We start from the raw sequence: 72,089 nt of genomic DNA, 5'->3' as shown, positions 1-72,089 counted from the left end.
GCTTCCTGCGTAATTTCTTTTCCTTTTACGACTTTTTCTTCCTTCTCTCTCCTTCACACGTTTTTCACTCTTTCACTTCCTCTCCTCCCCTTTTTTCTTCTTCTTCCTGCGCCGCTTCTCCTTTGTCCTTGTAATTCCTTCCTTTCTGCGTTTCCTACTCCTTTCTCCTCCTCCTCCTCCTCCTCTTTCTTTTTACTCTTTCACTTCCTTTCTTCTACCCTTTCCTTATTCCTTCGCCACTTCTTTATTCTTGCATTTCACTCTTCTTCTATTTTCTTCTACCTGCGTCTCTTCCTCTTCTTCCCTTCCTTCCTTCCTTCCTCTTCTTTCTCCTCCTGTTCTTTCTTATTACTCTTTTACTTCCTTTCTCCCTCTCTTTCCTTATTCCTCCGCCACATTTTCATTCTTGCATTTCATTCCTCCTCCTTCTTCCTGCATCTCTTCCTTTTCTTTCCATCCTTCCTTCCTTCCTTCCTTCTTTCCTCCTCCTCCTCCTACCTGCGCGTGTGGTCACTAAGGAGCCTAACGATGGAGACCTGTATTCCTTAATTATGCTAATGAGTTACATGGTTAGCATCTAGTTAAACCGCGAGACCTGACCGAACCATCACCACCACCACCATCACTACCACCACCACCATCACTATCATTAACATCACCACTACTACTATTCCTATCACCATATACTACCATCGCTATCACTTTTATTCTTCATCATCATCATTATCATCATCATCATCGCCACAGGTACAGTTTCATTACTTACCTTCGTTATACACAGTCAGACACCACCATCACCACCACCATCACCACCACCATCACCACCACTATCACCATGACCTCAACTCCCCTACCACTATCATCACAATCACCACCACAACCATCACCCCCATCACCACCACCACCACTGTCATGATCATCACCTCCACTTCTTTCATCACCACTTTTACTGCAATTATTTTCACCACAATCATCACTGTCACCACTACCACCACTATCCACCACTATCACCATCCACCTCCACCACCACTTTCATCACCATCACCACCACCACCCAGGCCACAGACTTTGCAACGCGACTGGATTGAACAACGCAACTCATGCATAAAAACGCACACGCACACACACACACACACACACACACACACACACACACACACACACACACACTATGAAAAAAATTAAGGAATCTGCATCAAATTGACCACTTACAATTCATGAACTTTCTCCATTTTTCCTATTTTTTTCGACTTTGTACGGGCAGCTTAAAAAATGTGCCTATCTTTAGTTTTGTTTCGCCTTTATTTTTCATTTTCATTCGCCTTTCTTAAACTAAAAAGAACGATGTTGTTACCAAGAAAGTGCGATCAAGAAAGAAAGTACAAGCAAGAAACAAGAAAGTCACAAAAAAAGAAGAAAAAACAAGAAAGAAGTACAAGAAGGCAACAAAAAAAGTAATAAGAAAATACAGTAAAGAAAAAGTAAAAGAAATAAACAAGAAGGACGCAAGAAACAAGACACACGAAACAAGAAAGAAAAAAGAAACAAAGGACAAGAAAGTAAGAAAAAAACAATCATTCCATCGGTCCACAGCAAAATCTTGTGTTCCAAAAGTCGATTGCTGGAACCCTCACATACACAAAAAAACAAGCAAACAAGAAGAAAGAAACAAGAAACAACCGACAAGAAAGCACAAAATAAGTCCCACTATTCCTTCGGTTCCCTGCAAAATCCGGCGTTCCCAAAGTTGCTTGCTGGAACCCTCACACAAAAAAAAAAAAAAAAAAGAAAGAAAGAAACAAGAAACAAGGGACAAAAATGCGCAAAATAAGTCCCGCAATTCCCTCGGTTCCTGCAAAATACGGCGTTCCCAAAGTTGATTGCTGGAACCCTCACTGAAAAAAAACAAGCAACAAGAAAGAAACAAGAAACAACCGACAAAAAAGTCCCACAATTCCCTCGGTTCCCTGCAAAATACGGCGTTCCCAAAGTTGCTTGCTGGAACCCTCACACACAAAAAAAACAAGCAACAAGCAACAAGAAAGAAACAAGAAACAGCTGACAAAAAAAGCACAAAATAAGTCCCACAATTCCCTCGGTTCCATGCACAATCCGGCGCTCCCAAGTCGCTTCCTGGAACCCTCACACTTCGCCCCGGGGTCTCCAGGACGTGTTCGGGGATGATCTTAAGGAGGCGGGGCGAGGGAAAAAAATTGTACGTAGTGAAATATATTTTTTCTTATATTCGAGTTATTATCCCGTAACTTTCAGGCTTGATGGCCATATTTTTAGCGCTGGTTGTCCTTAAGTGAATATCTCCTTTTTTTTCCTCCTTTAAGTAAATTGTTTTAAGTGCGCCGCCGAATATTCTGTTCAGTGGAAACGGTGCCATAGGATAGAATGTTTATGGAAAGATTACTACATGAATGTCTTGCAGGAACATTGTATTAGTCCCATATATCTATTTTGAGGAGTCTAAAATCAATACATGTTTGAAGACCAGTAATCCCTTTATTAACTACTTAGAATACACATTATCGGGCATTAGCAAGACTTTCAATACCCTCAATTTCTTAACAATTTACAACTAACGAAAATGTAAAGAAAAAAGCAAACTAGATGAAGCAACAGATATTTACGTAAACACTTAAGGCAGCTCTTCGTGATGTTTAATTTAAAAGGATGCAGACTAACTTCACAAGGCATGGAGCAGAGTGAAAAAAAAAATATGAAGGTGCAGGATGGTGGCAGAAGTAGTAGTAGTAGTAGTAGTAGTAGTAGTAGGGGTCACACAACCAGAGGTGACAAATAGCATCTCAGACAGCAGATGCATAAATGAATAAATTGCATACAGATGTGAGACGGGGCGGGATTATACAGGTGAGCTCCTGCCCTCATTACCTGTGGCGGCGGCGGCGGAGGAGGAGGAGGAGGAGGAGGAGGAGGAGGAGGAGGAGGAGGGAGAGAGGGAGGGGGACACCTTACCCCCTCTCCCTCCCACTACACCTGCCCAACCTCACCTGGCAGAGACAAAAAAATTAAAGGAACAAGACATCATTTCGCGGACATGATCAATCGTAAACACACACACACACACACACACACACACACACACACACACACACCATCGTCTTTTTTTTACTTCTTTTTTTCCTGTTTTCGCTTCATTATACATTCTCATTCATTAAACGCTCTCATTTTTCTGTCTATTTTCCTTGCTTAATTTTCTTTTTGTGTAGGGTTTCCTTAATTACACAGCTTAATTTGCATGTGATTTCCTTCTTTTTTTCCTGTCTCATGTTTACTTATTCTGGCGTGATTACAATAAGTAGTTTGATGGTTATTGTACATGAAATTATGTGCGAGTAGCAAGTAACTGAATGAATTTCTTCTTCTTAAAGATTTACTCCCTCCTAACAGGAGGGAGTACGGGCCATTGCCATTGGCGGCCCGTAGCAGGGTGCCAACAGCCCAACTCTATCTGCTGGCGTCAGCCTAGCCGATCACGTCGGTAGGAGGACTGGCATGTCTCTGAAGAATGAACTAATTAGACAAAAAATAAGAATGAAGAACGTAAAGCAGCAATTAAAAAGAAAAAAAACAATAAATGAAAACAGAGCAAATTAGGTAGAAAAAATAGTAAAGCATCAATTAGGAAGAAAACTAAAAATCATGAGATAATAGAGAAAAGCAGTAAAACCACAGCTACAATTAACATACAAGTACTCCTAATTATCACATACTCCTAACTAACTAAAAAAAAAAAAAAAGCAGAAAACGGACAATTAAAGCAAGGTACACGTTGAGAAATGCTGGGCACACACATACACACAAACATACAAACAAGGTGAGATGGGCAGGTGGGCAAACAGGTAAGGTAAGGTAGAAAGGTAGGCAGGTAAGGTAGGTAAGGTAAGGGAAGGTGGATTCATGTAAGCTCAATTAACATATGTATCCACTTCTCTCTTTCTACTACTCCAACCCTTACCACCACCTCCACCACCACCACCTCCATTAGCATCTCCCCCGTTATTATTTCTCTTCAGGGTTTTCTACAACTAATGGATCCAATTACGGCTCATCCGACCTTAATTAATTCTTTGTTAGGGTAATTAGTTTTTTACCCCGTTCCCTAAACAGGACCTAATCGCGCCCTTCCTACGCTCAAGGGACTACTCATGGGCCTCATTTTTCTCTATCCCTGCGTGTAATTATTTATCCCTAGACGTCTTTGGCCTAGGGACTTTATTATTTTTTTAGTCCTGTTTTTTTGCCTTTTTTTCTTTAATTCTGATTTTTTTCTGGTTGAGGTGACTGAAAAACACAGACAAACAGAGACAGAGACAGAGACAGACACACAGACAGATAGACACATACACAGACAAAGAGACAGACAGAAAGACATGCATATTATACAGTCAGACACAGACAGACAGACAGGCACACAGACAGACACAGAGAGACCTTCACTTTTGGAGACGTGTTAGTAATAAAAGATAAATAAAACGCCCACACGTACACACACACACATACAAACACACACACACACACACACACACACACACACACACACACACACACACACACACACTTTCTATCTATCTATCTATCTTTACCTATCTATCTCATACCTCTTCCCTGTCTGTTTCAAAGTATAGAGAAAGTAACGAATGAGGAAGAAAAATGCATGAACGAAGGAGGGAATATTAAGGAGAGAAAAGAAACGAAGGAAGGAAAGGAAAGAGAATTATGAAAATTTCTCTACTGAGGTTAGAACGAGAGGTAAACACCAAAATTACAGGTTGCAAATAACGCCCCCCCCCCCCAAAAAAAAAAAATGTGTATAGCGTTAAAACAAGTGAAGGGAATATCTGGTTATGCATACTTTTTTAACGTAAAGAAAATGAATGGCAAATTGGATAACCTTGACGAAAAAGACGACAGATAATAAGAAGGAAAGAAGAAAGAGAACAGAAGGAAAACGCAAACTAACAGGTAAACATAAAAAAATAATAATACGTCGATGAAGATAAATATACGCTAAAAAAAATATATGTTAGATAGAAAAAGAAAGAAAGAAAAAAAAATAATGCCGAGAAATGCAGAGCGAGTGTTTAATTTGCTATGAGAGAGAGAGAGAGAGAGAGAGAGAGAGAGAGGGGCTGCTCTTTTCCATTCATAAACCTCCCAAGTCGAGGACACCACTTTTTTCTCTCTCTCTCTCTCTCTCTCTCTCTCCATCAAGTCAAGCAACATTACTTCTATAAACTTTTTTTCGGCACGCACGCAACATTAGAGAGAGAGAGAGAGAGAGAGAGAGAGAGAGAGAGAGAGAGAGAGAGAGAGAGAGAGAGAGAAATACAAACCTTACAGTCTTAGATCACATTATTTAACCCCTTCATTAATAACGTAACGAGGAAGAGGATGAAGAAACTAAAAACAAAACAAAACCGTCACTTACATAAACAGAGAACGGACACAACAAGGCTCAAACTGAAGGGGATTCGAACAAGGGGAGAAGGAAAAGCCAGACGATCAGCCAACCAGTCAGCCAGCCAAACAGTCAAACAGGGAGACAGTCAAACAAGGAAACAGTCAAACGAGCCAATCATACACCCAAACAGTCAGTCAGTCAGTCAACCAAACAGCTAACCAAGAACCCAGTCACCCAACCACATAAACACCATCCCCTCACCCTCAAAAATCCCTCGGTCACCCAACAAACCATCCCGCTAACAACCGGCCTAATCACCCACTCAAACAACCAAACAGTCAACCAAACAGCTAACCAACAACCCAGTCACCCAACCATATCAACATCATCTCCTCACCCTCAAAAATCCCTCGATCACCCAACAAACCATCCCGCTAACAACCGCCTAACCAACCAGTCAAACAACCAAACAGTCAACCAAAAAGCTAACCAACAACCCAGTCACCCAACCATACCAACACCATCCCCTCACCCACAAAATCCCTCGGTCACCCAACAAACTATCCCGCTAATAACCCGCCTAACCAGTCATTCAAACAACCAAACAGTCAACCAAAAAGCTAACCAACAACCCAGTCACCAATCCACATAAACAGCATCCCCTCACCCACAAAATCCCTCGGTCCCAGCAAACCATCCCGCTAACAACCCCCCTAACCAGCCAATCGAACTACCAAAACAGTCAACCAAACAGCTAACCAACAACCCAGTCACCCATCCACACAAACACTATCTCCCCCGCCAACAAAAATCCCTCAGTAACCCAACAAATCATCCCGCTAACAACCCGCCTAACGAACCAGTCAAACAACCAAACAGTCAACCAAAAACCTAGCCAAGAACCCAGTCACCCAACCATATCAACACCATCCCCTCACCCTCAATAATCCCTCGGTCACCCAACAAACCATCCCGCTAACAACCGCCTAACCAGCCCGCCGAACTCCCAGACAAACAGACGGACAGAGAGCAGCTTTAGATAACCCCTTGACGAAGTGAGGGAGAGCTTGGGTGCTTCATCTGGATTAGCTGCAAGATGAAGCAGATTCCCGTGGTAGTCTGAGCGAACGGGTCCCCTTACTTTGCGACCCTTTTTTTTCCTCCATCCCCGAACACCAAACCGGCCTAGGCAGGTTTGCGTTGCGCTCCTGCAGTGATGAATCGTGCTCGTTTCACACGCATTCACCCCATGGCCTGCTGATGATGATGGTGATGGCGATGGTGCTCTTGCCCAAGTATACCTTTTCTTATTCCTCCTCCTCGTCCTCGTCCTCCTTCTTCTCCTTCTTCTCGTCCTCCTCCTCCTTCTTCTCCTCCTTCTCGTTCTCCTCTTATTCCTCCTCCTCGTCCTCGTCCTACTTCTTCTCCTCCTTCTCGTTCTCCTCCTCCTTCTTCTCCTCCTTCTCGTCCTCCTCCTCCTTCTTCTCCTCCTTCTCGTTCTCCTCTTATTCCTCCTTCTCGTCCTCGTCCTACTTCTTCTCCTTCTTCTCGTTCTCCTCTTATTCCTCCTCCTCGTCCTCGTCCTCCTTCTTTTCCTCCTTCTTCTCCTTTTCGTCCTCCTTTTATTCCTCCTCCTCGTCCACGTCCTCCTACTTCTTCTCCTTCTTCTCCTCCTTCTCGTCCTCCTCGTCCTCGTCCTCCTCTTTGTCCTCGTCCTTCTCTTATTCGTCCGCTTCCTTTTCTTGTTCCTCCTCGTCATCCTCCTCCTTCTCCTCCTCCTACTTCTATTCATCCGTCTCTTATTCCTCCTCGTCCTCCCACTATTCCCCTTCGTCCTCCTCCTCCTTGTCCTTTTCCTCGTCCTCCTCATCGTCCTCCTGTTATTCTTCCTCCTCCTCGTCCTCTTCCACATTGTCCTCTTCCTCCTCCTCTTTCTCCTCCTCTTCCAATTACTACTACCACTCCTCCTTCCCTTTTCTTCTGTTCGCTTACGTATCTCATGTTTCTGAGAGATTTACGCGGAATTAAAGCATCTCAGTCTATTATTATTTGACTTCAGAGACAAAATAAGTGTAAGCAAATCATGTACTCAATATATGAAGTAGTATGGTGGTAGCTTCGTATACAGTGGCACGAATTTATGTTTAAACCACGAAATGAATGTTGTTGGCACGTGTCGCTATGCTAGAATTGTCTATTGTTATTTTCTTTCAAGGGACAAAAAGAGGAATAATGTAGTCAATATATATAGCAGTAAGGTGGTAGGTTTTGTATTGAGTGGCACGATCCTATGTCTGATTATATGTCTAAGCCGCGAGATGAATGTTGTTGGCACGTGTAGCCATGTTAAAAACCTCGATCATCAATATGGTAGTCGTGTGAGGCGGTGTTCAAACTCGTGTTCTTTTTGTTTTTTGCTTCATCAAACACGAGGGAATATGGTAGTCGTGTGAGGGAGTGTTCAAACTTATGTTCCTCCGTTTTTTTTGCTTCGTTAAACAATGGGGGAAATCTTGTACGTGGATGATATGTTGAACCTCTTCCCTCTTTTTTTATTCGAATATCAATCAACGAAGGGAATGTGTTGTCTCAGTCCAATGTTTATTTATTTATTTATTTTTTGCCTCGTGAAACAATGGGAAAAATGTTGCAGATGAAAAATTAATAGAAGAAAGGGAGGAGGAGGAAGTACTAACAGGTATAGGCAGAAGGGAAAGCAGAGAGACGAGAAGGAGGAGAAAGAAAGAACAATGAGGGTAGAGAGAGGAGGAGGAGGAGGAGAAGGAGTAAACGGAGTAGGAAGAGAAATATGTTGTAGCTTGATGCTGTGTTGAACCTCTTACTCTCTTTTTTTTATTACAATGTTGAGCAGCGCAGTGAATGTTGTCTGCGTGCCATGTTATGTTAATTGATGAGAGAAAAACGTGCGTCCACCTTAATGATGGTATGCTAAGCAGGTGAGGATTATGCAGCCACCAGGCGAGGCAAAAAAGAAAGAAGAAAAAGAAACGGGGATGTGATGGTATTTCAAGCCAGCGTGTTATATATATAGGTCTGCTAAGATGCTGAACCACACACGAAATATATAAATAACAAGCTGCTGTGTTATTTAAGGTGCTGTAAAACTATATCTGAAACCTTGAGAAAAAAAAGATAAAATAAAATAAAAAATAAACAAAACTAAAATAGCTGCATACGATTATGTAAACAGAAACTACCGACGAGTAATAAGATGTATCAGTGAGGCCAGCAGAGCAAAAACAAACAAAGAAAAGTATTACTGACTGAAGAAATACAGTACATAAAGGTAAAAAAGATTATAAACAAAACTACTAGATAAACACGATTATATAAACAGAAACTACCGACGAGTAATGAGATGTATCAGTGAAACCAACAGAGCAAAAAGAAACAATGAAAAGTATGATTGACTGAAGAAATGCAGCACATAGAGGTAAAAAAAGATTATAAACAAAACTACTAGATAAACACGATCATGTAAACAAAAAGTAACGACGATTAATAAAATGTATCAGTGAGACTTTATAGAGCAAAAAATGAAGAAAAAGAAAAAGATGATTAACTAAAGAAACTAAACACATGCTTCCTAACTAAAGCGAGCAAAAGGTAACAAAATAATCAGTAAAAAATAAGAAAGAAAGAAAATAAATGAAATCACAAAACGATAAACAAATCCAAAGTACACATATAAAAGTAATAATAAAAATAAGAGAAAACAAACAAAACAACAAATCAATAAAACCAAAACAAAACTAACACTAATAATAAATCCCACAATACAACAACAACAAGAGCAAATAAAATAAACGACAAAAACAAGATTAAAAACAAACTCAAATCGCATATATAAAAATTAATAACCATAAACACCAAAGACTAACAAAACAAGAAAACTATAAAATAAATTCGAAGCGCGTGAATAATATAAGAATTAATAATAGTAACCAATAAATATAACGACAAAACGATACAAAACAAATTCAAAGTCCATATATAAAAGCAATAATCATAAACACCTTATTATCGCCCCCAACCACCTGTGCTCCTCTTCGCCAGGTGACTCGCCGCTCGCCAATGAACCTTTGCACGCCAAATTATTTTATTCCGGCGACAAACTGCCTGCTAACGAGCCCTGTCATGCTTATCTCTCTCTCTCTCTCTCTCTCTCTCTCTCTCTCTCTCTCTCTCTCTCTCTCTCTCTCTCTCTCTCTCTCTCTCTATCCCGGAGAGAGAGAGAGAGAGAGAGAGAGAGAGAGAGAGAGAGAGAGAGAGACTGGTCAAAGAAAAAAAGAAAAAAACAACTTGCGTGTCAAACTCCCTTCAAGCAGGCGTGGGTACCCTGCCTGAGGTAACTACTGATGAGAGGTGAGAGAAGGCAGGTAAGGAGGTAAGGAGAGAAGGCAGGTAAGGAGGTAAGGAGAGATGGAGGGAGGAGGTAGGGTACGCGATGGACAAGAGGGAGGAATATGTAGATAAGAATAGGGAATAAGCAAGAATGGTCAGATGTCGTGATTGAAAGAAAGATGATGATACTAAAAGGAGGAAGAAGAAGAAGAACAAGAACAAGAAGAACAAGAACTAAAATAATAATAATAAGAAGAAGAAGAGTAGAAAAATATGTTTGTGAGAAGTATAGGAAGAAAAATCCATGGAGAACACACACACACACACAGACACACACACACCACATGCTATATATAAATGTGCGTGTGCGTGTGTGTGTGTGTGTGTGTGTGTGTGTGTATACCTAGCATCATTTTTCATCTCCTAACTATTAATTTTCTTTCCTACCCCCCTTACCCCCCTCCTCACGTTTTCTCTTTCTCTGGGCTAACTAATAGATTCCCTTTTTCTTTCTTTCCTATATTCTCTTTTACCTGTATATTTCCGTGATTACATTTACCTGCATATACATTCACTTTCAATATTTTTCCTTTATTCTATGTCCTATTTTCCTATATATATACAATTAACCTTCGCACATACCTCTATTCCATTCTTTATTCCTCCTTTTCTTCTTGCATTCATTCCTTCTTTCCTTTATTGATTTATTCATTCACTCAGTAGGTCTTTAACGACTTCTGTGTATATCTATTTATTCATTATTACTTATATTTACCTGTATATTCACTCTACATCATGACTCCTTCCAATGATCTCTCTCCTGCTCATTCTACACGACTTATTTTCGATTTACGTATACAATTTAACATCCACGATTATCTCTTTACGATGCAGACCTATCTATTTATTATTTCTTTAATATCACCTGCAATTACCTGTATTTTCACTCTATATCGCGACCCCTTCCAATGATCTCCCTCCTGCTCATTCCACACGATTTATCTTCTGCTTATGTGTGCTATTAATCTTCGTGCACACATTCCCCTGTCTCTGTATACCCTCGAGTACCGCGCACGTGTGGAATAATACCTGCTGAGTGGCCCTGGCTGGTGGTGGTGGCTCAAAGAACTCCCACATTCAAGGGCATCAGGTACCCTTCGCTGGCTAACCCCTTCCACGCCCTTCTCTCTCTCTCTCCCCAGCTTCTTAACCCCCTTCACTTCTTCTACGAGAGTTCTCCCTTCTATCTTTCTTCCATTCCTCTATCTTTTTCTTTCCTCTCCCATTCCATTTTGACTATTTTCTTCATATTTTCGTGATTCTCTGCCTCTTCTTCTCTGGTAATCTCTTTTTCATCTTCTTTTCTCTTCCATCTCGCTCCTCCTCTTCCCCCTCTTCATCTTATATTCAATCTCTCCTTCCATTTTCTCTTATTATGTTTAATATACACTCAATTTTTCCTTCCGAGACTTTAATTATTTTTTCCTTTCTCTCCTCCATTTCTCTTTCTTTTCGTTTCCCTCCTTTTTTGTATCCTACTTGCATTTCTTCCTTCCTTTGTTAATTTATTCCTTTTCTTTTTCTTTTTTCTCTGATTCTCTTTTGCTCCCTTCCTTTATTCCTTCATTCCTTAATTCATTCATTTGTCTAACTCCAATTATGTGTTTTCCTCTCTCTCTCTCTCTCTCTCTCTCTCTCTCTCTCTCTCTCTCTCTCTCTCTCTCTCTCTCTCTCTCTCTCTCTCTCTCTCTCTCTCTCTCTCTCTCTCTCTCTCTCAATGAACTGCCATTTCTCATTTATTGATAGTTTTCCTCTTCTCTCTCTCTCTCTCTCTCTCTCTCTCTCTCTCTCTCTCTCTCTCTCTCTCTCTCTCTCTCTCTCTTCACCTTGAGCAGCAAAATACCATCGTTTCTCATTGGTCAGTGTTAAGTCCTTCAAGTGGCCAATCACAGAACGCTATTTTCGTCTCTGTTCGCTGGTTGGTCGGTTCCTTTTACGTCTTGTTTGGGGTTGTGCTTCATTTGTTGTTTGTGTAGATGAATGAACTGCCATTTTCCTTCTCTCTCTCTCTCTCTCTCTCTCTCTCTCTCTCTCTCTCTCTCTCTCTCTCTCTCTCTCTCTCTCTCTCTCTCTCTCTCTCTCTCTCTCTCTCTCTCTCTCTCTCTCTCATTTATTTATAGTTTTCCTCTTTTTTTCTTTTCATTCTTCCTTTTTTTCTTTTTTTGTCTTCCTTATCTCTGTCTTTCGATCTTTCTTTCTTTATTCTGTCCTACAATTCCCCTCTTTATTTTTGTGCCTCATATTTCGTATCCCCTTCCATCTCTCTCTCCCTCTCTCTCTCTCTCTCTCTCTCTCTCTCTCTCTCTCTCTCTCTCTCTCTCTCTCTCATCTCCTTCCTCTATTTCTACTCATTCTCTTACTCTCCTTCTTCCTCCTTTTCTTTCTTTCTTTCTTTCTTTCTTTCCTTCGTTCTTTCACTCCTTTCGTCTGTCGTATCTTCGGGATTTTCTTTCTTGGTTTTTCTTATTATGGTCTAGTTCCCTCTTTCTTTTCTTTTTTCTTTCTTCTTCTCTTCTCCTTTTTTCTTCTTTCTTCTGCCTATCATCATCTCCTTTTCCTGTTATTTCTACTCATTTCTCTTACCCTCCTCCTTCTCCTCCTCATTTTTTTTTTCCTTATTCTTATCTCCTACATTTTTCTTTCTCTCTTTCCTCCTTCACTTTTTTTTCTTTCATTTCTCTCTCTTATTATCTTTTTTTTCTTTACATTCCTTCTGTCCCTCATCTCATTCCTCCTTTCCTTCTTTCATTAGCCTCCTTTTTCCTTCTTTCTCCCATCTCTTTGACCTCTCTTTCCTCCTTTTCTTTTCCTTCTTCCTCTTTTACCTCTTGCTTCCTACTCCTTTCTTCTTCCTTCTCCTCCTCTTCCTCCCCTTCTTAACTTCATCCTTATTTTCTTCTTTTTCCTATCTCTTTGACCTTTCTATCCTCCTTTTTCTTTTCCTTCTTTCTCCTTTACCTCTTCCTTAGTACTCCTTTCTTCTTCCTCTTCCTTCTCCTCCTCTTCCTCTTCCTCCTCTTTTTTTTCTATTATGCGTCTCAGGAACTTAAAGAGATGGAATGTTGCCAGTTTACTTCTTGCATTATATATACTTAAGTTTTTTTTCTTTGCTTCCTAATGCAGACGAGAGACGAGGTCGCCCCCCCCCCTCTCTCTCTCTCTCTCTCTCTCTCTCTCTCTCTCTCTCTCTCTCTCTCTCTCTCTCTCTCTCTCTCTCTCTCTCTGCCACACCCCTTTATGCCACGCCCTCCTCTTACCATTCATTCATCTTTTCTCTGATTCCCTTTCTCTTTTTCTCTGTTTTCTTTCTTTCCTCTACTTCCTCCTTGTCATCCTATCATATGGGTTTTTTTTCTCTTCGATGTATGTCGTTTTTTATTTATTTCTGGTGATTTTTCTTTTAGTTTCGCTATTTTTGTTTTATATGTTCTCAGCTTCATCTTGTACTTTCTTTCTCTCTTTCTTCTCCTCCTTCCCACTCTCTTCCTCTCTCTCTCTCCTTCCCTCTCACTACTCCAACCCCGTTTTCTTTCGTGTCTCTATTTCTCAATCTCCTCTTATTCTTCTCTTTTTCCTCAAACCTGCTTTTCTTCCTGCATCTTATTTCTATCATCGATATTAAACCTTCTTCTTCTTTCTTCATAAGTCTTCTCCTTACTGTAATCCTTCCAGCCTTTCTTCATTCATTCCTTACTTTTCTGATTCCTTCATTGCTTTCCTTCCTTTTTTTATTTTTTTTATTTGCATCCCTTTCTCCCAGTCTTTTTACTACCACCATCACCCCAACAACCTCTCCAACCCGTCCCCTTTCCTATCATCACCCCCACCACCTCTTACTGACCCTTCCTTAACATCACCCTCCCGTCCCTTACCACCATCACCCCAACAACCTCTCCAACCCGTCCCCTTCCCATCATCACCGCCACCACCTCTTCTACCTCCTCTCCCACCCCTCTCCTGTCACTTCGCCCCCTCCTGTCCGTCACCACGCCCGCCCACCTGGCCTACCGTCTATCATGTGGGGTTCAGAGTCCACCTAGTCCACAATCCAATTAGTTATATACGAATTTAATCCACTTCAGTCTAGGCAGCAAGGGACCCGCGAGCAAAAACTTGTCTTCCTCCTGTCTGATACTTGTTTTTTTTTTTGTCTTCAGTGTGATTAAAGTCAATACTGGGGGTGTGTTTAGCGGTAATAGTACTCGTTATTGGTGGTGTTATTATCTCTATTATCATTGTCTGTTGTGAAAGAATGCGTAATACAGATGTTTAAATACCAGAGAAAATGAGGACTTAAAGGTAAGATATTGGGCTGACTATTACAAAGTGTCTGCCATCCGCTGGAGAAGTAAACAAAGACAGACAGAAAAGTTTAAATGTGAGAAAGAAAAATCCCCATCTAGGCCTGACACCAGTCCACATACATCAAGGTTGACAACTGTATGAAACCTGTTTTCTGAAGGAAGTTGTCAGCCCCAAGTATTAAAAGTGTCAACAACCAATAAATACCACGGCTTCTTGTTGATGGAACCTTATCTTAATTAATGGTTCCTTAAATGATAAGCAATGTGTATCAAAATTAATTACAACCAGCCAAAGTAGACCATTCAGATAATGTGTAGAATAAAATATATATCTGGGTAACACCTTGCACATAAAGAATTAAACTAAACCAGACATTTCCAGCAAAGGGAAGGAGTTACTAAGATATACCCTTTTTTGAATACTCTCTTTAGGATATAGAAGAACACTACATGTCATTTCAAAGCACGAACCAGAAGAGACAGTGTAATAATAATGTGTGTCAATCAGAGCAAAAAAAAAAAACAAAAACACAGCTATACCACGATGGACGTCAAAGTACTTAGCATGTCATTCTACAGCACGAGCCAACAAAGACAACGTAGTAATAATAGTGTGTGTATATCAGTGTAAATAACAAAAAAACATCTCAATCCTTGTCTCTATATCCTCTAAACGTCAAAGTACAAAGCATGTCATTCTGCACCACGAGCCAACAAAGAGAGGATGCAATAATAATAATAAGCTTCGTGTACTAAAAGAAATTGATCCCTAAATAACTTTTTTGCCACGCTCTCTTATACTACACGTGCCCTGCCAATACACCTTTTTGCCTGGCACGAGGACGCAATACACCCGTCTGACTGGCCCAAGTTTTTACTAGTACTGCGTTATGTCGATCACCTCATGGCCTTACCTGCCCTACCCACCTGAGGCAATCAAAGGGCATCAAGAAACAGGAAAAAAAAGGAATAAAGGCAGACAAAGAAGAGAAGAATGGAAGGAAAAAGAGTTGAGGAAAAATTATGCCGATAACCAAATTGCAAAAGAAAGGAAAAATAGGAGGCAGTGATGGATAAACAAAGGATAATAAACTAAGGTGAAGATTATTGAGGAAAAGGAACGTCACTCACTCACCCACGCACACACAAAGAAACAAACAAAAAAACAAGCAAACAAATTCAACCACCTCAATCACTTTCAACTTTCCCTACTCTTTGTAATATGCTTAATCGTTTTAGTCACTATGAAATACACAAACAAACACAAAACAAACACATTCAACCACCTCAGTCACTTCAGCTCCCCCTTAAAATATCCTTAATCGTTTTCGTATCTATCAAACACACCAACGCACCCACACACACACACCTTCGTCTCTTCAAACTCCACCTCCCTTTAAAACATTCTCAATCGTTTCCGTATCTACCAAACACACAAACACACCCACATACACCTCAGTCCCTTCAAACTTCCCCCCATCCCCTTTCCCCCTCCCCTTCCCTCTCCCCTTACAATATCCTTGATCATTCTCGTCTTTATCAAAAAACAATTCTCGTAAAACTGCCACACCTTGCACCATCTCAATCAATAACAAAAAAACAACAAGAAAGAACGGGACCCAGACACTCCCCGCTAAACCAATCACTTCAAACATCATCTTCTTATCCACCATTTGACGACTCGCAATTATAAGTCGTGGGTAACTGTTGATAATATACGTAATAATGCTCACAAGATATGACTCCTACGTTAGTCTTTTTCTTAGCTTTTTCGTCGCCTGTTTTGAAGCTGATGCCATGTCTTGCAAACAACGATAGATACATTGCGTAACATTGCTCTGACGGTTCTTTTTTGTCCCTCTTTTTCTCCCTTCTGAGTTGGTTGGTGTTCGTCTTTCAAACTACGACGTACAAAGAAAACTAAGGCAGTGTCTAAGTAATGATGTTTCTGTAGAATGAGAAACTATGAAGACAGTATGAAAAGAGGTTGTGGCATCTTATTTAGAAAGGGATAAAAAGAGTCCAAAGAGAACCACAGTAGACAGTTGAAGTTGATGGGCAAAGAGAAGGTTGCATAGATTAAATAGTATAGTAGGAGATGACTAGATGATAAGAAGGGAAATGCAGATAACAGAATACCAGGAGACGGGCAGAGGCAAGATGTGTGTTGGAAAAAAAATAGCCGAGAAGAAAAAGAAAAGTTGAGAATATAGAAGTAAAAAAAAAAAAAATTAAAGGAGACAAAATTAAAAACTGAGACTGATAAGAAAGGTAAAGACATCAAACAAAATATAATAAACAGTGGAAATGAGGAGCAAATGAGGAGAGGAAGGGAGGGAGGAATGCAACGAAGAAAAGCAGGATGAAGGAAAAAAGGTTGAGTGAGAGAAGATACCGGTAACCGAACTACATAAAAAAAGGAAAAATAGGAGACGATGATGGATAAACTAAAAGAAAAATATGGTGAGAATCAAGGAGAATAGAGGGGCTACTGATGAGGCGAGAAGATGGTAGACATTAGGGCACAAAAAAAGAAAAATTGCAAGGGAGATGATCATAGAGGCAAGAGAAAACAGCAGGTTGAGGGACGGCTAGTATATCAAGGTAGACACACTCAGGTATACTTTGCATTATACACACTCCCTCCTCACCTGCCCGTCCGCCGCCCAGGTAAAGTTATCGAAGGTGGGGAAAAAAAATTATTTACACTACAAACCGCGCCATAAATTTCCCGGCGACTTAGTAATTACTTTAAGCAGACGGCAGGTGAAAAAAAATACTACCTGAAACTCGCTGGTCTTGAATCACAATGAGATGAGATGAGAGAGAGATAGGAGTGCATCTGAGAGAGAGAGAGAGAGAGAGAGAGAGAGAGAGAGAGAGAGAGAGAGAGAGAGAGAGTCACATATACAGACTGACATGCTCTAAAACCCCTCTTCCCATCAACCAATCCCTTCACCAGCCCTTAATTTATCCACCATCCCCTTCACCAATAACTTCTCAACCCACCAATCCTTCCCTTCTTCCTCTACCCTTTCTTCTACCCCTTTCTCCATCCACCACTAACTTGTTTTCTATCCAAATATATCTTCATTAAAGTAATATAAATAAATAGTAACAACATTCTCAATATCACTAAATACCAGCGAGGCGATATTCTAACAGTGTCATTATATTTCACAATGTCTTACTTAGCATCCCCGACTCCTATAATAGTCCCCCCAGCGACCTACAATGGCAGTAATAGTGTTGAGGTATGATAGTTTAATAGTATAATAGCAGTGGAGGGTCCTATGTCCTCTTTATACGCGGACGTTGATATATATAGACTTTTTCTATGGTCAATTCTTCTCCTTCTCCTCCTAATCTTTCTTCTCCTTCTTCTTCTCCTACTCCTCCTCTTAATCGCTCCTCCCGCCTTGAGGTGTCCATACAACCCGACGATTGGGATTTATGGTGATGGGAGGGGCGGGAGGGAAGAAAGGGGGAATGGAGAGAAGAGGAAGGGGAGAGGAGGGGAGAGGAGTAAGGGGGGAAGAGAGGAGTGGTGTGTGTGTGTGTGTGTGTGTGTGTGTGTGTGTGTGTGTGTGTGTGTGTTATCAAAATATACATACTTTGGAAATTTTGTTGTTATATTTATTTATGATAGTTTTAAAAGTTATCTGTGAGTGAGCCAAACTCACTGAAAAACATAAAAAAACATGTCCTCTGATAAAAATCTTTTCTCCAGGCACATGAAGGTGGATGTATCACAGTACAGGATCACTGATACAACAAGGCTCCACGGGGGTAAGGAAAACCGAAACTATGCCATAGACCCGAGACCACTCAGAGTGAGATTTGACTCAGCAGGAATGGTTGGCAAGGTTGCAAGGGAAGCAAGACATTTGGGTACATGTGATGACGAAAATGCCAAAAAAATCACTATCTTCAGAGACAGAAACAAGAAGGAGAGGGATGAGAGAAAGAATTTGACTGCAGAAGCAGCTGAAAAGAACAGGGACGAGAGAGATCAAGCATTCAAGTGGATAGTAGACTATAGAACAATGGAAGTGATACGAGTGGCAAAAGAATACCACGCCCAGCAGTCCTTTCGAAGGACCGCTGACAGGAAATACAGATAAACGCCCTGAAACCTCACACCAGACCTTGAAATGCATATACACCAACTTGGACGGCCTAACCAACAAGACTGGGGAATTACAAGTATTAATAGATTTAGAGGACCCAGATATTATTTTTCTAACTGAGACCAAGTGCAACAAGGAGATTCTGGATTCTACTTTGTTCAACACGGACCTGTATTCAGTTATAAGGAAGGACAGGGTCGACCAGAGGGCCCCAGGAGGAGGAGTAGTTATACTAGTCAAGAAGTACCTGCACATAGATGTAAGTTCAGTGACCCATCTTGTTGATCACGGCGCTCAAGAGACTGTTTGGTGTGAGGTAAAGAGCAGAGGGGGCAAAAACCTAATCTTAGGAGCAATATACAGACCCCCTTCATCAACTAGTGCAAACAATGACCTGATCTGTGATATATTAAGATTAAGCGAAACGCATTCTAGTACTGGCCAAGTGTTAATTTGTGGAGACTTCAACTTTGGTAATATCAACTGGGAGGAGAACAGAGTCATGGAGGGATCTCAGGGTGTTACGCAGGCAGAAAACTTCCTGGAAACAATTAACAACAACTTTTGGACACAAAATGTGGAAGAGTGGACACACCTCAGAGACACGGATCACCCATCCAGACTGGATCTGGTTTTCACAAAATCGGCTGATGAAGTTAACGATTTCAAATACCTCCCACCATTGGGGCTAAGCAGGCATGCTGTCTTGTGCTTCTCCTTCACAGTGAACTCAAACTTAAGGATGCAAGAGGATTGTTCTTGGAAACTTAACTATTACAAGGCCGATAAAGAAAAAATGCGGTGCCTATTTCAGGAAATCAACTGGGACGTACACTTAGGAGACAGGCCCACTGGTCAACAGTGGGAGGTTTTTAAAGATCAATACGACAGGATTGTGAAAATATGCGTCCCTACCCAGAAGAAGAAACACCTAGACACAAGACCAAAATGGATGACTGCTTCATTGCAGAGATTAATAAGAACGAAACAAGATAAATGGAATGCATACAGAGCCAATAAAAACATCAGGAACCGTTATCAATACAATCAAGCAAGGAATGCTGTAACAGTGGCAACACGAAGGGCAAAGTACGACTACGAGAGGAAGGTGGCAACTGATGCAACCAGTAACACTAAGCATTTTTGGGCCTATGTGCGCTCAAAAACCACAACAAAGGACCGCATAATGAAACTGAAAGACATAAACGGAGAGGTCATAGATGACGACAGGGGAATGGCAGTGGAAATGAACAAAGCCTTCAACACTGTGTTTGTACGGGAGGACACGAGCCTTGACATTCCAACTCCAGGACAAGTGTTCCAAGGTGTTCAGCTTCACACTTTCACCATGACAAAGAGGGAGGTCCAGAAAAGGCTTGCAGAGCTAGACGAGAGCAAAGCGCCGGGTCCTGATGGGATATCTGCTTTTGTGCTGAGACTGTGCGCCGACATACTTTGTGTTCCCTTGTTGAAGATATTCACTTCATCTCTCAGGACTGGCGAAGTTCCACTGGACTGGAGGAGGGCCACCATCTCACCCATCCATAAGAAGGGCACAAAAACAGACCCACTGAACTACCGCCCAATCTCTTTGACTAGCATTGTGTCCAAAATTATGGAGAAGATCTTAAGGGAAAGAATTGTTCAACATCTCACAGACAATGCCCTGATAACCAATGCACAACATGGATTCAGAAAATACAGGAGCTGCCTAACTAACTTGTTGTGCTTCTTAGATGACCTGGTCAATGCAGTGGATGGTGGGCACGGTGTGGACGTGAACTATTTAGACTGTGAGAAAGCCTTTGACAGGGTCCCCCACGAAAGGCTGATGGCAAAACTATCATGCTCGGGAATAGCTGGAGACGTCCTGCGCTGGATCAGGGGCTTCCTCACAAACAGGACTCACCAGGTCCGCATCAGACAGGAGAGCTCTGGGAGTTTGCCTGTGTTAAGTGGAGTGCCACAGGGGTCTGTGCTCGGACCGGTCCTTTTCCTGGTCTACATTAACGACATTGTCTTCAGCATCGAGTCAACAGTGAGCCTGTTTGCCGACGACGCCAAAGTTTACAGAGTGATGAAGGACAGAGACGATGCAGAAGCCCTTCAGCGTGACATGAAACGTTTGGAGGAGTGGAGTGCAAAGTGGTTACTCACCTTCAACACAGGCAAGTGCAAGACCATGCACATAGGGAACAGCGTACACCGAGCAGAATACCAGCTGAATGGCGTCAAGTTGGAGGAGTCGGACCGGGAAAAGGACCTTGGCATTATAGTGGCCAATAACCTCAAATCATCCAGTCACGTGGCAATGGTAAAGCGAACAGCAGACTGGGCATCATCAAACGCAACTTCAGTGTGCTGGATAAGACCATCTTGCTGCCGCTATATCTCTCTCTAGTCCGGCCCATCTTGCCCAAGCGTGGTCCCCATACCTGGCAAAGGACATCCAGGCCTTGGAGAGGGTGCAGAGAAGGGCAACAAAGCTAGTACCAGGCATTGCCCAGCTGCCATACGATGAGCGCTGTAAGCACCTTGGCCTCCAGACGCTACAAGAGAGAAGGGTGAGGGGTGACATGATCCAGACATACAAGCTCCTGCATGGCTACGAGGACGTCCCCCTCACCAGATTCTTTCAACGCAACACTCACCGACTGCGGGGCCACTCCTACAAGCTGAGTAAACCAGACCATTGGCGAACCACCATGAAGGGAAACTGGTTTGCCATTAGAGTTATAGACCCGTGGAACAAGCTCTCAGATAATGTGGTATCTGCCCCTTCAATAGCCAGTTTCAAATCACGGTATGACAGGCACTTGGATCAGGGGCATGAGGCTAACAGGTCTTAGAGGTGGGGAACACCAAAAGAAGTCACTTCTTATTCCCCCACTATCCTTTCATAGGTAAGCATTCATAGGTAAGCATCCATGCAGAAATGTCGTGCTTAGAGCCTTAGAATAACAATCAAGAGGACCCATTCCCAACCTCAGAGACACGCCAGTCCTCGTCGACAGACCGACTTGGTCGGCTAGATTTCGATCGCCGACAGAGTCGGTCTGTCAGAGGGAGCAATCTTCCCCCCCCCCAATTCCCAACCTAAGCCTCCTGTTATAGACAAATTATGCCTCATTCAATCGATTTTAAGGAGATGCAGAATAGTAGGCCTACACAACATAACCATTTGGCCCTATTCCTTCTTTTTTTCTGCTTCGTGGGCCTATGGGATAATAGTACTGACTCTGTATCACTGCCATTCAAACGGACGCAGCCGGTCTAAATATATCTTCCTAGTCCCCCTTCAACAGTCTCTCACGTGAATACCTTGAAGAAAACGTTTACTCTAGCGCCAACTAATGTTTTTTCAGTAGTAACTTTTCTCGTGTGGAATTCTTACTATTACTACTACTACTACTACTACTACTACTACTACTACTACTACTACTGTTGCTGCTTCTGCCACTACTACTACTACTACTACTACTACTACTACTACTACTACCAAGGCAAGACTAAAAAAAAAAGATTAAAAATATAAACAAAATCACACATGACCTCATAGCCTCTGTGTGGGTGTTAATACTAAAAAAACTCTGCAGATACTTGTCACGCGATATACCAGATTAAATAACAGCCAATGCTTCACCCTTAAACACTGACAAACATGGATAAAGTCAAATAATCCACAGACATCTTTAAAAATCACCCCAAACATCAACTTATAACAACTGAATATAATAAAACGTTACTTACCCCGAAGCAGTCTGATGGTGGTGGTGGTGATGGTGGTGAAGGTGATGGTGTGGTGGTGGGGGTCACATTCAGGGCTCAGTGGGGGTTCGGTCTATCGTGTCTGCCCCGCGTCAAGGCAGGACCCGACGACGTACTTCCGGCAGTCCCCATGTGACCCCCGACCCAGCCAGCGCCGCCACCCCGTGCTGTCCCGCCTGTGAACCAAGAATCAGTAAATAAGTAAACAATAAATAGGTAAAAAGAAATTAAAAGAGAAGAGAGAAAGCAAGATGAGAAAAGGAGACACGAAAAGAGACGAAAAGAGTATGTATGTATCCTTGTCACTGACTGGAAAAGATTCACGTATTATTCAAAGTTGTTAATGTTAGAATAAAAAAAAAAGCGGAGTAGCCTCGCCATAGGGATTTTTTTTAGTATCTTTCCTCGTGACTTGCGCATCGAAGGACACTGATTTTGAACATGATTATAAGAACAGGATATAAAACTAAAACATGCCAATAATAAAGGAATGACTGGTGATATTTTAGATGTTGTAAGCTTTTAACTGCCTTTTTTCTTTTAATTATTCAACTATTTTTGGCGAGAAGGTGGTAAGCATATCATGGTAGCCTAACAATGATAATGATAATATTTCATGGGACACTGGGGATACTCTGGTGGATAATTTGAAGGCGTATTGTTATAAAGAACCAGGTAGTAAACACGGAACCACTTAGATAGAACCGACACCAATAAGAGAAATATGACACACACATACTTAAACACCGTCGATTGCGTCATAAATCTGTAATGAGATCTGCTTGTCTGTGCACCTATGTTAATCTATCACACCCGCCATGACTGGACCCTTACCTGAGATATCACAACTTGTCTCACGTGCACGCCGGCCGCCGCTAAATGCTGTCCTTCTGTAATCAGTGTAATGGGGAGCGGGGCCTGGCGGGAAGAACACGAGCAATCGAAAGCCTCGTAGCGTGGCCTCCCCCGCCGCCGCCTCCTCCCCCCATTTATGCCTGCCACCTTCTTGTCGAAATAAGTTTAATAATTCAAAAAAATCAGTTACTAGTATTACAACAGCGAAGATAATGGCAGTTTTATTATTTTATGATGGGCGTGTTATTGCTCTATCTCCCCTTCTTATAATTATGTGCAAAAGCAGTGTTCTTCAGAATGTGTAAGTCACGAGTAATGATTCCCGTAAAATACCCTGTCGCGAGGCTAGACAAGAGTGTTTTTTTGTCGTTTTTTCCTTAGTGGTTCGTTTGCTGCTTCACCAATAGTCATCTGAATACCACAACTAAAGGCACACAGCTCTTAGTACATGATAACAGGCTTCCATAAGTATCAGAAGGGAAAAGTAACAATGACAAGCCTATATAGCAGTGGGAATAGTTTGAAGAACATTGTACTAAAGTGTATTAGGTAAAGTTCGTCCCTCAGCCAGCCAGTGAGACGGAAGCAACTGAGGTTCGAATCATGAAGCAGCTGAGTGAAGGACGAGGGAGGGTCAGAGGATGGTAGAGGTATAGGGAGGTGGGGGGTAGTGGGGAGAGGGATGGGAGAGGCGTATTGGGGCTGTACTTGAACTAGGAGGAGGAGGGGGAGGGGGAGTCGGGATGGGGACAGTGAGGCTACTATGCAGGAGATGGAACTCTTCTGTTTGGATTAAGTTACATGTGACGCCATCTAGCATTTACTTCCATCGAGATAAAACGACACCATGCAGGGAGACCATTATTATTTTTTATGGTAGCTATCCACTCTCCCCAGCCTTCTATCTTCACCTTATCATTGAGCAGTTGTTTACAGAGAAGATAAAGAAAAAAGTAATTGTTTTATTAAGTTTTGATTTCAACAGATATCCAGTGCCTTAAATGCATACAAAACCGATCCCTGAATTCCTTTATTGCTGATAACATTTCAAGACAATCATAAACACCCTACCTTAGCCCACTGCTCTGCATAACTCGCTAGCAGCCCAACCAGCAACTCCCCTCATGGCAAATTAAACGAGAGGGGGCCTAAGACGGTAGAGGCACAAGCAAAGGTAGAAGGAGGGGCTTGTAAAAGTAAGAAAGCACTTAGTTCTGGCATTCAGTATGTCACCTCGAGAGCCAGGGTGCATTTTGAAGAGATAACTAAGGTGTGTATGTCTGTGTCGGGGTGGCGGGTGAGAGGGGGTGTTGGCGGGCAGCTGACCCCCTTACCTGGCACTTGTCCCTCAAGATTTTTCTGACTTATCTGTATATTACATCAACTTGCTTCCTGTTTTAGTGTGTGTGTGTGTGTGTGTGTGTGTGTGTGTGTGTGTGTGTGTGTGTGTGTCCATTGTCTCTAGTTAAACCAGTTGCATTTGCTAAAAATTGTTTTGTCTGACGCTATTGCGCAATAAATTTATCAAACAACAACAACAACCCCTTTACCATTCTTTCAGCATGCGGGGAGTGTCTGCTTTGGCTGCCGGTGTGTTACGTAAGGAACAGGCACTATAACAAGCTGTGTTTAGTTGGACTGAAATTGTTCAGCGCTACGAAGAGAATTTCACTAACCTGGTGGCTGAACGTTGAATCCTTCCGCAGTAACCGCGGGTGGTGCAGTTTGAAATAAGGTGACTCAGGTGAGGACGCGGCACGGCGGCAGAAAGAACCAGAGTGTCGTACTCAGCACATTGCATTTGTTGGTTTCTGACCCAAAACTGTCGCACCCACACAAATGATTTAATGGTATACATTTATTCCTCACACAATTACTCCTTAAATGACACTCCTCTAAGTAGGTCTGGGTGTGAGAGACTTAGGAGTCTTAATGAGCGCTGACCTCCGTCCAAGGGCACAATGCATTCAGGCGAAAAATCGAACGAACAGAGTACTGGGTTTCATCTCAAGGAGCGTGAGCAATAGGAGCGCTGAAATCATCCTCTAACTTTACTTAGCACTAGTTAGACCTCATCTCGATTATGCGGTTCAGTTCTGGTCACCCTATACTATAGAATGGATATCAAGATGTTAGAATCTGTACAGAGAAGGATGACAAAAATGTTTCAAAGGGTGAGAAACTTGCCTTATGAGGACAGACTGAAGCATTTAAAGCTACACTCTCTAGAAAGGGGAAGGTTGCGTGGAAACCTGATCGAAGTTTATAAATGGATAAAGGGCTTTAATAAAGGGGATGTCAATAGGGTTTTGGTTGTTAAAGAACCAGGTAGGACACGTATAGCAATGGATTTAAGGTAGATAAATTCAGATTCAACAAAGACATAGGCAAGAATTGGTTTACCAAGAGTGGTGGATGTGGAATAGACTTGGCAGTTATGTTGTGGAGTCCAATACCATAGATGCATTCAAGAAGAGATTGGATAAATTCATAGATAGCGAGGTAAGATGGGGTTAGGATTACAGGAGCTGCCTTGTATAGGCCAACTGGCCCCTTGCAGACTCCTTACGTTCTTATGTTCTTATGTTTTTAATTACTAATGTTTTATTGCGAGTGGAAAAGATAAAATGACGTTCTTAAAAAAAGCAGTCGTCTGATAATCGTATTTTGAGATAACTGTCGCGCATTTGAGAACAGTTGCTTTCCATATACAGGAGCCTTGTCCTCCCTCTTATAGAGTATGCATCTCATGTGTGGGGGGGCTCCACTCACACAGCTCTTCTGAACAGAGTGGAGTCTAAGGCTCTTCGTCTCATCAGCTCTCCTCCTCTTACTGACAGCCTTCTACCTCTTACATTCCGCCGCCATGTTGCTTCTCTTTCTATCTTCTATCGATATTTTCATGCTGACTGGTCTTCTGAACTTGCTAACTGCATGCCTCCTGCGGCCCCGCTTTCTACTCATGCTCATCCCTATACTGTCCAAACCCCTTATGCAAGAGTTAACCAGCATCTCCATTCTTTCATCATCTTCACTGGTAAACTCTTGAACAGCCTTCCTCCGTCTGTATTTCCTCCTGCCTATGACTTGACCTCTTTCAAGAAGAGTGTATCAGGACACCTCTCCACCCGAATTGACCTCTCTTTTGGCTACTCTTTACTTTTTACTTTTGTGGGAGCGGCGAGTAGCTGGCTTTTTTTTTCACTCTTTTTGTTGTCCTTGAGCCGCATCCTATGATGTAAAAAAAAAAAAGTGCCACACGGGTGCTGCCACTAAGCGGGCACTCTCCGAAACCCCCCGGCCATTAAAATCTCTTACGTAGCCCTTCCTTTGTCTAGGATGGAGGTCGCCAAGGAGTCTAGAGTTAAATGAATGCCATAGAGAGATTCAAGACCATCTCAAGTTAGTTTAATTTTATTCAGAGGTGGAAGGAAATAATGATCATATTTCTCATTCTTTATTTACTACATTGATATGAAAGTGGTTCTTTTTAAGAATTGGAATACATTATTTACGAGTACCTAAACTAATATTCTTTCTATATATGTATTTTCACCCGTTTACCTAAATCTATATAGTACATTCATTACCTAACATATCATTACCTAATTCTACCTGAGATTAGCTTCAACATGGATCTTGAGCAGTACTGATTGGACTCTTGCTTGGTCTATGAACACTTATAAAAGTTAAGGTAAAAGTATTTATAAAACTGTTATTCACATGATAATAATGACTGCATCCGTGTGCCCGTGCGTTGCCATGCTGAACAGAATGCCGTGTGATGCGTGGCGCCAAAATTGTAGCTTCCTGAGTGATTTTGTATGGAAAATTAGTTGTCTTCTTTATAAATCGATATATCCTTTTCAGAAATTTGAGCACTGAGCATTTATAAATATTCACAACAAGACCCTAAGCGTCCCGGGGGCCAAAGATCGTGAGAAGGGCGCCCGGCCAGTGTGCAGGGAAGGTGACGAGAGTACAGGACCAGCTACCCTCCCCCATCCCCCCGACGCCACTCTTCTCCCCCTTCCGGCGGCACAGTCCCCTGCATCCACGTAATCCGCCGCCCCCTACATGTGGGACCCATCCTGCCTGCCCTTAGCGGCCCATATCCAGGAACTCGAACTCTTAGCAGCCTCACTGCGTGGCGGAAGTGGCAGGGGAGGGAGGAGCGAGGGGCAGGGGCGGGGCCTGGCGCGCCACCCAAGCAAGAGACACGAGGTCAGCGGAAAACAAGTCTGTCGCGAGGAGCTGAGGCTGCGAGGATAAGCTTCGTATTGAGAGGTTCCCCGCCACAGCCCGTCGAGGTGCGGGCTGTGGCAGCCGTGCTAGCGGGAGGCCGAGAAGGCGGCGCGGTGCCTCAGCCGCAGCTTGATCCTGGAGATGGCCTGCACCTTGGCCCTGAAGGTGCCGCCGCCGCCCCCGCCGTGCCCGTGGGAGTGCCCGCCGTGCCGCTCCCGGAACTCTGCCTCCAGCCTGTAGTAGATGCCGGGGTCGGGGCCGCTGGTGCACTCCTTGCGGCGGTCCGGGCGGCCGCGGTGGCCCCGCTGATTGCCGTGGGCCGCGTCCTGGGTGTTGGGGGCGGCGAGCGTCAGCCACGCCGTCAGATCCCGCAGCACGCGACTCTCCCGCTCCCTCTGCGCGTCCTGGTTGTGCCGCGTTGACCTGCCGGCGTCCCAGCGCAGACTCTGCTCCACCATCACCCTGCAATACGCCATCGTGACCCTAAGTGCCAGACTCCATGAGGGAGCACACATGTAAACTTGCCCGAGACGGGGGTGATACATGCTTTCACACTCGCACAAAACCCTGACTAATACAAACAGCCTTTCAAACACTCCACAGTCCCACACCCTCCTAGGAGGCTTCAAGCCACAAACAGCCACGTAAACAAACAAACAGTTCCTGTACTCACTCGCAGGCGATGGTGCGTCGGGCGCGGTTGGCCCTCCGGATGAGGTTGGCCTTGAGCCTCGAGCTGATGCGTGCCCGGCCGCCGCCCTCCTCCTCGTCCGACGAACTCTCGCTGCTCACGCCCACGCTGTTCACCACCACCCCCTGGCTCGGGGCCACGGCGGCGCTCTCCCCGGCCGGCGCTTTCCCGCTGGGCTGCCCCTCGCGTTCACCGGCTGAGATAGAAGAAAATATTACTCCCAAACACTAGCAAACAAACACCGACTAAAACCTTCTGTAGTAAAAGAACAGATTTAAATGTATTATGGCTGAGATTAAGAGCACAGAGCATGTTAAGGTTCAGACGTAGGGAACAAGAACTTAATGTGGAAGGTATTAAAATAATCTCGAACTTTCTCTACACCTTTTCACCCTCAAATCAAAAAAGTTGAATTTCAAATTAAAAATGTTGAAATTCAAATTAAAAAAGTTGAATTTCAAATTAAAAAAGTTGAATTTAAAATTAAAGAAGTTGAATTTCAAATCTAAAAAGTTGAAATTAAAATTTTAAAAAGTTGAATTTCAAATTAAAAAAGTTGAAATTAAAAAAGTTGAATTTCAAATTTAAAAAGTTGAATTTCAAATCTAAAAAGTTGAAATTCAAATTAAAAAAGTTGAATTTCAAATTTTAAAAGTTGAAATTCAAATTAAAAAAGGCGAGGTTCAATTAATAGATGAAGTGCAAGTCATAGAAAGATATATGTGCATGCCTACATACATAAATGCATATATCCACAAACTTATATATATATAGATATATATATATATATATATATATATATATATATATATATATATATATATATATATATATATATATATATATATATATATGGTTAAACGTGATAGTCAGTTCAATGTTAACTATTTTCTTTAGAAAATTCTCTTTCTCTCGAATAATAGTCCTATTCTCTTTTTTTTGCCGCTACATCGACGACATTTTCATCAAAACCACAAGCACCGAGGACGCCGAACATCTCAGAAGACTCCTTCAAAAATTATCCGGATTAAACTTCACCATCGAGCATAGCACCAACGGATCCATGCCTTTCCTGGATATCCTCGTCAAGCAAGATCAAGACGCCTTCAACACTGCTGTCTACGTGAAGGCTACTAACCCAGGTCACTGTCTCAATGGAAGGAGCGAGTGCCCCAAACGCTACAAAGACTCCACCATAGGGGCCTACATCCGGAGAGCACTCACCCACTGTAGTAACTGGCAGCAAGTCCACCATGAAATAGATCGGTCTACCCAGGTACTACTCAACAACGGTTTTGACAAAGCAGACATCTACAGGCAAACCAGGAAAATAATGGATCAATGGCACGCTGCAACCAGCAACACAACCGAGGAGAAAAATAACATCAATATTTATTACAAATCACACTTCTCTACTGCGTATAAAGAAGATGAAAGAATAATGAAACAAATCATAAGAAGAAACGTCACACCAACAGATCCCGAGAAGAAACTGAACATCGTCATATACTACAAGAGCAAGAAAACAAGCCACCTAATTATGAGAAACAGCCCCCAAGAAGAAAAGACGCCTACACAGGAGTCGCATGTCGTTTATAGGTTTATTTGTAAACGAGGGATCTGCGAAGCCCTCCCCTCAACCTACATCGGCATGACAACGATGAAGCTGAGCAGGCGAATGAGCTACCACCTGACATCCGGAGCCCCGCGCCAACACCTACTACAGAAGCACAATACAGTGCTAACAAGGAAAATTTTAGAAGAAAACACAGACATAATCGCAAGATGCCCCGACGAACGACGCCTCCCGATTCTAGAAGCCCTCAACATAAAAGAAATGGAGCCCAACTTAAACAAGCAGGCCCTAGATCTACAGGCTCTCCCGAGTATGCGCAGGAGTGCTGCGCACCAGCCTAACCAATCAGCAGCCGGTGCGCAACACGGGGAGGGAGACGACACGCCTTATTAAATACCGGGCACCCGGCGTCAGGGTTCCCAGTGACGGTACAAATGTACCATTTTGATACTTTTTGTCGGTAGCGGTACATTTTTACGACATTGAGCTAAAGTGGTACGAAATTATCATTAAGGAAAAATTTGATACTTTTTTACCAATTTAGTAAGAAAAATGATACATTTTCGTCTCACCGATGCATCCAGGGAAATGTGAAAAAAAGTATAAGTCCCGGTATAAATTTGTATTTACGTATATATTCTACCGCAAATCAGTGTTTCTGTGTTTTTGTGACCCGTTAAAATCATGTATCTGAGTATACAGCTGATGGGGCAGGGTATACGGCGTTGCCTCGGTGACGCTGAGCATGGATAGCATTGTGAAATGGTAGATAATATTGGGGCACTTTCATATATCATTGTCATCATGATGGACAACATTCACTATACATTAAATTATACATAGAATGCCATAAGATCGTTAATTTATCAAAGGCATAGATATTATTTTGTAAGATATGTAATAAATTGTATATCTATACCAAATGTATTGTTTTTCCACTTATAGATTAGAATTCTACATTGTCTGTGTTATCTTAATTATAAGTTTTAATCTCTCTCTCTCTCTCTCTCTCTCTGTTACCATACAAGTCATCATGCTGCAATAGTCACTGCAGACTGTGTACACCCTACATCACTGCCAGACGTAAGAGTTAAAAAAATAATATTTAAGTAATTTCCTCACTATAAAATATAAATTACCTAAAATTACCGGTTGATACTTTTTTTGATACTTTTTTTCAGCCATATGGTACATTTTTACATCTTGATCATTTTGTATGGTACGCTTTAGTTTTTTCCACTGGGAACACTGCCCGGCGTGCACCAGCCATTCTCTCTCCACCAGCGAGCAGAAAACTCCTCCTCCACCGAACACTTCAAGCCACTGAAGAAGGGTTAAGAAACCCGAAATCGCGATCTGGATACAAAGATGACCACTTACGGTGAAGTCATCACCAAATTGACAAAAGAGAATAGGACTATTATCCGAGAGAAAGAGAATTTTCTAAAGAAAATAGTTAACATTGAACTGACTATCACGTTTAACCAGACATGTTTAAGAGAAAATCTCCTGCCCATATATACCCTCAATATATATATATATATATATATATATATATATTAATATTTATATATATATATATATATATATATATATATATATTTATATATATATATTTATATTTATATATATATATATATATATGAAAAATTGCGTGAGCGGCGTGGATCGAACTCGCGTCCACTAAGGTGGAAACCCTAAGCTCTACCACTGAGCCATCGGGTAGTGTGTGTGTGTGTGTGTGTGTGTACGGCATGTATGTATGTATGTATGTATTTATGTGTGTGGAGGGGATGTGTGGTATGAGTGCTTGTGGAATAAGTATTTGTGGAATGAGTGCTTGTGAAATGAGTGCGTGTGGAATAAGTATTTGTGGAATGAGGGTTTGTGGAGTGAGTGCGTGTGGAATAAGTATTTTTGGAATGAGTGCTTGTGGAAGGAGTGCATGTAGAATAAGTATTTGTGGAATGAGTGCTTGTGGAAGGAGTGCGTGTGGAATAAGTATTTGTGGAATGAAGGTTTGTGGAATGAGCGTGTGTGGAGTGAATATTTGTCGAATGAGTTTTTAAGGAATGAGTGCTTGTGGAATGAGTGTTTGTGGTATAAGTGAGTGTGGAATGAGTCCTTGTCGAATGAGTGCGTGTGGAGTGAATATTTGTGGAATGAGTGCGTGTGGAGTGAGTCCTTGAGGAATGAGTGCTTGTGGAATGAGTGCATGTAGAATGAGTGTGTGTGGAATGAGTGTTTGTGGAATGAGGGTTTGTGGAATGAGTGCGTGTGGAATGAGTGTGTGTGGAATGAGTGTTTGTGGAATGAGTGTTAGTGGAATGAATGCGTGTGGAGTGAGGGGATCTGGAATGAGTCCTTGGAATGAGCGAATGTGGAATGAGTGAGACAAAGAAAACAAAATAACTACAGTTCCCATTCAATTACTATGGTGGAGGCGCCGAGTGCGGGTCATTCAATATAGCGGCCGGCGGCCGAACGCTGACGGGGGAGATAACCCCTCCATGTGTATTAGAGCTCAGTGGGAGAGAGGCGCACTATTACGCTATACGTAGCAATTTTATATATATATATATATATATATATATATATATATATATATATATATATATATATATATATATATATATATATATATATATATATATATATATATATATATATATATATATATATATATCTATGTATGTGAAGGTATTCTATGTTTCATTATTTATAACTTCAACTTTTTTAATTTGAAATTCAACTTTTTAAATTTGATATTCAACTTTTTAATTTGAAATTCAACTTTTTTAATTTGAAATTCAACTTACTTAATTTGAATTTCAACATTTTTAATTTGAAATTCAACTTTTTAAATTTGAATTTCAACTTTTTTAATTTGAAATTCAACTTTTTTAATTTGAAATTCAACTTTTTAAATTTGAAATTCAACTCTCTTAATATGAACTTCAACTTTTTAATATGAAATTCAACTTTTTAAATTTGAAATTCAACTTTTTTAATTTGAAATTCAACTTTTTTAATTTGAATTTCAACTTTTTTTAATTTGAAATTCAGCTTTTTTTAATTTGAGGGTGAAAAGGTGTAGATGTGATAGTAGAACTTGGAAACTATTATAAGAGAGAGGAGATGATTAAGACCTTTAAGTGACATAGTAAAAGTTTGTAGAGCAGATTTACAGCACAGAGACATCACAAAACTACAACAAACAAAAGCATGATCTTACATCGTACTACAGGCAAAGATAAACCTAACGAGGCGGCCACGAGACTCACCGTGCAGGTAATGAGACAGCCAGGAGCGGTCCAGGAGGCTGCGCTCCGCCCTGTTGAACGGAACTAAAGGAACCCCGGCCCACAACACGTCCTGGAAGAAAGGGGAAAAAAAAAAAATAAACAAAGTACACACGAACAGTAAAGATAAAAGCACTTCAAACATTATTCAAACATTATAAATCATAGACGTTCAAACATTATAAATCAAAACAAGTCCAGCACACGCATTAAAAACAAACAAAATAATTTACACGAAAACAAAAATAAGTCAAATACACAATATTTTTTTGCTTCATATCATCAGTTTTCTCTTCTTCTTCTTGTTCATATTCTTGTTCATATTCTTGTTCTTGTTCTTTCTCTTGTTGTTTTCGTTATTGTTCTTGCTCTTCTTGTTCTTATTCTTGTTCTTCCTCTTCTTTCTAATCTTCTTCTTCTTCTTCTATGTCTGCGTTCTCCTCCTCCTCCTCCTCCTCCTCCTCCTCCTCCTCCTCCACTTAAGCTACATATTGAGGGCCCACTTAACCATTTAATTTCACCCTCGCTCTCTCTCTTTCCCCTCAAAACAAAAGAAAACGAGGAGTGTATTATCCTTACCTCGTTCTCGCGGGCAAGCTGCTGGGGAGGCTCGAGGCAGATGAGGAGCTGGAAGGTAAGGAGGTCGTCGTAGATGTGAGGAATAGGCCCCCAGACCTCCTCATCCCCGCTGTGACTCAACTGAACGGTGTGCTCGGTAAGCTGGCAGCCCTGGGTGAGGAGGAAGAGGTATGGGAGAGTGGGAAGAGATGGAAGGAAGAAATGGAATAGGTAGCAAAGGAAAGTGTGAGGAAGAGAGTGATAGAGAAGAATGGGAGATATAATGAGGATGATGAAGGAAGGATAAGGTAAAGAGATGGAGAATGGAAGGAGGAAGGAAAGAGTAGAGAGAATGAAGATGGAGGAAGGAAGAAAGAAAGGGTAAAGGGAATGAGGAAGATACAAAAAACATATATAAATGAGGAGAGAAAGCAAGAGGGAATGTATGCAAAGAAGAAGGGTGGGAAGAAAGGGAGAAAGCACGAAAAATTTAAGAAACGGAGAAGGAATAAGGAAGAAAAGAAAAGAAGATATATATTAGATTAGCATAGGAAGAATATAAAGAAAAAAAACGGTAATAAATATTTGAAGACTCACAACCCTTAACACACACACACACACACACACACACACACACACACGTCTCCTCACACTCACACATGCACAAACTCCACCCAATTCACACACACAAACACACACACGCACTTAAAATCCCCCCCTTCCCCCCTACCTCCCCCAACATATACACGCACTCACATTCCTGACGGGGAGAGGGGAGAAGCGAAGGGCCCGGGCGCCGCAGCAGGGGTGTGTGTCGCTGGGCAGGAGCTGGTCGAGGTCGCAGGCAGAGGCGTCGAGGGGGTGCGTGCGACACATCCGCATCTCGCAGCCCGGGAACACGGCGCCGCAGGTGGAGCACGGCAGAAAGTGGACCTGGGAGAGGATCATTAAAGACCACCTCTCACTTTACACCCCCCTCCACCCCCGGCCCTCCATCCGCCCGCACCCTCACACACATACGCACCTGTCCCCATAGTCTCCAATACACCAGCCTCCAGGTCTTTATGTCGCCCTTCAGCTGTTTCACGTGATCAGTCAGACTCCAGTTCCCGTCCCTGTGGTTTATATTATATGGTTTATATATATAATGTACCTGTAATCATATAACAGGTAAGCTGTATGCATAATCACAACCCCATTAATCATCTTCTTTACCTTTATGATAATTGGGATTCGCTTTACCAGTATAGTTTTTGTAGCAATAATCTTAAAATAAACATAAGAGAAATAAAAACAAGCATAATGAAAAAGGAAAACAATACAGCGAAGAGGAAAACGGAGGGCTTACCTGGTGTGAGAGTAGTACACCTGGCCAGTGGTGGTGACGGTGGTGTTGGCGGCGACACAGGTGACGAGGCGCTCCACTGCCCGCGTCACCAGCTGCCCACAGTCACAACACCTGCGGCACACACATATAGATAGACAGACAGACAGACACAGATAGACAGACAGGCAGACCGAGAGATAGATAAATAGGTAAATAATAGTCTCATTCCCCTCATCTTCCCCTCCCTTCCCCTCACCTTTCCCCTCCTTCCCCTCACCTGTAGAGCGTCCCGGCTGTCTTGAATATTCCCCGTGATGGCACCGGATTCACCTCACACAGGGCCTGGAGGAAGCGTGCGTAGAGCTTGTTGAGGATCCTGTCTCTTCTGTCCCTTACGCCCTCCAGCTCCCAGTGTGTGAAGAGACGCGCCAGCCTAGAGGAAGAGAAGAAGAGGACGAAAGATGAGATGGAGAGCAGGTGATGTGAGGTGCATAAAATAGGAGAGTAGGAAGGGAAACGAAGAGGAGAAAAAAGTAAATTTAGTGTGTAGGAATAAGAGGAAAAAGAGAAACATAGAGGAAATGGAGAGTAGTTTATGTGTGGTGCATATATAGGAGAGGAGAACGCGAAGGGAAAGGAAGAGGAGAAAAGTAAAATTAGGGTGTTGGAAAGAAAGGAACAATCAGATAAGTAAATGAGGAGAGTTAGAGAAAGAGAAAGAAAGGGAAAGACAAAATGAATAAAAGTGTGGTATGTGAGGGAGAGGGAGAGAAGAAAGAGAAGAGAGGAGAAGAGCAAGATTGAGATGTTGGAGGGGGAAGAAGAGGAAAACAGGAAAGAAAAGGAGAAAGAGGACGAGACAAATGAAGTTAAATTCCCTGATACAAAAAAAAAAAAAAGTGATTGAACCGAATAACCAGAATGAAATTTCTAATGAACAGGTGATGCAAACTCACCTGGAGAGTATGGCGTCGGAGAGGCAGGTGAGGTTGACCTGAGCCTCGAGGATGAGGTTGACGTTGTCGTGGACGTACTGAAGGACCTCCTCCACCAAGGGCGTCATCTTAAGGAACTCCGCCGAGATTAGGATGGACACGGCGGTCTTGGGCTCTGCGTGAGGAGGAGAATGAGGAGGAGAATGAAAAAGGGAAGGACAGAAGGAGACTAAGGGAGATCACAAGAGGTCTTGCAGAAGGAAGGGGATGAAGAGGATGAGAAGGGATGGAAGGAGACGAAAGAAGATCACAGGAAGAGGATAGAAGGGGATGATGAGGTATCACATAAGGTTTTGCATGAGGAAGGGAGATGAGGAGAAGAGAAAGGAGATGAGGGGGGTCACAGGAGGTTCTGCACAAGGAGAGGAAGAGATAGATGGAGATGAAGGAAACTAAACTCTATTTTTGAAACCTCTTCTTTTCCGTAAAAATCAAATAATTGGCGAATCCACAAGCAAGACAAAAAAAAAAATGCTTCGAGAGGAGAAAGAAAATAGAGGCAGACAACATTAGAAAAATTAAAAAGAGGAATAACTTTAAAAAAAGATGAAAAGGAGAGTAGAAAAATTAAGAAAGGATTGAAATGTAAAATCCATAAAAAAACGACAAAAATGCATTGGAGAGGAAAACAGGTTACTTAGATCGAGATAGTTTTGGAATGGGTATGAAGAAGACTTAGATTCCTCACCAAGGACGGGGGAGACGTGGTCCTCGGTCTGTCCCTGCTTCACCCAGCGCAGGAGCCACTCGAAGATGGTCACGTCGCAGTGCACCGAGATGTCCACGTCCTCCAGCCGCTGACCTGACCACCGCCAGGAAGAGGAGAGAAAACGCTAAAGGAAAAATTTCATCCTACTCTTTGCCGACATCACAAGCGCAATAAAAGAACATACATGAATACAGAGCAAAGAAAAGGAGGAAAAAGAGGACGAGACTGAGGAGTAGGAACATTATTCGTAACCAAAATAGAAGGCAGAGAATATATACATAGCAAAATGGAAACAAACATAGAAACAATACGTAGGGAAGGAATTGGAAAAGAGGACTACACTAATAAGAACAGAAAAATCATAACATGTTACAAAAGAGGAAAAAGAAAAGAGAAAACTTGTCAAAATTGAAACTGACATAAATACAGAACAAGGAAGAGGAGGAGGGAAAGAGGACGAAGAGGTAGAAAGGGGAATAGTGAAAGAGAAGTAGCAGGAGTAGGAAGAAAAAGAAATGCATGAAGAACCAAAGGAAAAAAAACAACGAGGAGGAGGACGAGAAGGGGAACGAATAGGAGACAAGCTGTACAGGTGAATGCTTCTTACCTGCTGTGACGTCCGCGAAGTAGCCGATGTGGTGGATGAGGAGGTCACGTGGGCAGGTGAAGTCCTGACGCAATCCACGCGCCTCGTCACACACGTGGATGACGATGGCGGGGCTGGGGAAGGAGGGAGGGAAGGTGGAGATGGAAAGGGAATGAAGGAAGTTAACGTAGGGGCGAAAATGGAGTAAAGAAGAATGATGAAGGAAAACAGACTCAGAGAGAGAGAGAGAGAGAGAGAGAGAGAGAGAGAGAGAGAGAGAGAGAGAGAGAGAGAGAGAGAGAGAGAGAGAGAGAGAGAGAGAGAGAGAGAGAGAGAGAGAGAGAGAGAGAGAGAGAGAGAGAGAGAGAGAGAGAGAGAGAGAGAGAGAGAGAGAGAGAGAGAGAGAGAGAGAGAGAGAGAGAGAGAGAGAGAGAGAGAGAGAGAGAGAGAGAGAGAGAGAGAGAGAGAGAGAGAGAGAGAGAGAGAGAGAGAGAGAGAGAGAGAGAGAGAGAGAGAGAGAGAGAGAGAGAGAGAGAGAGAGAGAGAGAGAGAGAGAGAGAGAGAGAGAGAGAGAGAGAGAGAGAGAGACAAAAGACCGATAAACATAAATAAAAACATGCGGAAATATATTGAGACAGAGGCAGAAAATGTGAAAGTCAGGCAAACAGAGAGACAAAGAGACAAGCAAACAGGAAGAGAGGAGCAGAGCAAAAAAAGAAGACAAACCGAAGATGAACAGTAAAAAGACACAAGGACATAGACAAAGACAGACAGAGGATAAGGTCGAAGAAACAAAGACAGACAGATAAAGAAAAAGAGGTAGACAGAAACAGAGACACATAAGACAGAAGACAGACAAATCGAAAAAGACAAAAAATAAAAGACAGACGAAGTCAGACAGAAATTGAGACAGAAACAAAGAAAGGAACAAAAAACAGAAAAGAGACAAAAAAAAAAGAAGACAAAACAACAGAAAAAAATAAAAGAAAACAAAGACAAAAAAAGGTAGAGAGAGGAACAGAGGATGAAACAGAGACAGAGACAGAGAGAGAGACAAAGACGTCCCCTTACCTTCTGTCAGGGGTTGTTCTGTATACCGTAGGGGGCGCAGGAGGTGGGGGACGCGGCTCCTCTCTCGGCACGGGGACGGCGAGGGTGTTGGGGGAGTGTGTAGGGGAGTACCTGGAGCTGCTCCCCTCCCCTGACCCCCGCGGCGACTTGCTGGGGGGCGGAGGGGAGAAGGAAGGAGAGGAAAAGTAAAGGAAGGGGAGGAAAAGTAAAGGAAGGGGAGGAAAGAAGGAAGGGGAGGAAAGAAGGATGGGGAAGAAAGAACGATTGGGAGGAAAGAAGGAAAGGGAGTAAAGAAGGAAACGGAGGCAAGAAGGATGGGAAGGAAAGAAGGATGGGGAGGAAAGCAGGAAGTGGAGGAAAGAAGAAAGGGGAGGAAAGAAGGATGGGGAAGAAAGAAGGATGGTGAGGAAAGAAGGAAGGGGAGGAAAGAAGGAAGGGGAGGAAAGAAGGAAAGGAGGAAAAGAAGGATGGGGAGGAAAGTATGAAGGGAGGAAAGAAGGATGGGGTGGAAAAGAAGGAAGGGGAGGAAAGAAGGATGGGGAAGAAAGAACGATTGGGAGGAAAGAAGGAAGGGGAGTAAAGAAGGAAAGGGAGGCAAGAAGGATGGGAAGGAAAGAAGGATGGGGAGGAAAGAAGGATGGGGAGGAAAGCAGGAAGTGGAAGAAAGAAGAAAGGGGAGGAAAGAAGGATGGGGACGAAAGTAGGAAGGGAGGAAAGAAGGAAGGGAGGAAAGAAGGAAGGGGAAGAAAGAAAGAAGGGGAGGAAAAGAAGGATGGGGAGGAAAAGAAGGAAGGGGAGGAAAGAAGGATGGGGAGGAAAGGGAGGGAGGAAAAGAAGGATGGGGAGGAAAGAAGGAAGGGGAGGAAAGAAGGATGGGGAGGAAAGAAGGAAGGGCAGGAACTACGGATGGGGCTGAAAAGAAGGATGGGGAGGAAAGAAGGTTTGGAGGAAAAGAAGGATGGGGAGGAAAGAAAGAAGGGGAGGAAAGAAGGATGGGGTGGAAAAGAAGGAAGGGGAGGAAAGAAGGAAGGGGAGGAAAGAAGGATGGGGAGGAAAAGAAGGTTGGGGAGGAAAGAACGATGGGGAGGAAAGAAGGAAGGAAGGAAAAGAAGGAAGGGGAGGAAAGAAGAAGGAAGGAAAAGAAGGATGGGAGGAAAGAACGTTGGGGAGGAAAGAAGGAAGGAAAAGAAGGATGGGGAGGAAAGAAGGATGGGGAGGAAAGAAGAAGGGAAGGCAAAGAAGGATGGGGAGGAAAGAAGAAGGGAAGGAAAAGAAGGAAGGGGAGGAAAGAAGGATGGGGAGGAAAGAAGAAGGGAAGGAAAAGAAGGATGGGGAGGAAAGAAGGATGGGGTGGAAAGAAGAAGGGAAGGAAAAGAAGGATGGGGAGGAAAGAACGTTGGGGAGGAAAGAAGAAGGGAAGGAAAAGAAGGATGGGGAGGAAAGAAGGATGGGGAGGAAAGAAGAAGGGAAGGAAAAGAAGGATGGGGAGGAAAGAACGTTGGGGAGGAAAGAAGAAGGGAAGGAAAAGAAGGATGGGGAGGAAAGAACGTTGGGGAGGAAAGAAGAAGGGAAGGAAAAGAAGGATGGGGAGGAAAGAACGTTGGGGAGGAAAGAAGGAAGGGGAAGAAAAGAAGGAAAGAAAGACAGAAAGAAAGTAGGAAAGAAGAAAGGAAAAATGGAAGGAAAAGAAAAGAAGGGCAGAAGGAAGGGAAGAAAAGGAAAGGAAAATGGGAATGTATGTTAGATTTTTTATGGTGTTTAATTTTAATGTATGTTTTTTCCTGCTCTTTTTGTCTTTATTTTTGGTTTACATTCCTTTTTTTTGTCCTATTCTTATTATTACAATTACTACCATTACTACTGCTACTACTACTACTACTACTACTACTACTGCTGCTGCTGCTGCTACTACTACTACTACTACTACTACTACTACTACTACTGTTACTATCACCACCGCCACCAAAACCACCAACAACAACAACCCAACTTCCACCTCAATAAAAACTCAACACTCAAACTCATCCCATCGCCACGTACTAACCAGGTGGTGGGAGAGGCAGGGGTGAGGGTGTTGCCGTTGCCCTTCCCAGCGGTCTTGGCGGAGGGCGGCGTGGGCGTGAGGGCCGTGGTGTTCCCGAGGTTAAGTGAGGATACCATGTAAGGGAGAATAGAGTCCAGAAGCCCGTCCTGAAGAAGGGAGATTAAAAGGGAAAGTAAGGGAGGTGAAGGTGAGTGAGTGAGTAAGTATGGGTGAGTAAGGGTAGGTATTTAGGGTTAAGTAAATCAGTAAATAAGTAAATAAGTAAGTAGGTAGGTAGGAAGGTAGGTAAGTAAGAATAATTAGGGAGGGAGGGGAGAAGGAAGGAAGGAGGGAAGGAAGGAAGAAAAGAAGGAAGGAAGGAAAGAAGGATTGAAGGAAGGAGGGAAGAAAGAAAAGAAGGAAGGAAGGAAGAGAGGAAGGAAGGAAGGAAGGAAGGAAGGAAGGAAGGAGGGATAGGAAAGAAGAAAGGAAGGATATAAGTAAGAAAGGAAGTAAGGAAGGAAGGAAGGAAGAAAGAAAAGAAGGAAGGAAGGAATAAGGAAGGAAGGAAGGATATAAGTGTCAGGACCCAGAAAACGAGGAAACAGAGGAGTGAGATATACAACTGTGTAAACACCTGACAGGACAAACACTAACAAAAAGGGTGACATATATATAAATGTAAACATCTCAAGTACAAAAGAGGGGAAACAACGAGGGTAAAGGAAAACAGATACCCAGAGAGGAAAGGCAGGTATACAACTGTGTAGACATCTAACTCCTACAAACAAAAAAAAAACGCCAACTTTCGGTAGAAATAACAGAAAATGAACGGAGAACGAACAAGGGAGTAACCTTTAATATAATAAGATGAAGGCTATAACGAACAAGGGAGTAACCTTTAATATAATAAGATGAAGGCTATAACGAACAAGGGAGTAACCTTTAATATAATAAGATGAAGGCTATAACGAACAAGGGAGTAACCGCCTCACATGAATATAAGGAAAAGAAGGCTATAACGAACAAGGGAGTGACCTTAAAAATAATGAAAAGAAGGCTATAATTAACATAACTCAAGAGTAACTTTGTTAGGCAGATCGCACTACTCATGATAATACATATGCAAAAGTGGCAGCACTCCTAGAAACAGGAGCGTGTGAGTTTTAACGGATGAATTTATTAAAGAATTAGAAATAACTGTGAAGCGAAACCCGTGAATATTGTCTCTGTGCAAAGATACCATATTGAAAATGACGGTAAAAGACAAGTTAATATGGAAGGAAAAAGTAGTTTCCAAGACTTATTGATAACACGCGATGTAGATTTGCCGACTCATATTATGTTGAGTACTGATTTGTCGTGTAGCACGAGATTATTTTGAAAACATTGCAACTAAATGAGGAACGAAAGAACGAAGCTTAAAACTGATAATAGAAGGGGAAACCATACAATTATGCCAGGAAAAATATGTCTTATATCTAGAGGTGAAGGATCTTAGCTAAATGTAGATGGAAATGAAGAAAGTCTCACTGAAAATAAGGCCGTACGTTGCCAAGCAGCGGAACCTTTGCAACTGCATGCATCTGTTGCAGGTTACATAACGCTAGTGACGTAACTACAGGCAAGTGAAGCTTTATTTGAGCCTTGTGTTAGTACTCCTCAGGCTAGAATCTTGTGCTCAGGGATAGTTAAGTTAACCCCTTCATCTGACAATCAAAGATCTTATGTCACTGTGCCGTATTTGAATATTGAAAGTGAGTGTAAAGATAGATGATAATACAACGTTAGGATCTGTGAAGCCTGTCACTCATGAGCTATACGCTGATCTGCCACAAGTATCTAGTGTACAGACTGCTGACTGACAGCTAAAACAGACTTGAAGCCCGCAGAGCTTGAAGTAAGGAAGAAAAGCCTCTATCAAATTGTTGACGCTAAATTCCCAAGTGAAGAGAGAGAATTAGGTTTTAAAGTCCTTAATAGATAAATATATAACAGTGTTTTCCACAGAACAAGAACCATTAACAGCAACGCTCTATTTTTTTAAGCACCATCAAGCAAAACACTGATGAAGTAGTGTACAGGCGTTCATATAACATTCATATCAGTTATCATGACAGAGTAAATAAACAACTTATATCGCTCCAGCAACAGGGTGTGATTCGCCCTTCGCGATCACCCTATAATGCCCCACTTATCCCAGTGCAAAAAAACATGGAGTACTACGACTTTGTCTGGACTTCCGGGCACTTAATAAAACACTACGGGACGACCGGTACCCACTCCCTAATATAACTACCATACTCAATCAATTGGGAGATAGTAAGTTTTTTTTTCATGCCTAGACTTGAAACAGGGTTACCATCAAATCCCCCAAGATGAAATCAGCAGAGAGAAGACATTTTCTTTCCAGCAGGACATTGGGAATTTACTTCCTCCTTTGGCCTTAAAACAGCCCTGTCCTGCTTCAAGAAAATAATAAACACTGTCCTTACAGGACTATTAAGCAACAAGGTTCAGGTGTACCTTGATGACATAATTATCCTGGGCGATATATTTTCTAATCACGCAGATAACTTAGAACAAATTCTGGATCGCTTAAAGGAAGCCAAACTGACTCTTAAGATGGAAAAGTGTAACTTTTTTAAGGACAAAGTAGATTACCTGGGCCATGCCATCCGCTCAGAGGGAATAAGACCTCAATCTAGCAAGCTGGAGGCCATACAAAACATCCCGGCCCCCCAAACTGTTCATGATTTACAGTCATTTCTTGGATTGACTAATTATTATCGCAAATTTATTGCAAATTATTCACAAATCATTGCTCCTCTTCTAAAGATTAACAAGGGAAAGAAAGGTACACTCAAGAAAAAAGATAAAACTCCACTCATATGGACAGATGAAGCAAAAATTGCGTTCTCAACCCTTAAGGATAGAATGCTTGACACAGTCACTCTAAAATTCCCTGACTTAACAAACCTTTTTCAGCTCTACTGTCGCGTCCAGCTACAGTATTGGTGGAGTATTGCAACAACAGTATAATGATAATAAACTAAGACCTATATACTTTTTTAGTAGAAAATTGAACACAGCAGAACAGCGGTACAGTACAGTTGAAAGAGAGGCTTTAGCTGTAATTTATGGGTTGCAAGTAAACCGCCCTTCAATACTGTGTTACTCTATTGAGATCCACACGGATCACAGACACTTATTCTGGCTGTTACAAGTAGCTAGTCCCAACGGCAGGATAGCTGGATGGCAGACTCTCATGAGTGAGTATGATTTCACAATCAATCATTTGCCTGGCAAGGAAAATATAGTTGCAGATTTTTTATCAAGAGTGAAGGCTCAACAGGACACTGAGATTGAATTAGAAGATCCGCGCGATAATGTTTGTGGATGGGGAACAACAAAAACCGTGGAACACGTGAATAATGAGGGGCAAGGTATTGCACTAGTGCAGAAAAAGAAAAAGGCGCCAAATGATATGGAATCAAAATGTATGAAATGTATGGACAGAATTGTGAGTGTATCGGCCATACACTTGACTGGAGTATTCAGGAGATTAGTGAGCTGCAAGATGAGCAGCCAGCATATAGAATGATAAAAAATATGATAAAAGAAGGGTGCCCCATGAATGAGATTGAGCAGAGACTCAGAGATAAAAGGCATAATGTGAAGATGCCCCTGTCAGAGTTGCAGGTGGAACACGATGTGTTATATCGTATTATAGTGAATCCGTACGGAGAAGCCACTAAGGTGGTGGTTCTACCACCCAAGTATTTCCAAGGCGATAACTCTGGCTCATTCGTCGCCAACTGCAGGGCACGGAGGAACCAAAGTTACGTTATCTCGGTGTAGAATGCTTTCTGGCCTGGAAAGAAACGGGATGTAGAAAATTATGTAAGGAAGTGCGTCACATGTAGTCGTTTTAAGCGAGTTGGGAACTTCCACCCTGCTCCTTTGCGGCATTATCCGGACGTCACCGCTCCTTTTGAGAGAATACACATGGACCTTGTGGGTCCCATGGGTGTATCGGACAATGGGTTTCGATACGTAATGACCATAATTGATGTTTTTACAAGGTATTTGATTACAGTACCCTTACGGAGTAAGGAAGCCCGCACAAGGGCGTTGTACGTGAATGTGGTTTGTGTACACGGTGTTCCTCAGACAGTTGTTACAGATCAAGGTTCAGAGTTTGTTAATTCCGTGATGCAGGAGATAACTTCTGAACTCCTCATGCGACACGCGAAAATAACGGCTTACCATCCAAGTGCAAATGGAATAGTAGAGCGCGCAAATTATACCATTGTTAACATTTTGAGGACAATGGTTCTAGGAAATGTGTCCATTTGGGATATAATGTTACCTGCAGCCACCCTGGCATATAATACTGCGTATCATAGCACCATAAAGGAGTCCCCTTTTTATCTCATGTACTTACGGGATCCTCGTATACCCTACACTGTTAGAAAAAAAAATCAGCAGCCCTGGTATGATATTGACTCCTATAAAGAGGAAATGGCTGCAATTGCAAGGAAAGTTTATGATATTTATTCCTATAAAGAGGAAATGACTGCAATTGCAAGGAAAGTTTATGATATTTATTCCTATAAAGAGGAAATGGCTGCAATTGCAAGGAAAGTTTATGATATTTATTCCTATAAAGAGGAAATGGTTGTAATTGCAAGGAAAGTTTATGATATTTATTCCTATAAAGAGGAAATGGTTGTAATTGCAAGGAAAGTTTATGATATTTACTCCTATAAAGAAAAAATGGCTGTAATTGCTAGGAAAGTTTATGATATTGACTCCTATGAAAAGGAAATGGCTGCAATTGCAAATAAAGTTTATGATAGATGCCAGGTTTACAATGAAGAAAGTAGAGAAGAAATGGAAAAGTATTACCAAGTTACAAAAATCAAAACTATCAACGTTGGCGACAGAGTGTTCCTCAAACATACACCAAAAAGAAAAGAAAAGAAAAAGTTGCAACCTATTTTTGATGGACCCTACAGGGTAATAGAGAAGATCAGTGATATAATGGTAAAAATTAGGAACCTCAGGACTAGTAAGGTTTCAACGGCCCCCACAGATATAGTAAAAGTTCTTCATGAAGATTGCATTGATGTGCAGCAATGTCCAACGATTAGGCGAGCATACCCTTTAAATCCAGAGACAGACACTGATCTATTCTTTGCATTGCTCAACCCTGAAATCGCTGAGAAAACTTCTACCGAAAATAATGACTCGTAGCGGAGAGGTGACTGCTACTCATGACACATTAAATAATGTTCGTTCTACAACAGCAATAAACAGCTGATGCACAGGCCCTACCTTCTCAAGTTACTCCCAAACTTTCAGAGCCACCTCGGCATAGATAAAGCCTTCGCTTTTCGACGGTACAAGAGTTGCCTAAAATAATGTCAAAACTAATACGATATAGAACAGGAATAATGCATAAGGATGAAAATGCAATAATTGAGCGGAAATATGACGAAATAAACCACAGATTGATTTGACTCTTTCGGTGTACGACTCAATGACACAACAGGAGTCCCCAACACGTGCTGGCCAAAGTTTCACACCAACATACTATCTATATTATAGTCCTCACAGACAGAGACTATAGTACCGTTTAGCCTCACAGAAGATATTTTAGCTGCATTATATAAAGCACGGATTTTAACTGCTTCGTTACTTGAAATGTTATTCAAATGTCACCTGAGTATCCAGCTGTAAAAGCAAAAAAATACACACTCTTTAATTTTGAAAACGAATTCAGTTCATTGTTGCATCATCTAAGAAAATTTTTAGGCTATGAGATGACTACTATTCAAAACAAGCTGCATGCTTCTATGAATTATAGAAAAAAAAAAAAAAAAACGGGAAATAATTTTTTTGAGGATCCTTGTCTAATAACCTATTTGGTACCGCGACCCAGGCTCAAGTTGATGCTATTCATGAAAAAATAGAGGACTAGAGTCATTAACTGAGAAAGATTTTATATAGTTAAATGTTTATTATGGAAAACTCAACATCGTTAAGTAATATGCATGCCATGCAATCTGCCTTTAACAGGCTATATTCAGCTGTAGATGTATTGAACCAAGTTGTGCGCCAATTTTCTATAGACTTTGGCATTAGGAAGAGAAAAAAGCTCCTACAAGAATTGTTATATTTTGACTTAGCATTGAGACACATAAGACCAGGTATACAAGATTTATATTTGAGTCTGCAGGCTCCCCTGCAAACATACATAACTCCAACCATTATGTGAAACAAACAGTTGTTCAGTACATTAAAGGAAGCCTAGGCTCGGCCTCCAGGTCTTTTGTGCCTTGCAGTTCTTAATTTTTTAGCTCTATATAGGGATGTAATAACTGTCCTCCAGGACAACGGCTTTGCACGATTCTCGTAATTTCTATTTCACCAAACCTTTGCGAGGAGATCCGATTGACACCTTTGATGTCTTTCGAATCGACTCCCTTCCATTTTCTGTGCAGAATAGCACTTACTTTCTTATGTATAGTGTTGATTCAAGATGTATTGCCTTCAGTGAGAATAGGAAAATATATTTTATGCTTTCTAGTATAAAACACTGTAACAAGAATAACCATATGTTAGTTTGTCCTCCCACAGGCCCCGTCCATGAGGCTAGTGACGCAGCCTCTTGTAAATCGGCTGCTTTCTTGAAACATGAGTCAGTGCTCAACCTCTGACACACAATAGTCTTGAAAACATTTCCCCCTATGTTTTGAAAGGTCCTGGCTACTGGACCTGTTCACTTGCCTCCCCCATCACTCTGACACTCACATGCCCTACCCATCCTGTAAACAGACATACTGTCAGCCTGACGGATAATGGGATATTGATGCTTCGGCAAGGTTCTCTTCGCAGTGCTGAGTCCATCCCCCTACAGGAGCTAACAGCTGGCTTGCAGCCCCTAAATTATGTGGTCGAGCCGGATCAGCCCTTTCAACCCGCAATCCATTGGTGGATTGTCTTCGCCATTGTCGTGATCCTGGTTCTTCTGCTGGTGACGTCTGCCGTGGGGTATTCCTATGTCCTACGCTACGCACGACGCCGCCTAATTCCAGACTCGAACCAACTGCAGACATTGCAAGGCATATCTTCTCCACCAACACCTGTGAGATCTCAGGGGCGAGATCTTCCGGAAGGGGAAGTAATGTCAGGACCCAGAAAACGAGGAAACAGAGGAGGATATACAACTGTGTAAACACCTGACAGGACAAACACTAACAAAAAGGGTGACATATATATAAATGTAAACATCTCAAGTACAAAAGAGGGGAAACAACGAGGGTAAAGGAAAACAGATACCCAGAGAGGAAAGGCAGGTATACAACTGTGTAGACATCTGACAGGACAAACACTAACAAAAAAGTGACATATATAACAGTGTAAGCATCTCAAGTACCAAAGAGGGGAAACAACGAGGGTAAAGGAAAACAGATACCCAGACTCAGATACAGAAAACAGATGCCCAGTGGGCGTGGTCAGAAAGTGTGAACAACCATTGAAAAGACTCTGACCTGTGACGTCAGTCGTGGCGACATGTTATGAGCCAATAATTTAACAGAAATATCACTGAGGTAGTGTCTTAAGACTGACTCACGAATAGCAGGAGAAGTAAAACAATACAACATAATGAGCGAGCAGATGGGTGTGACAGGAAGTATTGGCCATTGGTTATGTAGAAAATTAAGGGCGTGTCAAGGATGTAAGTCCGCCTAAAGCAAAGAAAAATGTGGCCTAGAGATCAGTGGTATGGGTAGACCGAGCTTGGTTCTCGCCTCAAGCAGACCTGCTACTCACTCAGCCGAGAATGGCTGTTGTGATCTTAATCGTGAGTAGAAATTCGAGAATCTAAGGGAAACCGACTGTATTGTCCTGGAGATTATAATGTAGGAGATGTGAAGTAGGATTGTGAGTGGGACAGGATTGTGATTATTTGTTTGCGATGTAAAGCAAAGGTAAAACCACTGGGTGTGGTAAAATAATGTGTTTCCATGACTTGTAGTAGATTATACTACAGGAATGTGTTATTAGGATTTTGTGAAGAGAGTACATAATGATTGTGATGTAAGCAGAGAGATACAAACCACTGCTTGTGGAACGACGAGTGTTATTATTATTGGCAACAACTGAGCACATATTGTAGTATTATGTTTAAGACATGTCGTTTGTCATATGTTGCATCCATTGCTGAATATGCCAGTGTTATGATCGTCTGAGCAAAGAATATTGCGTAAGGCAATTACTTTCATTTAATTTTAAATAAATGTATATTATCTTTTTCCCTTGTTTATCCCCGAACACCAGTCTCCAATAACAACTTAAGCCGGATCACGCTACCAGGGATACGAGACGGTGAGATCATTTATGGAGTAATTAATGAGTGATAAAAGAGTTGATTTAATACAAGAAAAGAAGGGTCTAAAATAAGTAAGAAAGGAAGTAAGGAAGGAAGGAAGGAAGAGAGGAAGGAAGGAAGGAAGGAAGAACGGAGGGAAGGAAGGAAGGAAGGAAGGAAGGAAGGAGGGATAGGAAAGAAGGAAGGAAGATTATAAGTAAGAAAGGAAGTAAGGAAGGAAGGAAGGAAGAAAGGAAGGAAGAAAGGAAGGAAGGAAGGAAGGAAATAAGTAAGGAAGGAAATAAGGAAGGAAGGAAAGAAGGAAGGAAGGAATCAAGGAGGTAAATAGGTCAGTAAGTATTAAGTAAGTAAAACCCAAGGCTCACCTGCAGCGCCACTTGCAGGAGCGCCAGCGTCTGTTCCTGCATGGAGGACGCGGGGTTGTTGATGAGTCGTCCCCAGGTCTGCGTGGCGGGGGGCAGGGAGGCGGTGCTGGAGGCGGGGGTGGGGGAGGTTCCTGCCCTCTCCTGCACCCCAGACCCCCGGATCAGCTTGCCCCCAGCGCGCACCTGTGAACGGAAGGTGTGTGTGTGGGGGTAGCTGTGGGGGAAAGGAAGGGAAGGGAAGGGAAGGGAAGGTGAGAAAAGGAAGATGAGGGGAAGGGAATGGAAAGGAAGGGTAAAAAATGGGAAGGGATGGGATGGGAATGGAATGGAATGGATGGAAAGGGAAGGAAAGGGAAGGGAAGGGATAGGAAGGGAAGGGAGGGTAAGAAAAGGAAAATGAGGGAAAGGGAAGGGAAAGGAGGAGTAAGGAATGGAATAGAAGGGAAGGGAAGAAAAGGGAAAGGAGAATAAGGAAAGGGTATGGAAGGGAAGGGTTGGTGTGTGCAAAGGGAAAAGTGTGGGGGAAAGGAAGGTATGGTAAGGTAAGGGAAAGGAAGGGAAAGGAAGAGAAGGGAAGAAAAGGGGAGGGAAGGGAAAAGAAAGGATGGGAAGGAAAGGGAAGGGATGGAAAGGGAAAGGAAAGGAAAGGAAAGGAAGGGAAGGGAAGAAAAGGGAAGGGAAGGGAGAGGAAAGGAAGGGAAGGGAAGGGAGAGTTAAGGAAGGGAAGGGAAGAAAAGGGAAAGGAAGGGAGAAGAAAGGAAAGGAAGGAAAGGGAAGGGATGAAATGGAAAAAGAAAGGAAAGGAAGGGAAGGGAAGAAAAGGGAAAGGAAGGGAAGAGAAGAGAGAGGAAAGGAAGGGAAAGGAAGGGAGGAAAAGGGAAAGGAAAGGTACATGGGCGTCCTCACACCTTCTGCGTGGTGGCGGCGGCGACGCGGTGCAGCTGGGCGGCCGTCAGGAGGAAGTCTAGGACGTGGGCCATGCTGACCGCCCCCGGAGCCACGCCCATGCCCACCCCGCCGCCCGTGTCACGCCCATTGTTGCCTTTGGCCGCCCACGCCTGGCTGATGCCGCTCTTGATGGCTCGCGGGCTGGGGGCGTGGGCGGGGGAGGACGACGAGGGGGTGGCCGCCGCCCCTCCCGACCCGCGGACCTCCTCCAGCATGAGTCTGTGGGAGGGGACGCTGAAGGGACGCTGGAAAGGGGAACTGAAAGGGACTAGTTACATGGGGCGCTGAGGGCGGGCGAAGAGACGCGGCGGTGTGTGACTAGTTCAGGTGACTCCCGCCTCACCCGGCTCCACCTGCACTAGGCCATGGGGGGCAGCACGGCGGCTGGGGCCCTAAAATGGTCTGTTGGCTGGTTTGTGCAGAGCCGCCGCCCCTATGGTGAGGTTAGTTACACTCGTTGCCATGGTAGCCGGTGATGCGAGAAATACCTCCTCGCAGAAATAAGTCGCTCTGGTGTCCACTACGCATGCGCCCTGGAGGAATACACAGCAGATCATCGTATTCATTTGCCTGGTTTTGTTTGTGATGGTTAATATTGTCGTCAGGATAACAACACACCAGACCAACAGTTCAGACAAGCAAGAGCTGAGTGAACATCAACGTGGGTGTAATTCTTCCTTTAAAATTTGCCCTGTTCGTATCTTCTAAAGCCTTCTCTGGATTCAAGGTGTTGCTCTGATGTTTGTGCCATGTATTGGAACCGAATCAGGACAAGTAAATGATAGCGGTGAGTGAAATATAGGAAAAGTAAGCACTCTGAGCCTCTCAGCGAGCTATTTTGCGGCTGCGAGCTGATTCCTGCAACACCTGGTTGGGCTCGTAGAAAGCGAAGACCTTACAGCGTAGACTCCAGCAAAAAGTATTCCCTCAAAATTTCTGAGTAATTGTGTTGTGTTTTGAGAGAAAATGTCCGTTATGTTTATTCTCTCGTATTAGAAAGACTCAAAGTTCTTAAACACTACTTAAAATTATAGAAGGCGAGTATTTAACAATGTAGACTCAGGTAAAGTAGAGGAATATTTCACAATTTCGAAGTACGTGTAGTGTGATGACTATGAAAATAATAATAAGAAAAGGAAGAAGAATTCCCCCCTCTCCCGCCCCAGGTTATGCTATGTTATAGACGATAACAACAAGAAACAACAACCTGATAACCAAAACGACAAATTAAAAAGACATAGACATCCATATTTGGCATTACAACTCTATGACAATTCCTTTCACTTAATATTCAGTGCTACAGTCATGACCCCTGATGTCAAGCCTGAAGGTTCGAAAGTTTTCCAGCTTTGGCAACACTGATTGACACTTTGACAGGGCGGCAGTTAGTCATTCAAAGCCGCGGGTGTGTTGCGTGAGGATTGTCCGCTTGTGTTGCGTAAGTGTTGGTCGCCTTGTGCTCGTGTGGAAAGGGGAGAGCCACGAAGAGGGATGGGTGGACTGGTATGTATATGTTATTTAAAGTTTGTATAGGTATGATTAAGTGTTTGATGGGTGTAACGGATGAATTGGGGGCTTTTAAATCTCGCAGTACTGTAGTTTGCTCCGTGTTGATCGCCACTTGGTTACAACGTCAACACACCAACCAAACACTGAAAAATACGCGTTTCCTCTTTTAGTTTCCACAGTAAGCGGTGTTTAATTGCTTGATGTAATGTCATAGGCTAGATGAGACAGCAGAGAGTAGTAAACTGTGCTATAGTTGTTTGTTTTGATATATTAGGCAAGGCAAGGCACGGTAGTAGGCAGAGTGTATGAAATTGAAAAAGAGAGATTAGAAAATAGGAGCAGAACCGACAATAAAAATACTAATGACAGAAGAGCTGTTACAAAAGCCCCATCAACTGAAGTGAACTGTAATTGTTTTATATATATATATATATATATATATATATATATATATATATATATATATATATATATATATATATATATATTAAACTTGTTTCTTTTGATAATAGGCTAGAGAAGGAAAGGCAATGTAGTAAGCAGTGTGTAGTTGTTGTGATACTAGGCTAGTTAAGGCAGTACACACAAGTTAACAATGCTCTTGAGACCCAGAAAGTTGGTGTTGTATAAAGAAATTTATATTTTCTTGTCATTTCACATTAAAAAGAACCTGAAAATGACGTAAGGCAAGGGCAAGAGAAGATGCTGCGTTTTCTGATGACATTTTGCTTATTTTTGACCACTAGGCAGCGTTGTCAGACTTTTAATTCGTGGCTGTGACTTTAATCCCGCAACAGCTTTTTTTTGGTATGTTGGTGCGTATCTTGCATCACCTCTTAACATAATCATGTGCGGGCAAAGAAATACATTTTTGCAATATTACAGTTGACATCAAGCTTAAACAAGGAGAAAATTAGAGTTAGCTCAGAACTCATTCATACGAACTGTAAACATAACTCTTGCCACGGAGAAATCTTCTGCCGCTGGATGAGGAGCATATACAAAGGATTAACCACAGGTGATCTGTAGTCCTCCTCTTGGAACAAATCGTCGAATTGCTCCATCTTCCTACTTCCGACACTGTGCCTTCTGAGTACTTGGGTCTGAAGAGTGACGTACTATCGAAACCAAATGCCTTCTGAACACCAAACTCGAGCTCTCATGAACGGAGACGAGATCTGGCAGCGTTGCTCTTCCTCCCCCTGTGTGTGTGTGTGTGTGTGTGTGTGTGTGTTATCCATTTCTTTCTCCGTTTTATTTATTTATTTATTTATTTCATACTAGATATATTGACGAAATCAATAATACAGCTGTATATTATCATCTTACTATTATTCTTTTTTCTTCTTCTTTTTCTTAGCAGTAGTATTAGTATTAGTAGTAGTAGTAGTAGTAGTAATAGTGGTGGTAGAACGGCATCACTATCAATATCATTACCTTCATTATTTTTATCATCATAATCATTAGTCAAAGTATTAGGCACTTAATTTACACATCAAGGAAATGAACTTCAAACGCTGACTACTTATATGATTATTCTTAACAATAATTTCTCAATAATGAGACCACTCTCCTTTTTCGAACACCTCTGTCAAGCGGTCTGGCATAGAAGTCACCAATTTTCTAATGATCTCTGGCTTACTCCGAAGTGTCTCCCATGAACTATTGACGTGCTCCGTTAAGCCTCAGTCACATATTCACGATCTTGACTCCCGGCGCCGTCCCGACGTTCGATATGCCGATAATCCTTGGCTGCGTGACCTTGGGTGATGGGTGTGCTGCTGCGACGGCGTTACGCCGACATCTCGATGGGTGCGGACGGTGTTCCGACCGTCGTATCTGGGGAGCGATTACCTCCCGACATAACGGCCACGGCTGTTGACGATAGTCCTAACTGACACAGACCAGAAAAGGACGATCGTAACACCATCTGGGGGTGATAACGACGTTATTAGGACTGCTGGCGATCATCTTGAGACCTCTTCACCTGTGCCCAGATGACAATAAAAAGGGGGCGTGCCCACCATGGACCCCACTTTGCCCCGCATGGCCTTCTTTGCAATGTTCTTTTATATTCCTTGAGACCCTTATTGTAGAGGATGGGTTTCTCAGTCAGCCACTCCCCGAGCTGAGCCTCCACTTCATCCTCCAAGATGACGAGTGACACCTGTTTCTTGCTCCTGGGCTTGCCCTTGGCCTGACTGCCCACTTCCTCCTCCTCCTCCTCCTCCTCCGTGTCTTGCAGGTTGGGTGGAGGAAGTTTCTCTTCAACTCTGCTCACAAATATACTTTTATCCGGATACTGGAAGGCGTGGGCGGCAGGGTCAAGGGTTGTTGAGCAAGCAGTGTTGGTGGTGACAGGGCTATGGCAATGTGATAGTGGTGAACTGTTGGGCACGTGTTCGATGTTAGCTTCTTTGTCTGCACCCATGGTTAATGCAGGAAAAAACTGGAGCGAAAGAGGGAGAGCAGACCGGAAACACCTGTTTATATATCCCCATCCGCCACTCCATCTCCCCCCGAACAGGTGTTCGGCGTGGCGCCGTTGATAAATCTGAATGCAGTCGGTTGGGTGACAACGCTGCCAGACGTACGTTACTAACACCGTTAGGAGATCCCCTTCAGTGCCGACCATTGCCGACTACGAAACGACGTTGTTGCGATGGACATCCGACGTTCTTGGTTTCTTGCCGGCAGATGACAGATGTGGAGGGCGCCGATTGTTTTGAACATTCCCAAAACTGTCGGCGTGCGGCCTCCCGCGCTGCGGCGGCCGGTGAGATGTGGCGGAGCCACAATAATCCCCGAAGATGGCCTGCCGGAGGATGGCGATCACCGTGAAGGGCTACATTTTCTGACGTCGGGACGGCGCCGGGAGTCAAGATCGTGAATGTGTAACTGAGGCTTTAGGGCCTGTGGAGTGCGCTTTCCAACTGGATCCCATGAATTAACCATATTTGCCCAGACATGCTCTATGGGGTTGAGGTCGCAACCCCTACTGGGTCAGTCCAGGAGCTGGATCAATTGAAGAATCGCCCCCCCAGAGTTCCCAATTGAAGATTCGCCCCACCAACTCTGCTCAACTGAAGAATTGCCCCCCCAACTAGAAATATCGGAAATTATATATTATATTTGGTTTATGCCATTTATTATACATAATCTTATATTCTATATATCGTATTATTTATAATTAATAGTTTTATTGTTATGTAAATGTATACTAAATGTAGAACACTTTATTTTTTGCATTTTTCAATTGAGTGGAATTGAGTGGAAAAATGAATACACTGATTTTCAAATGCATTGGCAAAAAATCGGTCGCGCCACATAAATTCCTGCAGATATGAGTGAAGAAAGTCGATGTTGTTTAAGCCAATTGATCACAGGCAAAGGATCCTCAGTCAGCAGAGGGAGCACGACAGGCTTGAATGCGTCACGGGCCATGTCGAACAATAGACAGAATACATGAACCCAATGGTGCTAAAACTGATCACAAGTTGTGTCAGGTTAGTCAAAAATGTTAGGGGGAGGTTTTGATCCTCTGATGTCAGGTCCACCGTTGAGGTGTTAAGGTAAGGTCAGGTCAACTGCTGAGGTTTTGATCCCCTGATGTCAGGTCTACCGGTGAGGTTTTGGCCGCCCGCTGTAGTCTTGTCATCAACTGAAGAATTGCCGCCCAACTGAAGAATCGCCCCACCAGAGCGGTCTGGGGGGACAATTGTTCAATTGATCCCAGGAGCTGCAATACATTTTGGTTCGCAAACCACTCCTGGACTATCCTGGCCATGTGGATGGGTGATTGGTCCAGGGTGGGCGTGGAAATTTCTTTCCCGCAGTGAGGGAAGAAAGAAGTCCTCCAGGATACGGAGATATTTTTCGGCGGTCAGCCTTCCCTCAATCTTCACCACGTCGCCCACCCCGTTTATGGAGATCCAGCGCCACACTCTACACGTGACGTGGCCGCTCCTGCTTTCAGCATAGATGTTTCTGGCATCATATCTGAAGGGAAAATATATAAAAGAAAATAAATCTGTGTCAATGGTTACTTTTATTTTTTTAAGTAACTAATTCAAATATACTCCTGTAGGAACTGAGACATGAAAGTATTGTAACTGGTATACAAATAATGATGTGTAGACTGTTAGCATGAATTGGGTTCTACTGGCCGACTATCAAATGGTTTCTCAGATTCTTTTTGAGGTTAAACTATCATGTCAAAGATAATTTTAATTACGTTTAAAAGAAAATAATTTTAATTACGTTTAAAAGAAAATAATTTTAATTACGTTTAAAAGAAAATAATTTTAATTACGTTTAAAAGAAAATAATTTTAATTACGTTTAAAAGAAAATAATTTTAATTACGTTTAAAAGAAAATAATTTTAATTAAGTTTAAAAGAAAATAATTTTAATTAAGTTTAAAAGAAAATAATTTTAATTACGTTTAAAAGAAAATAATTTTAATTACGTTTAAAAGAAAGAAAAATCGAAGTATTTTGATATTAAAAGAGATATTAAGATACCTTGTGTTTTCCTCCGCCATATGCGGATTCTACCATGGTCAGACGACCGGAAAGTTTTCTCATCTGAGAAAATAACAGTTGCCCAGAATACCTCAGGGCGTTCTTTATGTTGACGGGCGAATTCCAGCCTGGCGCAGCGATGGAGGTCTGTTAGTCCCTCCTTCCTCGCGGCCACCCTGCTGGAGAGCCCCGCTGCATGGAGCTGTCGCCGTATAGTGGAGGGCGAGGCGGCGAGTTGGAGCCGTTGCTTGAGTGGTGCGGCATTACGGAGCGGGACGTCCCCCTCTGCCGCCTCAATAATTCGCCGGTCCTCCTCCGGTGAGGTGACCTTTGGACGGCGCCCAGAAGCTGTGACCATATAATAACAATAAGAAAAATAAAATAAATAAATAGTAATAACACAAAAGTCTTATTCTGGGCAGAAGAACCTCTCTATCTCTATCTCATCATCATGACCACAAACAAACAGACATACACAACACAAAAAAATCGCCTATATTACTTACGTAAATCCTTCATATTTCCGCTCTTCTCATATCTCTTTTTCCACTTCGCCACTGTTGATACTGCTATGCCAAGTTCTGCAGCGATGTTTCTAATGCTTCTTCCCAGCTCAAGCAGCAAGACAGTTTCCTCGGATTACAAGGGATCTGGGTAAATCTTAAGAATAGCGGCTCCTAGCGGGTGCGCATTTAGGGCACGGTGTGGTGGTAATTACAACATTTCTAGCACGTACGACGGGGTTTTGACAAGCGGACAGGGGTGTTTTATTTCACAAGGGGTGTATTTTTCCGCGCGGGCTCTTCCCCTTCTTCACCCCGGAGCTCGCAGTCTCATCGCCCATCGACTTGAAGAAATCGTGAGGCCAGCGTGGAAAAATACACCCCTTGTGACAAACACGCCTGTCCGCTTGTCAAAACCCCGTCGTACGTGCTAGAAATGTTGTAATTACCACCACACCGTGCCCTAAATGCGCATCCGCTAGGAGCCGTTATTCTTAAGATTTACCGGGATGTCTCCTCTCCACGATGGACGACTGGAGACTGAACTGTCAGCTCTCGAGTTTTGGGGTATATAACGTGCAGATTTTCCCAAGAGATTATATCACATCCAAAGTGACTGCCCAATCCCTTCTGCCAGCAGCTTTCACAAATTACACTCGTTCCCGCCCATACTTAATTACCGGGAATAAAGACCCACACCTAATTACCGGGAAAAATGCTCTCTCTCCCTCCTGCTTCGAGGTGTGAATTAGTGGGCTGGAACTGATAAATCATTTTCCCGCCCACACCTAATCCCGGGCGGTGGCGCCTGTCGTCTGGCAACGGGGCTGTAATTCGTTTTCAGTAAAAATGCTGTGTTGTATGCTTTCGTTTGACTTGTCGGTGACTACTGAAAATGCCTTAGCAGGCACCACAGTATAGCAAGTATACACCTACTTAATTATTACCTCCACAACTCCCGCCAAAGGGTCAAGATGAAGTAAATACACGACTTTTTCATTATTATGGGGCGGCACTTTATTTGACTGTAATTTCTGACACTGGCGTAATGTACTAATTCACTAGTAAGAATCAAATAGAAAAGTCAGCCTCGATCCACTCACCTTTGCACCAGCCTCCATTGGCAGAAAATTAGATACTGAGAGAAAGGATTGGAGTGATTTGAATGTATATGTTGTCTCGAAGCAGTGAAGATAACCAAGCGAGATGTTATGCCCTTTCAAGTGTTCAAGTGTTCCAGAAAGTTTCGAACGTCCTCTATTGTTGTTAGTTAGTTAGTTTTCATGTAAACTGTTGCTCTCTTATGTATTCGAAGTCTTAAGGATTGCCAGTATTATCTATCTATTATTTTCAACGTTTCAAATAATCTAAGTAATGACATGTATTTTGTATGCGTGTATATCTATTTTTTTAAATTTTAGATTGCCATTTGTCATTGCTGTTTTATTTTATTATTATTTCTTAACATTATTCGCCATTCTCTTTTAATTCACTCTTCTATCCTTCATCTCCTTTCCCTCCCTCCCACATCCCTCCCATCTGCTTTCTCCTCTCCTGTTTCCTCCCGTTCTCTTTTTCTCCTCCTCCTCCCTTCCTTGCTCCTCTCTACTCCTCCTTCCCCTTCTCTCCCTTCCCCTTCTTCTCTCCCTTTCCTGCTCCTCCTCTAACTCCTTTTTCTTTCATCAATGAACGCGAAGGTAGGAAGAAGGGAGAAAAAGAAAGAAAAAAAGCGAAGGCCGCTACGATTATTATTCCACTTCAGAGAGAGAGAGAGAGAGAGAGAGAGAGAGAGAGAGAGAGAGAGAGAGAGAGAGAGAGAGAGAGAGAGCAGAAAAGAGGCCTATTGTGTGTGTATCTCATTCTTCAGCATCATCATCGAACGTGTTGCCTTCTTTTGTAGACATATGCTTTCCCGTTTTCTTTTTTGTGTGTATGCTTAGTAAGAGAAAAATGGGAAGCTATAGAGATGTTTTTTAAAGGGTGCTTGATAGATTATGGGATGAAACCTTGAGTCCCCTCTCTCTCTCTCTCTCTCTCTCTCTCGAGTGGGTGATTCGCTCGTTCACTCGTTTTGTAACTGATTTGTTAACGATCTTTACGTGAAACAAACTTACCAGAGAGAGAGAGAGAGAGAGAGAGAGAGAGAGAGAGAGAGAGAGAGAGAGAGAGAGAGACTATACCTATAATCTTCCTATTTCCACTTCGATTTAACATTTCAAAACAGTTTCGGGTATCAATTAAGTCTGAGTTGTGTCTCATATCTCGCTTTTCCTTATACGTTCAGTTTTGTTAAAGGCGAAATACTGGGAACTCTGAACGTTCGCTTTTTCCTTCAAACACTTTACACAGGAAAATATAGAAGGATCATTGGCATTATCCTCACCTTATCACAGCCCAGCGAAGGAAGGAAGGAAGGTGGACGGAAAGGAGAGGGAAAGGGGGAAGGGATATTAAGGGAAGGAGCTGAAAGAAAAAAAAATAATGGAAGGAGGAAAGGAAGGGCGAAGGAAGAAAATAACAAGTAGAAAAAAATGCGAGGGAGAGAGAGGAGACAGGGAAAGAAACAAAAATGGGAAGCGAAAAAGGAGATGAAAGGAAATAACAAAAATTAAAATAAGAGAAATAAAGAGTAGAAATCAAGGGAAGAGGCAAGAAGGAGAAAAGGAAAAGAGGAAGGGAGGGGAAAGAAAGAGAGAGAGAAGGCAGATGGAATTGGTGTGGGAGAAGTGAAGGGAAGTTAAAGAAAGGAAAGCGCAAGAACAAAAAGAAAGGAGAGATTGAAGATAATAGAAAAGGAAAAGAATGAGGAAAGGGAAGGAGAGATCAAGGGAAGAGAAGAGGAAGAGGAAAGAGAAAGGGAGGGGAAAGAAAGAAAGAGAGAAAGCAGATGGAATAGGTGTGGGAGAAGTGAAGGGAAGAGAAATAAATGAAAGAGCAAGAACACAAAGAAAGGAGAGATGGAAGATAATAGAAAAAGAAAAGAATGAGGAAAGGGAGGGAGAGATCAAGGAAAGAGAAGAGGAAGAGGAAAGAGAAAGGGAGGGGAAAGAAAGAAAGAAAAGAAAAAGGAAGATGGAGAGGAAGAGAAGAGGAGAGAGAGAGGTGATGTCTGTGGAAAGCAAACGACAAACAAACACAAAACCAAGTTCACGCTGAAACTCAAAACTATACACCTTACATTTTTTTTTTTTTAGGCAATTCATGTGGTCTAGTCCCGCCAAGGTAACACGCAGGTAATTGGCGCGGCGGTCCTTACAGGTAATTTCAAGGTGTGCCGCGAGCCAGGTAACACTTAGAAGATACGGGCAAGTGGGGGGCCTTTGATCCTCGGTACTGCTGGCTCGTGTTAGGGGGTGGCGAGGCGAGCGGACCCCAAGCGCTAAACACAGGTTGAAATTATTGGCTTCCCTGTGTTGTCTTAGTGTGTTTGTGCAGGTGATTACAAACAGCGGCGTGTCGTGCGGGCTGGCTGAATGTCTGCTGAATGGCTAAGGTGACGGATGGAACGAGAGGGTGGCTGACTGGCTGGGTGGATGAAAGGTTTAGTGGCTGAGTGGTTGGTTGGGTTGTTCTGGTTTGTTGGTGTGGGTGGTTGGATGGAAAACGAAAGGTGGATGGTTAGTATTGGTCGTCCTGCCTCCTCCACCCTTCTTCCTCCGTCCACATGTCTATTAACTGGCTCCTAAAATTTCGTTTCTCTAATTAAAAGATGGCATGTAATTTTGCATAGTAGTGTTTTCTTTTTCTTCGTGTTCTTGTTCTTATTCTTATTGTTATTCATATTTTTCGTCTTATTATTATTATTAACTTATCTTACAATTCTTCTTTTTGTATTGTTATCATATCTCAATTCTTCTTCTTCTTCTTCTTCTTCTTCTTTTTCTTCATATTATTATTATTATTATTATTATTATTATTATTATTATTATTATTATTATTATTATTATTATTATTATTATTATTATTATTATTATTATTATTATTATTATTATTATTATTATTATTATTATTATTATTATTATTATTATTATTATTATTATTATTATTATTATTATTATTATTATTATTATTATTATTATTATTATTATTATTTTCAGGTTGACAAGGGAGTGTCGTCGCCGCCGCCAGCCTCGTTGCAGCCGTGCCCGTCAGGCTGCTGATGCAGGGCTTGGTGAGTACATGTGTAATTCATTAGTTATTTCATTATTTATAATTTCTTATTTACTTCTTATTACTTATTTATTTTTTCTCATGAGTTATTTATTTATTTTTATATCTTGTTTATTTCTTATCTATTTCTTATTTACTTCTTGTTATTTATTTCTTTATTTCTCAGTTCTTGTTTATTTTTTGTTTATTTCTTATTTATTTCTTATCAACTATTTTTTATCTTTATTTTGGTGGTGTTTTCTGTTTATGATTGCAACGTATCCATACCGTTACAATTTTTCATCCAGAGAAGTCAGTAATTACTTTTTATTCTTTTTCGTTTCTTTCTTGAAATTGATCTACGGCAGGTTAAGCGTCAATCAAATTCCCTTTCTATTCATAGGAGCATGGTCTTCAATTAGTGACACTTGCAAAGTAATATCTAGTGCTGGTCCAAGTTTTCAGGGACCTCAGCACGATCATGGGTTAGGAAGTTAAGAGAAAAATGAATGAAGTAGTTGTTCTAAAGATATACCGGGATCATGTTTTGGAAGCAGAGCGGGGAAGGTAATTTACAGCTGGAAATCCACTTGCGGAGAGTGCAGAGTCAAATAGATTAGTCATTTTTATCTACGAATATATGTTTGGACACCTGTAGAGACAAAGGGCCATCTAGAGATTACCTGTCCGCCAGTGTGTTACTCAGGTGTGGGAAAGGGTGGTTTTACGGAGTGGATCTGACGAATGTTACAGAGAGCGCTGTCTGTTACTACATTTTCTGTGGACCGTTTTAAGGTAATGACTACACGGGGTAACTTACACAAATATAGTATTGAAGTTTTTTCAAAAGGAGAGTATCGAAATTGACCTCTCTTTTGGCCACTCTTCTGAACTCCTTTTTATATATAGGGGCAGTGATTAGCAGGATCTTTTTTTTTTTTTTTTTTTTTTTCCCTTGAGCTGTTTCCTTAACAATTAACTGTAAAGAAATTGTACATATTCTTTTTTTTATTTATTTATTTATTTATTTAGAAGAGAGATTGCTTTAAAGGATTACATTGATTATTATAGACGGAAGTATATTTTGATAATGCTTTCAGAATCCTATATCGCTCATGACGGCCTTAATAGCGAAAAAGAATTGTTATTTTATTTTAAGGCCTCACACACTCGAGTTTATTATCCCTGCTTGTTCCCTCCTCTTCCCTTCCTCCTCCTTCCATCTCCTCTTGTCTTCCTCCTCCTCCTCCTCTTCCTCCTCCGCCATCTTGTCTTCCTTATGAATAATAATCTGGTTTGTGGCGTCTCGTCCAGCTGTGGGGGTAAGGCGACGCTATACGGACCATGAATATTCACCACCACCTCCACATCCACCACCACCACCACCATTGTTGTTACCTCCACCACCATCACCACCACCTCTACATCCACCACCACCACCACCACCATTGTTGTTACCTCCACCACCATCACCACCACCTCTACATCCACCACCACCACCACCACCATTGTTGTTATCTCCACCACCATCCACACCACCTCCACATCCACCACCACCACCATTGTTGTTGTTACCTCTACCACCATCCACACCACCTCCACATCCACCACCACCACCACCGTTGTTGTTACCTCCACCACCATCCACACCACCTCCACATCCACCACCACCACCACCGTTGTTGTTACCTCCACCACCATCCACACCACCTCCACATCCACCACCACCACCACCATTGTTGTTACCTCCACCACCATCCACACCACCTCCACATCCACCACCATCCACACCACCTCCACATCCACCACCACCACCACCACCATTGTTGTTACCTCCACCACCATCCACACCACCTCCACATCCACCACCACCACCACCACCATTGTTGTTACCTCCACCACCATCCACACCACCTCCACATCCACCACCACCACCACCACCATTGTTGTTGTTACCTCCACCACCATCCACACCACCTCCACATCCACCACCACCACCACCATTGTTGTTACCTCCACCACCATCCACACCACCTCCACATCCACCACCACCACCACCACCATTGTTGTTGTTACCTCCACCACCATCCACACCACCTCCACATCCACCACCACCACCATCACCATTGTTGTTATCTCCACCACCATCCACACCACCTCCACATCCACCACCACCACCACCACCACCATTGTTGTTACCTCCACCACCATCCACACCACCTCCACATCCACCACCACCACCACCACCGTTGTTGTTACCTCCAACACCATCCACACCACCTCCACATCCACCACCACCACCACCACCACAGTTGTTAAAACCACCACCACCCACCCCACCACCTCAAAAACCACCACCACCACCACCACCACCACCACCACCACCACCATTGTTGTTACCTCCACCATCATCCACACCACCTCCACATCCACCACCACCACCACCATTGTTGTTACCTCCACCAACACCCACACCACCTCCACATCCACCACCACCACCACCATTGTTGTTACCTCCACCACCATCCACACCACCTCCACATCCACCACCACCACCATTGTTGTTACCTCCACCACCATCCACACCACCTCCACATCCACCACCACCACCACCACCATTGTTGTTACCTCCACCACCATCCACACCACCTCCACATCCACCACCACCACCACCACCATTGTTGTTACCTCCACCACCATCCACACCACCTCCACTACCACCACTGTTCTTGTTACCACTACCACCACCACCAATACCACCACCACTGCCTCACACATCACCACCACCACCTCATATATCACCACCTCATACATTACTACCACCTCATTCATCACCACCACCATAACCACCAAGATCACCACCACTCACTTAACATCACCATTACCACGTCTATGTTGGCTTCACTACCACCACTACCACCATCATTACCCCCCCCCTCCGCTATCATCATCTATCTTACCATCACCACTTTTGTCGTTAGTTCTACCCCCACACCACCACCATTACCCCCACACCACCACCATTACCCCCACACCACCACCATTACCCCCACACCACCACCATTACCCCCACACCACCACCATTTTTGTTATTCTACCCACTCCCCCTCCCCCCACTACCATTATCTAACCACCACCACCACCACCACCATTTACATTATCTTCTGTTGCTATTAGTTTTGTTACTACTACAACTTCATTCACCATTTTCTTTGCTCTCCCTACATCAACCTCTACTGTCACCACCCTCATCACCACCACCACTGTAATTACCTTCATTATCAGTAATCACGACTACTACTACTACTACTACTACTACTACTACTGCTACTCTTACTACACCACCACCACCATTAACACCACCACCACCATCGTCATCAACACCATACTTCACAATTTCCTTTTTCTTCTTTTTTTTAACTGATTTTACACAATCGCATATCTATCAAAACTCGTCCTATTTTTTTTTTTTTTTTGTACTAAGAAGTTGAGACGGTTCATTTCACCCTCATCCTTTTCTTTTTATCAATTTCTCTCCTTTTATCCTTAATGCACAAAGTGAACGCCCCCTTCTTTTCCCCTTTTTCTTGCGGTAGGGACGGTCCAGTATCGTTCTATATCTTGCTGCATATATTTTTTTTTCTGCTGCACATTTTTCACCGTTTTTTGTCGGCCTTTCATCCCTTACATGGCTTCAAAGTTCACACGGTGGCGAATCCTGTAATTATTAACCGGGCCGAGTTGTAATTAGGGCGAAGTCTCCAGAGGCTAATGATAGGTAAAGGTGGCTGATTAACTTAGGTGCCGAGGTTCTCATTCCTCCCTGCGATCCTCCTCTCCCTCCTCCTCTTCAATTCCTCTCCCTTTCTTCTCTCTTCCCTATCCTCTCCTCTCCCCTTTCCTCCTTTCCCAATCTTCAGTCCCTACTCCTTACTTTTTCCTTCCCCATATTTTTTTTTCTACTTGTTATCCTCTTTCCTTTCTACTTTTCTTTTGTTCCTCCCCTTTCCTCCTCTCCTTCCTCCTCTTCAGTTCCTCTCCCTTTCTTCTCTCTCTTCCTTATCCTCTCCTGTCCCCTTCCCTCCTTTCCCAATCTTCAGTCCCTACTCCTTACTTTTTCCTTCCCCATATCTTTTTTCTACTTGTTATCCTCTTCCCTTTCTACTCTCCTTTTGTTCCTCCCCTTCTCTCCTCTCCCCTCCCTCTCGACTCATTTCTTCCCCATATTCTTTATTTGTTCCCCCCCTCCCTTTCCTTCCCTCCCTCTCTTTTTTCCTTTATTCTCTTCTCTCTCCTCCCTCTCGTCCTTCGTCTCCTCTTCTCTTCCTTCCCTCATCTCCAGTCCCTACCTCCAGTCCTTCCCCATATCCTTTTTTTTCTCCCCACCCCTCCCTTCCCTCCCTCTCTCTCCCCCTTTTCCTCTTCTCTCACCTCCCTCTTCCCTCCTCCTCCCTCTCCGTAATGATGGGGTGTGTGAAGGCAAGGCAAGGTAAGGTAAGGGAGGAGAAAGGTAGGACATTTACCTGTCTAAAGAAGGGGCGATAAGAAAGGGTTGTAAGGTAAATTAAGGAAAGGGAGAAGGAAATGAGGGCCTGTTGAGGAGTGGAAAGTTAAGCAAACAGGAGGAAAGGGATGATTGAAAGAAAGATGGAGAAGGAAGGAAGGAAGAATAGGCAAGGGTAAAAAAGGAAAACAGAGTAACGAATAAAAAAATAATACTGGTTAAGAAAACGTTATAAGGAAAATTAAGGAAAGTGAAAAAAAAGAGGATGAGAAGGGGAGCAAAAAGAAGAAAACAATGTCTGGAAGAACGATGGAGATGGAAGGAAAAATAGGCAAGGGTAAAAAAGGAAAACAAAATGATGAATAAAAAAATATATTATGAACAGAAGGGAGGGAAGGAAATGCCGTCAAGAGGAAGAGAAAGAGAAATGAAAGAAGAGAGGCGTGTTAAGAATAAGTAATTGTTAAGAAAGACGCAGCTGGTAAAAATGTAAATAAGAAGCAATAAAAGGACGATAGAAATGGCAGAAAAAAACGAGGGAGAGAGGAGAAGAAAGGAAACTAGAGCAAGAGGAGTAAGAAGAGTAAGAGGCAAATATATTAGGCTCTGCAGAAAGGACTGGCGAAGGAAAGTCACATGCAAAGACCGAAAAGGATGAAGGGAAGCAATAAATAACAATAAATAAAACCATAAACAAGAATATAAATGAAAATTCGAAGTGGAAACGAGATATATGAGAGTGCAAGGTATGGAGAGGAAGAGTGAATAAATAAGTGACATAGTAAACCAGAAATATAAGAATGAGAGCAAGAAGGAACATAAATTTCAACACTTCCAGACACTAACCAGACAAGCGCAGAGGAAGTTACCCATTAAAAAAAACGAAAAACGAAAACGAGAACGAAAAACAGAAAACGAACTCCGGTAAAGAAAGAAAACGGGAGGAGAGTGACTATGTATGCCTCAAAGGGAGAACTCTTACACAACATCCCACCATAAAAAAAGAAGAAAATAAGTACAAGAAAATAAACAAATTGAGTTTTCTGGTGACATTGGAACAAGCTAAACGAAATACGAAAACGATAGGAACGAAAAAACAAAAAAAAAAAAACGGACGGACGGCCACAAAGAAAACGGGGATGGGAGTGCCTACGCCTCATGGGGGAAACTCACATAACAGCCCACCCTAAAGAAAAAAAAAAAGAATAGGTAAAAGAAAATAAGAAGCTGAGTTTTCTGGTGACATTCGGACAAGCTAACACGAAGGCTGACGCAGAAGCCCTAATCAGGATGGCTTTGGCTGCTACATATATAATAGACTCGTGACCGCCAGCCAGTAGGAAAAAATATGTATAAAAAGTGCGCAAAAACGAAGAGCGGCGCTGGGGGCATAGAAAACGAGGGCAAAAACAAGGGTGACTAACGCAGATTCCAGGGTGAAGGTATATTGAGGGAGACAGAGGGTATACTTATGAAAACGTATAGAGGGCATGAAGGTGTGTTAAAGGGGTGTAGTAGGGTGTAGGGGTGAAGGAGGAGGGGTAGGAGGGAGTATATGAGGGCGAAGAAAGGGGAGGGGAAGGAATGGGTAGCTAATGAAGATGGGATGATGGAGGAGAGAGTGTAAAATAAAGGGAGGACATAGATGGAGGAAGAGAGAGAGGAGGGGAGGAAGAGAAGGTATAAGAGGATGAGGAGAGGGGAGGAGAAGGAAATGGTAGCTAATGAAAACGGGGTGATGGAAAAAAGGAAAGAGGGAAAAGGGGAGACATAGATGGAGGAAGGGAAAGAGGAGTAAAAGGTATATCTATTATTTGAAAGGTGGTGGAGGGAGAGGAGGGGATTGGAGTAAGGGTACGAGGGTGGGAAGGTGAGGAGAGAAAAAAGTAATGGGGGGCGGATAGGAGAAATAGAAGGTAGGTATTACAAGAATCACAACTGTGGTCTCTATAAAAAAATAACGAGCCATACTATTGCTGTGTTGTTTTTTCTTGTGGGGAGGGAAGGGATTTATCTCTATAGTAATTGGTTATTATCTCTATATCTATATATCTATCTACCTATCTATCTATCTATCTATCTATCTCGCTCGCTCCCTGAATTGAGACTTTTCATATTTGTAACGTAAGTAATTAAAGCTATGTTAATATTCGGGTTCGTTATCGCAGTGACAATAAAATGAATAATAATTAATTCAGACATTATTGAACATATTGAAGCGAGACTCGTGTCCACCTCTGATTCATTAAGTCATCGTAGTTTGCAGTTAAATATATTCGATGCTGATTATACACGCAATGTTAACCTGTTGCCAACCCTCCCGAGAAAGCTTTATGGATATCAAATTACCTTAGACCAGTAAAGGTTAAGCTAAATCAAATACTATTTCAGCTTACTTTATATTAAATTAAATTAAATATAACTTCACTTTACTCTATATTAGATTAAAATAATACTTTAGTTTAGTTTAAATTAAATTAAATATGACTCAAGTTTAGCTTATTTTATATTAAATTTTAGCTCTATTTTTCATGTCCCTAGAAAATTAGATATAAAAATAGTTGGAAAATTATACATATTAAGCATCATATATCAGGAAAACCATGAAAAAAAAAAAAAACATAGTGAAGGTCTTAAAATGCAGTTGCCAGACCGGACAGAGTACAGTCTACCCAATCATAAAATTCGTGACACCTGCAACTTAAAAAAAACTGCATACCAACTTCATTCAACCGCATAATTATAAACTCTTCGACACGCGTATCTTCTTGGGTTCTTGCACTCGTCATTTAAAAAGAAAAATTACAAGATTAGACACTCGAACACCTTAGTGCCGTAATGCAGACCCACGTTTTACATTCCATCGCATTCCACAGGTAAAGATCTATAATGCAGGTGTGAGGAAGTTTTTTGAGTGGAGGGAAGAAGGTGGGAAGAGAAGTGGAAGTTAGGGTGGGCTGGGTGGTTTGAGAAAGTGGGTTAGTGAGTGGAAAGGTATAAGAAAGAATGGGCTGGATAGGTATAAGAGTGGGCGTGAGTGTGGAAAGGTGGGTGGATGTTAAGTAAGGAAAGTGGATGTTATGGTGGGCTTGGTTGCTTGAGTGAGTGGGTTAGTTGGTGAAAAGGTGGAAGAAAGGAAGGGTTGGGTGGGGGTAAGGATGGACGTGAGAGTGGACAGGTGGGCGGATGGGGATAGGTGAAATGGATTTGCATGACAAGGTGGACAGTTTATAATAGGAAAACGGATGGATAACATGGCATTGAGAGGTACTTTATATAATAGGGATGTATAGTAGGGATAGAAGATGGTAGTATGCGTGAACTGGAGGAGAGAAAGGAGATGGAGTAAACGTGAGAAGGCGGGGAAATGGGTGGATGAGTGGATAAGGACGAAAAAGTAAGGGCGAAGCAGTGAGCAGAGCAAGGCGAGAACGTGGATGGGCAAGAAGGAAGGGATGAAGAAAAAAGGGATGAAAGTATGAAGGAAGGAAGAAAGGCGGGAATAGAAGAAGGAAAGAAGGAAGGAAGGAAGGAAGAAAATAGGCAAGAGGAAAGGAGAGAAGAAAATAAAGGAGGAAGCGTGACGGGGCAGGAAGGTGGGTGCTTTCGTGGGCGTGGCAAAGTGGGTGGGTGGGCGGGGAGGGTTGGGTAAGGGCGGGAGCTGCATTCGTGACCGTAATATTTATAATTTGAAGTCTCCATTCCCTGATTTATTGCCTTTGACTTCCATGGCGCTGAAAATCTATGCTTGTTACTCTTCCTCTGAAATCAGCAAGACTCTTAACTTATAATATTACCACCACCACCACCACCACCACACGAACCACCACTACCAGTCATCTCCACCAACTCCACCATTCTGAGTACTTTAACCATTTCTTATTTCCATTTCTATTTTTCGCTGTTAGTATTTTTTTTTTATCTACTTGCATCCTCTTCTAAGTATTTCATCCGCCATCTATATCCGCTTTTTTTTACTTGTCCATCCACTCGCATCCACTTCCAGATACCTCAACCACCGTCTGTATCCCTCTTTCTTCATCTTCTATTTCGTTCATCCATTTGCATCCAACTCTAAATACTTCATCCACTTTCTTTATCCATCGTTTTCCACTTGCATAACCCACATTACCTTCTCCACCACCACCACCACCACCATCATAACCAACATCCACTCATCCCCTTCCTCACCACCACCACCTCCCAACTCCTCCCACCTCCCCCCACCCTTACCACCACCTCCATCATCCACCACTTCCGCCCCGGCCAAGTTACTTCAGTCTCAGCTTTTACAATGTCGATCTTGCCTTGATTTACCTTCACCCTCCTCGTTTCATTCAGTTTCTGCGTGCGGGTCTTGCTTGTGTGGCGATGGGGTGCGTGTTCGTGGGTTAACTTGCTCTTTGGGTGGGTGGGGTGGGTATGGAGGGGTGAGGAAGGAGGGAGAAGGGGAGGGAAAGGAGGAGGAGGAAGGGAAAGAGGAGGAGAAGGTATATCTGTTACTTGAAAGGAGGTGAAGGGAGAGAAGGATTTTGGGTAAGGGGAGCGTGGGGAACTTACTTTTTGGGTGGGTGGGGTGGGTATGGAGGGGTGAGGAGGGAGGGAAAAGGGGAGGCATAGGAGGAGGAGGAGGAGGGGAAAGAGGGAGTGAAGGAATATCTGTTACTTGAAAGGAGGTGGAGGGAGAGGAGGATTTTGGGGTTATGGGAGAGCGAGGGAACTTAGTTTTTGGACGGTTGGAGGTATGAAAGGGTGAGGAGGGAGGGAGAAGGGGAGAGAAAAGAGGAGGAGGAAAGAAAAGAGGAGGATAAGGTATATCTGTTATTTGAAAGGAGGCGAAGGGAGAGGAGGATTTTGGGGTAAGGGGAGAGTGGGGGAACTTACTTTTGGGGGGTTGGTGGGGAGGTTGAGGTGAGAGGGTGTTCTTTTTCTCTCTTTTTTTCTCCTATTTTTTTTTGGGGGGGGGGCAGTGAGATGATTTTTTTATTCGGTTATTTCTATGTGTATATCCCTCTCTTTTTTCCTTCCTTACTTTCATGCTTTTTTGTTTTGCTTACTCTGGTTTTTGCTTTTCTTTTCTACTATTATTTTCCTTTCTTTTATCTTATTTGCTATCATTCATTCCCTCCTTCATATTTTAATTCAATTTTCTCCGTTTCTTCTCTACATCTTCCCTTCCTTTCCTTTTTCTTCCTTTCTTCCTTTTTTTTTTCCATCCTTACCTCTTTCTCCCTGCCTTCTTTTGCTTTCTTGTGCCTTTATTTCCTTCCACCGGTTCATCCTTTCCTTCACTTTCTTCCTTGATTCTATTTTGTCCCTTCCTTCTTCTGCTCCATTGCTTCTTTCCTTCTTCTATTCCTTTCCTTTTCTCATGCTTTTCTTCTTGGTGGTAATGATATTTCAGAGACCTTGATATATAACGTTATAGCTGAAGACAACAACAACAACAACAACAACAACAACAACAACAACCTTCATAGGCCATATCATAAAATTAAAGTGTAAAAAAAAGAAATGTGTGTTTGAATATGTGTGTGTGTGTGTGTGTGTGTGTGTGTGTGTGTGTGTGTGTGTGTGTGTGTGTGTGTGTGTTATGCAGTCTTCCATGTGCATTTCAATATCATGTCCGCCTTCGTGAAACATGTGTCTGGAGAAGGAAGGGGAGGAGGAGGAAGTGGAGGAGGAGGAGGAGGAGGAGGAGGAGGAGTGCCTGGTGCCATTCAGTCTGGAGTGCCAAGGGGATGTAGGCGAATGGCATCACATATTAAAGAGGAGAAAGAGGAAGAGGAAAAGGAGAGGTAGTGAAAAGAGGAGGAAGAGGAAAATAAGGAAAAGGAAAAAGAGAGGTAGCAGGACAGCAGCATATCTTCCTTTTCCTCTTCCTTTTCCTTTCATTTTTCCTTCCTTCCTTTCATTCGTTCTTCCTTCCTATTTTTTCTTTTGCGTGCAGTATTTTATTCTTTGTCCTTCTATCCATTTTTTTTTCATTGGTATTCCTCTTTTTTTTATCTTTTCCCTTGTTTTTTTCTTTTACATCACAGGCCAATTCTCTCGTAATTCTCTTTTAATTCACTTTTTTCATTCATGTTCTGTTTTCATTCACAAATTTTCCCCCTTGCATTTTCTCTCTTCCTTTTCATTAAACTTTTCTCCCCAACGCAATCTCTCTCTTTTTACTTGCCTCCTTTTTCTCTCCCTTATCGTCTTTTCCTCTTTTCATTTTATGTTTTATTCTCATTCACAATTTTCTCCCTTTTTTTCTGTCTTCCTTTCCAATAATCTCATCTCCCTGATTATCGCTCATTTCACCTATCATCGTCCTCTTTCCTCTTCCTTTCCATTGATAGTTCTCCCTTACCCTCCCTCCCTTTTTGACTTTTCTTTCTTCTCTCCTAAACATCTTTCCCTTTTCCTTTTCCTGACGACTCCTATCCCTTACACTCCCTCTCGTTTACCTACCATTGTACTCCCTCCTGTACTATCTTTTCCTTTTTCCTTTTCCTCCCAGCTCCTGCATGAAGTAAAAATATCACCATTATCAGCTGACTTCTGGACCTTGACACATGGTAACTTTCTCTCTAACCTTAATTGACCTCTTTAGTTACCGCTGACCTGTTTTCGCTGGACAGGCCAAGCTGTTAAGGGGGCTTAACGGCACTATAAAAATCTAGTTTAGTTTCCGCGGAGAACTCGACTCTTAAACGGGGAATATGAGAGAAAACGGGGGAAAGCTTATATCAGAAAACGGGAGAAAAGTTTTAAAAGCGTTCTCTCATAATATGACATCGCTATTATGGACCGCCCTGGAGTGGTTTTATTTAAATTTACCCTTTGATGTATAATATTATGCCTCGGCCTTTTATAATGTGACGAGGTTATTATTTTGACCCGTATGGCTGTTAACGTAAGGTTGTTTTGATCGTTTTCCTCTTAACTGGTCCTCTTTAAATGGCCCCTGGTCGACGTAATGGCTGAGGAAGGGGAGTGTTTCTCTTCTCTTACCCTCTCTTCTCTGTCTCTGATTTCTCTTCCTTTGTGTTTTCCTGTGCACGTGATTTTGGCTTTTATATCCGGCCACTTAAGGATGTTTTTATAATCTTCTTTTATTGATCTTGAGGAGGAGGAGGAGGAGAAGGAGGAGAAAGAGGAGAAGAAGAAAAAGGAGGAAAAAGAATGATAGAAATTAAA

The 72,089-nt window shown here is 42.5% G+C and overlaps 1 protein-coding gene across 1 annotated transcript; it reads right to left on the bottom strand.

Moving 5' to 3' along the window:
- Positions 1-26,474: 26,474 nt before the first annotated feature.
- On the bottom strand, positions 26,475-50,660 carry LOC126996283 (SANT and BTB domain regulator of class switch recombination-like). The gene is made up of 15 exons (XM_050856659.1): positions 49,674-50,660; positions 48,766-48,948; positions 40,021-40,166; positions 37,977-38,126; positions 36,927-37,039; positions 36,299-36,412; positions 35,572-35,725; positions 34,893-35,048; positions 34,637-34,747; positions 34,313-34,403; positions 34,045-34,221; positions 33,310-33,459; positions 32,713-32,803; positions 27,835-28,048; positions 26,475-27,623 (listed from the first exon to the last, which is right to left on the bottom strand). Exons 1-15 carry the CDS (start codon positions 49,926-49,928, stop codon positions 27,248-27,250), a joined length of 2,481 nt encoding a protein of 826 aa, XP_050712616.1. The 5' UTR covers positions 49,929-50,660; the 3' UTR covers positions 26,475-27,247.
- Positions 50,661-72,089: the final 21,429 nt, after the last annotated feature.

The sequence above is a fragment of the Eriocheir sinensis genome, chromosome 9 (assembly GCF_024679095.1).
Source record: "Eriocheir sinensis breed Jianghai 21 chromosome 9, ASM2467909v1, whole genome shotgun sequence".
NCBI classification, from domain to species: Eukaryota; Metazoa; Arthropoda; class Malacostraca; order Decapoda; family Varunidae; genus Eriocheir; species Eriocheir sinensis.
The sequence above is the reverse complement of the archived record's forward strand: the minus strand, read 5'-3'. Positions and strand labels throughout refer to the sequence as shown.

Bases quoted from the DNA above. Each gene is read 5' to 3' on its own strand.
- LOC126996283 (XM_050856659.1), bottom strand. From the start codon at position 49,928: ATGCTGGAGGAGGTCCGCGGGTCGGGAGGGGCGGCGGCCACCCCCTCG. The intron at 33,460-34,044 runs GTGAGTGCGTGT...CTCCTCACCCAG, and splicing joins CCCCTCTCCCCGTCAGGAAT to GGCTGCCAGCTTACCGAGCA. The intron at 28,049-32,712 runs GTGAGTCTCGTG...CTTCTATCTCAG, and splicing joins GCTGTCTCATTACCTGCACG to CCGGTGAACGCGAGGGGCAG.